General features: G+C 47.6%; 2 protein-coding genes across 4 annotated transcripts in view; both read right to left on the bottom strand.

Annotated features, from left to right (window-relative positions):
• Positions 1-21,454: 21,454 nt before the first annotated feature.
• On the bottom strand, positions 21,455-54,506 carry Mgat3 (beta-1,4-mannosyl-glycoprotein 4-beta-N-acetylglucosaminyltransferase). Of its 3 annotated transcripts, XM_051189404.1 has the most exons (3): positions 54,382-54,504; positions 49,541-49,684; positions 21,456-23,516 (listed from the first exon to the last, which is right to left on the bottom strand). In XM_051189404.1, exons 2-3 carry the CDS (start codon positions 49,555-49,557, stop codon positions 21,902-21,904), a joined length of 1,632 nt encoding a protein of 543 aa, XP_051045361.1. In that variant the 5' UTR covers positions 49,558-49,684; positions 54,382-54,504; the 3' UTR covers positions 21,456-21,901. The 3 variants fall into 3 exon arrangements, with proteins under 3 accessions (XP_051045362.1, XP_051045363.1, XP_051045361.1); XM_051189405.1 differs by lacking the exon at positions 49,541-49,684 and having other exon boundaries at positions 21,455-23,516; positions 54,382-54,506; XM_051189406.1 differs by lacking the exons at positions 49,541-49,684; positions 54,382-54,504 and adding an exon at positions 33,354-33,413 and having other exon boundaries at positions 21,455-23,516.
• A 14,272-nt stretch (positions 54,507-68,778) lies between these two features.
• The window catches only part of Tab1 (TGF-beta activated kinase 1 (MAP3K7) binding protein 1), a 28,914-nt gene continuing 28,706 nt past the window's right edge, over positions 68,779-68,986 (bottom strand). The window contains exon 11 of the mRNA XM_051189374.1: positions 68,779-68,986. This exon is cut by the window's right edge and continues 1,388 nt beyond it. The gene's annotated coding sequence lies outside the window, so the exon portion shown is untranslated.

The raw sequence follows: 68,986 nt of genomic DNA, 5'->3' as shown, positions 1-68,986 counted from the left end.
CCATCTCGGGGCTCCACCCATAGACGCAGCCCCGCCTCCTTGAGTGACGTCACCTAACCCCTGTAGGCCCCGCCTCCTAAAGCGTCGCTGTGCAGTCTGTATAGGCTCCGGGCTGGGTAGGCGTGGGCCGAGGAAGGGAGCTGCGAGTCCTTGCCCTCCATCTGCTGCCATCCTCTAGCCTGCTAGGGACTCTGACTAGATGTTGATGTGGAGTTCTGGAGTTTAGGAATCTGCCCCCGCCCCAGCTTGACTGGTGAGATGACAGTTCAGCAATTACCAAACTCAAACTGGATCAACACCCAGAGATGCCTTCATGAAACACCTGTGTTCCAGACACTGGACTGAATACTTCACACTGCATTTTGTCCGACCCAGCCTCACTGTTTGTTAGGCATCATTATTCCAGTTTTACAGATGAGGAAATCGTCGGTACTGAGGGCTGAGCCATACAGAGGCTCAGGGCAGATCCCAAATTCAGTGTACCTCCAAAATAAGTGTCTTTTCGTTGTAGGCTGCCCTACTTTGCCTTTTAAAGAAATAATTTTGTGACCCAGATAAATCTAATTGGTGGCATTTCTAGCTGGAAGACCAGGTAACATTCATAGCCACCAAATGACTCATTAGTCGAATAGTTTTCTAATAGCAAAGTACAAGGAGACACTTTGCAGAGAGACCCTAGGACTACCCAGACACACATTGAGTCTTCTTGGATGTTAGGGTCTTCTTCTCTAGGTTCACCCGCCTTCCCACACCTGCCCACCCCTCATCTACTCTCCCAATGGGATGGGGATAGGCATTAAAGTGTCATGCAGCATCCACATGTATCTATGGCATTTTGTAGGCCAGAGACCCACAGCAAAGACACTGAGGCAAACCTCAGAGTTCTGGGTTTCACAGAACATGGGACATAGTACAGGGTTGACAAAATCATTAATTTACATTATAAAGAGGGTAATCAGTTTTTATAGGGATTGTGGCTCCAGAGGAACAGTCATTTACCCAAGGTGGTGGCATTTCACTGTAAAATGAGTGAATGGACATGTTCCAGAATGTACATGTCCTGGGCCAGTGTAATGAAGTCTGTCAGACTTGGAAGGGGCCTTTGGACTGGTGGCAATGAGTTAAGTCTCTTGAGCCTTATTTTACTCATCTATGAATTCTAGAAGGTGAGACAAGTACAACCTCTGAATGAAGTAACCCAGACTGGAAAATAGAAACATGGTATGTCCTCACTCATAAGTGGATATTAGCTATAAAATAAAGGACAACTGTGCTAAAATCCACAGATCAAGAGAGCCTAGGTAACAGAGGTCTTTGGGGGGGGGGGGGACACCCGGGTCTCCCTGGGAAGGGAAAATAGAAGGCAGTTTGTGAGTGGACTGAAGGCAGGTGGGTGATGGGAGATGCCATTATGTATATATGTTTCTCATACTGGTTAATAATAAAGCACTGTTGGCCAATAAGAAAGGAAGATAGGAGGGACTAGGAGACAAGGAGGAAATAGGAAGGAGGACGGAGGAGTCAAGATGGAGAGTCTGAAGAAAGCAGTATGCCGCCGGCTCCCTGGTAAGAGAAATACATAGATCAGCAGAAATGGGTTAATAACTAAGGCAGAGCTAGCCAATAAGAAACTAGTAACTGGCCAACAGGATTATATCAAATACAGAGTCTCTGTGTATTATTTGGGGCTGGCGGCGCAGCTGCCGGACAAGACCGGGCGGCGGCAGGCAGAAAAACCCGTACTTGTTACAAATGGCGCCCAACGTGGTTAATAAGAACTTCCACTTAAAATTTAACAAAAGCTTAAAAAAGGGTTGTAGAAACAAAAGAACAGAAATAAGCAAGGTTTCTTGGTAACAGCATTTTTCTCGGTTGGACTCTGACTTGCTAGAGACAAGCAGATATTCGCGCGGCTCCTTTAAGGGAAGGTTCCTGACTCAGCATAAACGGCAAAAAACTGCACAGCTTTTAAATAACTCTGCTAACAGTTTATTGGTGTGTATGAGAGATGGCGATGGCAGTGACCACATCTCCAAGCCGGCAGCATGCTTTCTGGGTGGCAGCGCAGACCAAGGCGGTGAGCACAGCTTTCCATGCTGGCGGTAAAATACCCGCCACCATCTTTGGTAAACCGCGGCTGACACAGCTATGACTTTCATTTTAGCAATGTTGTTGTTTACCAGATAAAAGACTTGTGGCCAGAAAAAGATAAAGATTTACAGTAGAGACAGATTCACATTAAGAAAAGGTGCTAAAAGTTTACAGTGTGTTTAAAAAAAAAAAATACATAGGCCTGAAAAAAAAAAAACATGGTTTTAAAAAGACAGAGGGAACAGCTGGGTGTTGTAACACACGCCTTTAATCCCAGCACTCAGGAGACAGAGGCAAGCAGATCTCTGTGATTTGCAAAGTAAACCTGGTATGCAGAGTAAATTCCAGGACAGATAAGAGTTACACAGTGAAACCCTATGTCAAAAAATAAAAAAAAAAATAAAAGTAAAATAAACAGAGTAATAAAGGCACGTAAAGATGAAAAGCTCAGAGAGAATCTGGTTATTGTATGCTATTGTGTTGTCTCTACATTGTTTGACTGCTGAGAAAATAACAACTGATAAAGGAAATGCTGCTGGATTAATTAAATTTATATATTTTAAAAATGCTTTGACTCCAACATTTAAGTTTAAGGACAAGTTACTGGGGAAAAGGATTTCTATTTTTGTTTCCACAGAAAATAAAAAGCTGTGGATTCCTTCCAGATTTGTGTGGTTTGATCAAGCCAGACCCCCTGAAACAGAGGACCAGGTGATCCTACATTCAAAATAGCTGAACAAAGCAGCCTTGCAGACTACAGCCAAGATTTCTACATCTTCTCAGGATCCCCCATGACAGTGCCCCCTATCAGCAGGAAGTAGTTTGGAAAGAACGACGCCCAAATTCCCAAATATTTATAAATGTTTGTTTTCATTTAAATGGACTTGGGTATAAATGGTTAATAATCACAGCCAGTTCTTTTTAAAGATAAAAAGGGAATTATGGTATAGATATGAATACTTTGTTTTGGAATAGATTTTCATTTATTGATACAATTTAAGGTCAATAAGGTGATATGTATATTTCTCCTCTTGTTTAGGTATTGTGTTTATTGAGCTCAGTTAGAAATGTAATGTATAATGTAGTATAGATTATAGATAGTTACCTATGATAGTTAGAACTTATAGTTAAGTTAGTTAGTATTTCTAGATATACAGACATATATTTGAGATGGATAGGCATTCTTCAAACCTTTCAAAGACCTACAGAATATGGCATCTAAAATGGTTTAGGGTTTTTCTTGACAATGAGACATAATTGTTCCTGGCAACACCACCTGCGTCAGAAAGAAAGATGAAGATGGACATTGAAGAAACTCATTATGGAGTTTATTTCCAATATGGCAAGACTAGCCATTTGGACAAGATACTCCTCTTGTCTGGACTGTTTGACTTTGTGATGTATAAACTGGACATGCAGGACCCACAGGAAAGTGACTTCTGATTCAAGATGGACATTGCTAACAGAGATCCTGCTTCATGGAAGAGTCTGCGAGACAGCATGCAGGACACAGACAAAAGTGACTGACAAACTGCCAATACAAGAAGACAGTTTAAAGTTTCCTGCGTTGCTAAAGAGTCTGCTAGACACACTATGGCCTATGGGCTAAAGATGGAAGATTAAAAAAGAACTTTGGGTGACTAGGCAGTGAGTTGTCTCTGTCATTTCTAGAGTTTATATACTATCCTTCTGTGGTCTTTGAAGGAGTTGAAGACAGATAGTAATGGTTATAGTTTTCATTAGTTAGGATTAAAGATAAGTTACTTAGACTTTAGACACACAAAGATAAAATAGATGATGAAATATTTTCTTCAAATCTTGCTATATGTTAATGGACTAAATATTGTTAGCTGTGATTCTTATTTGATAACTGATGTGTTATATATTTTGCTATGTTAAGGTTAAAACACTTCTTTTTATTTAAACAGAAAAGAGGAGATGATGGGAGATGCCATTATGTATATATGTTTCTCATACTGGTTAATAATAAAGCACTGTTGGCCAATAAGAAAGGAAGATAGGAGGGACTAGGAGACAAGGAGGAAATAGGAAGGAGGACGGAGGAGTCAAGATGGAGAGTCTGAAGAAAGCAGTATGCCGCCGGCTCCCTGGTAAGAGAAATACATAGATCAGCAGAAATGGGTTAATAACTAAGGCAGAGCTAGCCAATAAGAAACTAGTAACTGGCCAACAGGATTATATCAAATACAGAGTCTCTGTGTATTATTTGGGGCTGGCGGCGCAGCTGCCGGACAAGACCGGGCGGCGGCAGGCAGAAAAACCCGTACACTACTTACAGGTGGGAATGAGGACATGAATGATCAGGTTAGGAGGACACAGAGGGGGGAGTGCTGGGGGGGGGGCTGGTACAGGGGAATCTCCCAGGACTCTGTGGGGAGGACCCAGCTTGAACTCCTAGCAATAGTGGATAAGTACCCTGAACTGGCCATCTCCTGATTGTCATCAGAGAAACATCATCCAGCAACTTATGGAGGCAGATTCAGAGACCTACAGCCAAACATTAGGTGGAGTTTTCCTGCAGAGAAGGAAGGGGAGGAGGAGAAAGGGTAGGAGTCATAGGCGTCAAGGACACAACAGGAAGGCTCACACAGTCAACTAACCTGGGCTCACAGGGGCTCACAGAGACTGAACTGGCAACCAGGGAACCTGCATGGTACTGACCTAGGCACTCTACATATGTTACAGTTGTGTATCTTGGTCCTCTTATGGGATTCCTAACAGTGGGAACAGGGGCCGTCTCCAACTCTTACTAGCTTCTCAGTCTCCAACTCTTACTACTTCTCATACTGGGTTGCCTTGCCCAGCCTTAACACAAGGGGAGGTGCTTAGTCTTACTGAAACTTGATATGCAATATTTTATTGATACTCACAGGAGACCTGCGCTTTCCTGGATGGGAAATAGAAGAGGAGGGGATTGAGGGGCGGGAGGGGGGAATGAGAGAGAGAGGGAGTGAGGGAAGGATGGTGGGGGAGCTGCAGCCAGGATGTAAAATAAATAGGTGACTGAAAAAAGAAAATTAAAAAAAATAAAGTACAACCTCAAGAGCCAGGGGTGCGTGTAGCTCATCAATCAAGCAGTTCCCCAGGATGCCCATGGCCCAGGGTCCACTCTCCCCAAACCAGCCTGAGCTACATCAGACCCTGTCTCAAACCAATAAAACACATCATCATAACTTGAAACTGACTCACGCCAACTAAAGGAGAGGTGAGCAGGTCAATGGGGACTATCTGCAAGGAGGGTTACACCTGTGACTGAGGGGGTTCCAGTGCTAGGTGAAGGTACAGTGCTGGCATGAGCCTTGCATGACCTTGCTAGACCATAGCCCCAATCTTGGTTCTGGTCCTGGTCCTAACAACAGTGAGAAGTTCCTACCATGACCAGACTTGTGTCTGGAAAAGACCAGCCTTGGCTGCTTTGTGAGGACTGGATAGGTGGGCTGAGACCTGAAGGAGCTCAGTCCCTAGGACTTGAGTGACAATAGCACACTTTACCTGGGATTGGCACTCAGATGCACCAGTTTGTCTAGTCATCAACACAGATCTGCAAGCAGAACCCTCATCACCCCTAAAGACATCCAGGAAATAGGACCTTTAAATTTATGTAAGGCAATGTCTTGTTATGTAGCCTCCTATGTATATGTGCATGTTGGGGTGGGAAGGGGTTGTGTTCAGTTGCAAATGCACACATGTATAGAGAAGAAGCCAGAGGTCAATGTCAGATGTCTTCTTCAATTGTTCTCTGTTTTAGGAAACGGTTCCTCACTAAATCTGAAGCTTAGCTATTCCTCTTGATTGGCTGCCAGCAAGCCCCCCAAGTCCTTCTTTCTGCCTCCCCAGCACTGATTATAAGAGTGCTCCAGTGTCCTGGGCTCTTACATGGGTACTGGGGATCCAAAGGCAGGTCTTCCATGTGTCAAACACTTTACCAATTAAACCATCTCCCCAGCTCCAGCCTCAAACTCCTGCTCTTCCTGTCTCAGCCTCCCCAGTGCTGGGAGTACAATGCTGGCATTAAGGAGCTCTGAACAGTAGGAGTGAGATCCAAACTCAAGTCTGGAGCTCTGAACTATCCACAGGTCAGATGAAGTCACTCAGGACAGGGAAGGACAAGGAGTGACTGAATTAACACTGAAGAGACAAACTGAGAACGGACAATCAGAAGACTGGATATCAAAAGCTGGAGGAGATAGGGAGGTGTAGTCACAAAGGGAGGCATGGTCTCCAAGGGAGGGGTGGATATGGTCACAAAGGCAAGTGTCCCTGGGAGCTGGATATTGTCCTCCTCCCCACTTACAAGCTGTCTGTAGCTAGCTGATTAAGAGAGAAATGGGGTGGAAGCCTGGAGGCTGCAGAATGAATAGGAAGTCCACGGGGATTTGGAGATTTTGTTGGGAAGTGAAAGGACAGGGTGAAAGGACAGATAGAGGGAGACAAGAGCCAACTGCTGTGCCGTGCCCAGCTGACTTTTGCTTGGGATTGGTGGCCCTTGTTCTAGCCTGCTGCAGGGAGGGCACAGGAGCCCCTGGGAAGGAAGTTTGAATAAGCTAGAATGAGGGGGAACTTCTGTGGCACATTGGGGACAGGGGAGAGTGAAAGAGCAACCAGGTCCCCTTCCTGGAAGAGCAGCCCTGCTCCCATGGGGGACAGAAGTCTGTGGTTTAAGCGTCACACCCCTTTACAGTGCCCAGTAGGTTGTCTTATGAAACTGAGCTCCTTGGGAAATGCCTGTTGACCTGAAACAGTGAGAAATTGGGAAATATGAGTGAATGACAAGACAGACCATTCGGTCCAGCCTGCTGCCCCACCCCTCTCAGATGACCCAGGCAGGTGGAGCAATGGAGGAAATGGCTTTAACCAAAGTAGTGGTGCTCGGGAGAGCAAGTCATCACTGTCACAGAGAGAGCCATCTGCTTGCTGTCATTAGAGGGCATCAACTATGTAGTCTCTAGATACAGTGTCCACTAATAGGAGAGAGAAACCTCTGCTGCCTACACTGTGCCCAGCCTTGTTAGGACAAGCAGATGGAAGATAAACTGTGCTTGCAGCAATGGAGGAGCTGGTGTGGGCACAGCTGCAGGTTCTGGACCCAGACCCCATCCCCCCCACCCCAGGTCCTACCTGTGCAACCCCAGTGAGATTCAGGGCCAAAGAGAGGATTGAAAGGCTGTACAGTGCAGGGACCACACTAGTTGCTGCATGAATGACAGATGGTTCCCTTATCCCTTCTCCATCCCCTCTGTCTCCACTGTAGTCCTGAGAGGACCAGGTACTAGTATATATATTTTATAGACAACCTTACTGTGTTGCCTCCTCAGAGGGCAAACTGGACACCTGTCTTAGTTGATATTTATTATTGTAAAGAGACACCATGACCAAAAAGCAAGTTGGAGAAGAAATGGTTTATTTGGCTTACACTTCTAGTCCATCACTGGAGGAAGTCAGGACAGGAACTCAAGCAGAGCTGAAACCTAGAGGCAGGAGCTGATGCAGAGGCCATAGAGATAATGCTGCTTACTGGATTGCTTCCCCTGGCTTGCTCAGCCTGCTTTCTTATAGAACCCAGGACCACCAGCCCAGGGATGGCAACACCCCCCATGGGCTGAGCCCTCCCCCCTTTGAACACTAATTGAGAAAATGCCTTTCAGCTAGATCTCATAGAGGCATTTCTTCAACCAAGGCTGCTTCATCTCTGATGATGCTAGTTTGTGTCAAGTTGACACAAAATCATCCAGTAGAACACCTATATGCTGGGATGCTCCAAGACTGCTGCTGGTAATCAGGCAGATTAGTTAGACACAGAGTAATAACCGAGGCAGTGTCCCAGGTTCATTAAAATCACTACAGCAGTGCTTCCTAACGCTGCAACCCTTTAATGCAATTCCTCACGTTCTGGTGACACCAACCATAAGACTATTTCATTGCTACTTCATAATTGTAATTTTGCCACTGTTATGAATCATACTGTAAATATCTAATATGCAGAATATCTGATATTTGACCTCCAAAGAGGTCACCCCTCAGGTTGAGAAGCACTGTATTAGAGGGTCTGGTACCTTGGGCTCCCTACACCTTTGACTCCTGGCTCACTGGAAACATCTTGTCTCCTCAGGCCCTCAGGGGATGCTCACTCTTTTTTTTTTTCCTTTTTCCCTCAAGACATGGTGTCTCTATGTAGCCCTGACTGTCCTAGAACTCACTATGTACAGACCAGGGTAGCCTTGAACTAGGAAATTCACTGCCTCTGCCTCCTGAGTGCTAGGATCAAAGGCATTTGCCACCATTCCCCAACTGATGCTTACTCTTTAATGTAGCCCATGGAACTCTTATAATCCAAGACTTCTCCCTGAAAGAGTGATGGCCACCAGTGTCTGTCACAAAGTACTGGATCCTCTCTTAAGGACTGGCAGAACTACTGTCAAGTGTAGAGATACACGCATGCAATCCCAGCATTCAGGAAGCTGAGGCAGGAGGATGGCAGGTTCAAGGCCAACCTAGGTTTCATAGATCTTACCTGAAGAAAGAGAGAGAGAGAGAGAAAGCAAGAAAGGAAGGAGGGAGGGAGGGAGAGAGGAAGGGAGGAAAGAAGGAAGAAAGAGAAAGAGAAGGGAGGGAAGGAAGGAAGGAAGGAAGGAAGGAAGGAAGGAAGGAAGGAAGAGGTTCCTGGGTTCAGTCCCATACAGCAATACTAACACAATACTAATACTGTTACTTCACAATATTTTAAAGTCAATCAGCTGCTACTTTTGACAAACCCAAGCTATTCACAGATTAGCTTTCTTCCGGTTTAAATTTTTCAGTGCCAGGTTTGGTGGCATATACCTATAAACCCAGCACCCAGGAGGCAGAAGTGTACATTTTAGGCTAGTCTATGCACTGAATTACAAGCTAGTCAGAACTACATGTAAGACAAGAAAATTAAAAGGTGGCTAGTGCCTTTAGTCCAAGTACTCCTGAGGCAGAGGCAGACAGATCTTGAAGTTCAAAACCAGCCTGGTCTATAGAGCAAGTTCCAGGACAGCCACAGCTACACAGAGAAACCTTGTCTTGAAAAAACAAACAACAACAAAAACAATGAGATCATTACATACCCCTGACAGAAGCAAATCAGAGAAAAGCAAAAACTTTTCTCCTATATCTTGAGAATATGGTGCAAAATTCAACTTTGCTGATTGTTGTACTTCCAAAGTCACACACTGGCAGAACTGCCAAAGTTCATGACCAGAGAACTTTAGGCTTCTTGGGTTGGGTTTGTCACAGGGACCCTCCCGAACCAGCTGCCATAGCATGGCTTCTTTATAGCTTTCTATCCCTCTCCTCCTCTGATGGCCTCAGTTCTCTGCCCCCCAACGTGGCTCCATTTCGCAGTCAGTGTCCCTCTGCCTGCCTTGAAGTCAGTAGTTCATCTCAATCTAAGAGGGCAGCCTGGCAGGCATCACCATGGGATAGCAGGGATTCCCTGAGGCTGTACCAATGACTTTGGCTTGGCACCGTAGTGAAGGAAAACATCGGCTACTTTAAGGAGGAGAGTCTGTGTGGTAGAGTGGAGACGCAGAGTCACTGAGTATGTTGTTCATGTTACATATTACACAAGGACTTCACACCCAAGGGACCCCTTTTACAACTTTGACCATGTGGTCTTGTGCCACACCAACTCTGGTGGAGTGTGTGTGACATAGTGAAAACCATGTTTTTGGAAGGCATGTGTTCCACGGAACTTAGTCTCCCGGAGGTCCTTGGCAGCCCCTATTCTTTGTTCCAGTGCACTGGTCAAATTCTGTGGATTTGGGTCCTGTACCTTATCTTTCTTGATTTTTTTAAAATTTATTTTATATAACAAAGTCCATTTAAATGAAAACAAACATTTATAGACAATATTTGGGAATTTGGGCGTTGTTCTTTCCAAACTACTTCCTGCTGGTAAGGAGCACTGTCATGGGGGATTCGAAGAAGATTCAGAAATCCTGGCTGTAGTCTGTAAATCTTTCTTGATTTTTATGGCTTTAATTAATCCAACAGGTCCTGGCCAAGTCTTGGTAGATAGTGGATAGTGAACAGATAAGTTTAGAGACTAGTAGGGAAAAGACCCAGGGAATTCACCAGGAGCTAGGAAGAAGAATCTAGGAATTCCTACTACTGTGATTTATGGTAGAAGGCATTACCTACTCAGAGGATGATGGTGGGCGCCTCCAGTAAACAGGGAAACTCCACAAAGACTCAGGAATACAACCTCTCCTATGCCATATACAGGAGTATATAATGATCAGGGAAATAGATGGGTAAATATAAAGAGAAAGTGTATTACACACTTAACTTTATGGAGAGATTAGCTAAAGCAAGGCCTCCTTGGTGCTTATTGACAAAAAGGGGCCAAATAGTTTAACAAGGCAATTGCAAAAATTATGTTCACCTCCCCCAAAAGTTGGATAAAGGGGACTAAAAAAAAAAAAAAAAAAAAAAAAAAAAAAAAAAACAGCCAAATTGGCCTGATTGGCCATAAATATATTAAGCTTTGCAAACTTCTGTATTTTTACATAGGAGTCAGCGCAGCAGAATTCTAAGAATAAAATTGACCTCAGGTCTGAGACTCTTAACCACTGTCTGGAGGCCAGATGGTACTCAGAGGGTACTTCCTGTTCTGTTCTTTTAGTTTCAAGATAAGTTGTCAACATGTAACCACTCATCAGTTGTGACTATGTATAACCTGTCATGGGGTCAAATCTTAGTTCCTAAATCATGGTATATATCTGATGCTCTCACTGAAGTAAACTTGCAGCAGATGCAGATTCCAACCGCATCTCTTTGCGTTGTGTCTGTCTGTCACTAGCCAAATCCTTACTGACCTGATTACTGGAGCCCTCATTCTCCCACGGAGGAGACACCCAACTGGGTCAGTCTGTGGCAGTCTTGTGTATTTGTTAGGGTATTTGTTTAGCAGAAGGGGGTTTGCTATTCTAAGGACAGCACTGTGCCAACATTCCAATAGACAGAAATCAAATGTTTGGAGGAGATAGCCTTTCCTAATATGCACAGAAGCTCTTGTGAACTGGTGGCTGCCCTGTGTGTCAGTCAAGACTAGAAGACAAGACTAGGCATAGAGGCACCCACCTACACTCCCAATATGTGGGGACAGGAGCGAGAGGATCACTGTGAGACTGGCATAGGCTAGAGCTAGAAAGACTCGACCTAAAATAAATAAACAAATGGAAGTGAGAAAGGGACAGGAAGGCTGAGAAGGGACAGGGGAAAGGACATGGACTGAAGGGATTTGATCCTTTAATTGAGGTGCAGTTTACTGCAGAGAATGGAAAAGATATGGGGATCCCAGAATGTAAAGCAGATGTAATCAACTGTGAGGTTTGCACATGCTCTCTGTCCTTTCCTTATGTCTTAGTTGCATTTCTGGTGATGTGATAAAATGTTTATAAAAAACAACCCAGAGGGTAAAGGGGTTATTCCCTCTCACAATTCCAGGTTACATTCCACTGTTGCAGGAAAATCAAGACAAGCACTTGAAGTAGCTAGTTAACATCCACAGACAAGAGCACCAGCCTGGCTACATGTGACTTTGTCTCAAAACTGAATCTCTCTCTTTCTCTCTTCAGTCTCCTCTCCTTCCCTCCCTCCCTCCCTTCCTCCTTCTCTACCACTCTCTCCCTCCCTCTCTCCATCCCTCGTGTACATGTGGTTAAAGAACAACTTGCAAGAGTCAGTTCTTTCCATCCAGCATTTGGGTACCAGGGATGAACCTCAGGCTGTCCAGCTTGGCAGCAAGTGTGTTTACTCACTGAACGATCTCACTGGCTATACATTTGTATGAACTGCTTCAAGTCCTTCTGGTACGAGGAGGAAAGGAGGGAGAAGCTGGCAGAAGCAGGTATGCGCCTGAGGCCTCAGTCCCCACTAGGAGGCAGTGCAGCACATGGAAAAGGACGGAATGTTAGTGTGTGCCCGCTGGGAAAATGGAGGAACCTGTTCCATCCCACTCGCCCAGGCTCCCTCAGGGATAAACTAGCTCATCTGTCGAAGCACCTGGAAGACCACCTCCCCTTTCTGGTTTGGCTTTTGGTTTTGTTTTATTTTGTTTTTGTTTTTATTTTTGAGACAGGGTCTTTCTATGTAGCCTTGTTGGGCCTAGAGATTTACCTGTCTCTGCCTTCTGGGTGCTGGGATTAATGGCAGATACCACCACACCCTGCTGTTTCTTTTGTTTTGAGACAGTGACACACTCTGTAGCCAGGCTCCCCTTGAACTGGCCCCTCCTGCCTCAGCCTCCTCCTGCCTATATTGTTGATTCCCTTTAGTGCAGTAGTTTTCACCCTTCCTAATGTTGTGATTCTTTAATACAGGTCCTCATGTTGTGGTGACCCCAAACCATGAAATTATTTTTGTTGCTGTAATTTTGCTACTATTATGGATCATAATGTAAATATCTATGTTTTCCAAGGTCTTAGCCCATCCCTCCCACCCCTGCCAAAGGGTCACAACCCACAGTTGAGAACCATTTCCTTAAGGCTTAACACTCTACCCAGCTCTAAACCAGACAGGTTATTTTGCAATGTTTAGAGACAGAGCTGGTTGTCATGCTGGGAGGTCAGGGGACTGTCTTGCACTGGCATCCAGCAGTCAAAGGCTAGGACACTGCTAATAACTTGCCACCTGTGTGACAGCTCCATGACAAAGATTGAGCTTGATCCATAATAACAGCAGTGCCAAGGTCGAGAACCCAGGCTCTGCAGGCTGAGTTTAACTTGCTGAGGATGATCTTGGATCCCTGTTCCTTCAGCTTCCATCTCCTGAGGGCTGGGATTACATGAATGCACCCTCATACCTGTTACATGCTTCGCTGGGGTATCAAGCCCAAGGCTTCCTGCTTGCTAGGTAAGCCCTCTGCAGACTGTGCCTTAGCTCCAGCTCCATTTTCCTTTCCTGCCTCCCTCCTTCCTCCCCTCCTTCTCTCCCTCCCTCCCTTCTTTTTGAGACAGAATCTCATTAAGTAGCCCAAGCTGGCATTAAGCAAGAGATTATTCTCCTGCTTCAGACTCTCCAAGGCTGAGATTCCAAGTGTGTGCCACCATGACCAGCTTTCAGGGCTGGTCTTTCAGTTAACAGCCAGAACTAAACACAGGCATGAGTTGAAAAAAAAAAAAAAAAAAAAAGACACAAGGAGGTTAAATGGAACTCATGGATGTCAGATCAAAAGGACACACTGCCTTGAGGTAAGGGTAGTATGCCCAACTGTAATGGGGTGAGAACTTTCTAAGGGAGGTGCCACACACACAAGGGATCCCATAACTTTTTGAGACTGTCACAGAGTCTGGTGCCTACTACATCAACCCACTTAGGAGCTGGTCTCCACTGATCAAGCCTAGGGGCCCTTTCTTCTGCTCTAACCTGCCAACTGATGTTGAGTCTAAAGATCCATTCATAGAGATGCCTTAGTCAGAGTACTATTGCATTGATGAAATATTATGACCAACAGTTGGGGAAGCAAGGGTTTATTTGGCTTACATTTCCGTATCTCATAGTCCATCCTTGAGAACAGTTGGGACAGGAACTCAAACAGGACAGGAACCTGGAGACAGAAGCTGATGCAGAGGCTGTGGCTGTGAAGGGTTGCTATTTACTGGCTTGCTCCTCCTGATTTGTTCCACTGCTTTTTTTTTTTTTTTTTTTTTTTTTTTTACTGTGATTTTATTGTCTTCATAACAAGATCAGCTTTGAACTGGATCACTTGGCCCTTTCTCTTATTGCCTCCCAGTTCAAAATGCTTGCATCTCTCAATAGCCAGCATCAGCTTAGATCTGCAGTTCGACTCAACACACTCAAGCTACCACCTCCTACCTTCTGAATGCTGGGATTAAAAGTGTGCGCCTGGCTCCTATGGCTTGTGCTGACTTTGCTTTCTGAATCCTCAGGCAAGCTTTAACAAATTATAACTATCACTACATGTAGCTCTGGTTGTTTCAGAACTTGATGTATGGGCCAAACTTGCTTGAATTCACAGATATTTGTCTTCTCCCTCTGAGCCCTAGGATTAAGGATGTGTACCATGCCTGGGTTTTCCTCTTTTCTTTACCTATGGATTTCTGTTTGCTTGCTTTTACCTTTTTTTTTTTTTTTTTTAAGGCAGGTTACAGGAAGTCCAAACTAGCCTCAAACTCCTGGGTTGTCAAATCATACCTGTCACAGGCACATGAGAGCCAAGGGTACCCCAGGACACCGTCCAGATCTCTAGCTGATGCCACTGGATAGATGAGGGGTCAGGAGCAGGAAAGTAATCTCAAAGGGAGGCTAAGTTCCACATTGGCCCTGTGGCATCTGAGGAGACCTTGTCGCCTTGGGACCCTTCCAACAGGCAGCTGGACAGTGACCTAGTGCTAGGCAGATGGACACCCTGGAGAGGTGCAACCAGGCACCTCCACTGGCAGAGCAGACTGATCTCTGAGGAGAAAAGTAGGCCAGGAAGACAGTGAGGAAGAGGGAAGAGGCAGAGGAGATGAGACAGATGAGTCAGGGAGGTTAAGGGAAGAAGCTGCAGGGAGAGACGCATGACCCATGTGTCATGGATCCCACATCAAAGGGGAGGAGGAGTGGGTAGAGAGGGTCAGGGTGTTTACAAACTCCCAGCAAGCTCAGACTGCTGGCATCTCTACACACCACCCACCATGGCTGGAGGGTTGCAATACAAAAACCTCATTTGTCAGTTGAGGGTCCAGGAGGGGTGTTTGAGAAGGGCTAGTGGGTGCTGAGAGGCTGGACGAGGGCAGCTGAGGTGCCGAGGGTGACTTTTGTCCCAATTTCTTTCAAGAAACTATCCTTTCTCTTCCGTGGCTGGTATAAACTGAACGCTGACTGACCTAAGCATCTAAAGTGATCTGAAATTCCACCCAAACCTCCCAGATCTGTTTGAGGATGTTCATCATACTTAATGGAAGCCAGTGAGGTCCAGGCTCAAGGGTTTGTTTATTCCTTTTTATTTTTGTTTTGTTTTGTTTTTCCAAGACAGGGTTTCTCAGCATAGCCCTGGAACTTGCTCTGTAGACCAGGCTGGTCTCCAACTCAGAAACCCACTTTCCTCTGTCTCCCAAGTGCTGGGATTAAAGGCGTGCGCCACTACTCTATATTTTTTAATTTAAAAATTTTAGGACTTTTTTTTGTTGTTTTTAAAAATAATCTTATGTGTAAGTGTTTTGCCTGCATATAAGTAAGGACACTGCACACTTATACTAGTACACATAAAGGCCAAAAGAGAGCACTAGGTCCCCTGAAACTGGAGTTTATGAACAGTTGTGGTAATATACGGGTGCCAGGTATCAAACGCAGGACCTCAGGAAAAGCAGCCAGTGCTCTTCACCCATGAGCTATCTCTCCAGCCCCTGACTTGTTTATTTTTATTAGGATCTAATGATGTAGACTTGGCTAGTCTAGAGCTCAGTATGTAGACAGGGACAGCCTCAAACTTGTGACAGTTTTCCTACCTCTGCCTCCCAAATGCTGGGATTATTGGAATGCACCACCAGTCCTAGCTCAAGCCCAAAGCTGTGTTCGTGTGCCCATGTGTACACACAAGTAAATTGGTTCACATCTGTGTATGCAAGCTAAGGTTGACACCCAGTGTCTTCCTCCGTCAATATCCACCTTACATTTGAGACAGGGTCTCTCACTGAACCTGGCTGGACCTCACCAATGAGCCAGCAAGTTCCAGGGACCTTCCTGACTCTGTCTCCCCAGTGCTGGGATTAGAGATATATGCTACTGTGCCCATTTTTATTTTTTTAATGTGGATCTGATCTTGGGTTCCATCCCTGTGTTTCAAGCATTTTACCAACTAAACCATCTCCCAACTTGCCAGGCTCTAAAGGAAAGGCCTGTTTCTTCTGTGCTGACTCTGGAGAGAAGGTGAAGATTGGATGTGCTTGTCCCATCTCTGAAGCCTGAGGACCAACCCTGCAGACACCCAGAAGACAGGAAGTAGAGTTCAGTGAGGTAGAGAGCCAGAGGACACTGTGACAATGACCCTGTATCTCAAACGGCATGGATGCAAACATCAACAAGCCAGCAAATTCCTTTGCTGCCTTTGTAGTTTGGTTTGGCTTTTCTTCCATTCGTTAAAAACAAAGTGTATCCATCGCTTACAAGTCTAATTGAACTTAGACCAATTAAAATACCTCAAAGCTCAGTGGCTTAAAGTGATCAAGCTCAGGAGGCTCGATTGGGTACAGCTTGGGCTTGCCCGTGCAGTCTTGTTTTTTGCTTGTTTTGGTTTTGTTTTGTGTTGTTGATGGGGAGGATTGGCATGATTTACTTTGTATACCAGGCTAGCATCATGCTCAAAGCTATGCACTAGCTTTGGCCTCTCAAGTGCTGAAATTAAAGGTGTGTGCTGCCACAGCCAGCCCCTACATTTTATAATTGAAAGGAATCAATTCCTTAATATAAATGAATCTCTTGGAATTTATCAAAGTAACTGACACTAAAGATTCTGGTGAGAGGGCCAGACACAGACAGGACCTTTTACCAACTTGTGCTTTGATTATACATTTGTAGTAGCAGGGAGAGGCTCCTGGAGAGCTCTGGGGATGACAGGCTTTCAAGGTCTCAGGTTTCTGCTGCTTTGAACTCAGACCTGGCTAAAAGTGGCTTATTTTGTTGTTTGTTTGTTTGTTTAGTTGGTTGGTTTTTCAAGGCAGGGTTTCTCCGTGTAGCTTTGGAGCCTGTCCTGAAACTCACAAGAGATCTGCAAGCCTCTGCCTCCCAAGTGCTGGGATTAAAGGCATGCATCATCACTGTCAAGCTTGCTGTTTAAGATTTTTTTTTATCCTGGTATGGTGGTGGACATCTTTGATTCTAGCACTTGGGAGACAGAGGCAGGTGGATCTCTGTGAGTTGAAGGCCAACCTATTCTACAAAGAGATCCAGGACAGCCTGGACTAAAAAGTAAGATCCTGTCTCAAAACAAAACAAAAATCTTACTTTTCTTTATGTGTGTGTGGGGGTGTGCTTCTGTATATCTACAGACCAGAAGTGGGTATGAGATCCCCTGGAGCTGGATTTGCAAGTGTTTGTGAGGTGCCTGATATGGGTACTGGAACCAAACCCTGGTTCATTATCACAAACAGAAGGAGTCCTTAATCCCTGAGCTATCTCTCCAGCCCCAGAATTTATTATTTTTATGCTTAATTATGTATATGTGTGTCTGTGTAGGGGTTTATGCACATGCATGAATACCTTAGGAAGCCAGTAGCCTTGGATCCCACAGAGCTGGTCACAATCACTGGATGTGGATGCTGGGAACCAAACTTGGGTCCCCCGAAAGAACAATACTTGTTTATAAATAAGCCACCTCTCAGTTCCTTGACAGGGGTGGTTTTTGTTGTTGTTCATTTGTTTTTTTTTTTTTCCAAGACAGTTTCTCTGTAGCTTTGGAGCCTATCTTGACTAGCTCTGTGGACCAGGCTGGCCTCAAACTCAAAGATATCTGCCTGCCTCTGCCTCCCAAGCGCTGGTTTTAAAGGCATGCACTACTGCTACCCTGGTTGATAGTGGGGTTTTAATTGTAAATCTGACAGTTGTTACCAATGTGGCTCTCAGCTGTCCCCTTTGGATGAAGGTTTACAGATATCATTTCTCTTTCTGCACTAAAGCACTGTATGCCTCATGTTTAGAACAATCAAAGAACACCCTATCCTCTCCTTTGACTCTTCCGGTCTTCCTCCTCAACCTACTGATGTGGTCAGCCTCTGACCACAGGTGAACTTGAATTTGCCATGGCCTCACTGATGTCTGAGGCACAGATGGGATGTCTATGCTTCACGTTACACTTTCATCAAATAAGCACAATGGAGCTCATTTTTCAGTCTAGAATTTGGCTGAAAATGTTTACTTATTTAAGAAATTAATGCCTGCAAATATATGTACTATTTGTAAATATTGATGATACAAGCTAGGATTGTAAAACTTAAAGGCGAGTGGATTGCTGTCGCCCTCTTCTGGTCAGACTAGGGTGTCTTCATCTTCATTTATTGGATTCTACAAAATTCACTTTCCACCCTACCCCAGGCACCTACAAAGCTCCTTTTGGACATTTGGGAGTGTGGGCCAGAGGCCACACTCTGGTCAGTTCTGGTCTCAGATAACACCACCAGCATTGCTGTCATTCTCTGGCTTCTGGAACTTTAGTCTGATGTGGCGTTTACACAGTTGCCCCACAAAGGACTTAAGGGTCTGATCCACCATCTCTGAGACTTTCCTTAGGACCTAGCTAGGGACAAGAAGCTTTGTGCTCCAAGGCCACAGGAACTGTTGTAGCACCCAAAAACAGAGATGGCTATCCCCCAGGTCCAGAACTTAAGCATCCATGTGATCATGGCTGAGGCATTTAGAACCCGATAGACAACGGGAGTGAGGGGTACCCAAAAGTACTGATGCTCCAAGCAGAACTGTGGGAGTAACCACCAATGCCCTTACCCAGGTCCTGATAGGATCCTCCTGACCCCAGAAGAAGGTGCCCCAGTTTTAGAATACAAGCTTCCTTCTTCCTCCCACTGAACAGAGGGCTAGTATCCATAATTCCATACACAGGTAGGACACACAAGCCTAAGTTAGGGATGACCACATCTCTAAGTGTAGGAACTGGATAGTTTCCTTATCCCCACATATCCAGTCCTTGTGAGAGCCTCATGCCCCACAGGTTCTGACTTGACATCAAGACCAGAGCTGTCTGCTCACACCCATCTCTGTCCTGGAGTACCCACAAACTGGCCATACACACATTACCCTCCAGACTTCGCAGCTGTTTTTATTATTAATATTATCTTCTCCTTTAAGCATCCCTTTAAGGGTGAAATGAAATTCAACCATTTACAGAGAAAATGATTTCAAAATGTACATATTGATTTTCCTTTACAAAAAAAATATTATTATTATTATTATTATTGGTGCCCTTAAATTACACATTTCCCAGGGCCCTACCTTCTGCTTGGATGAGTCCTGTCTTCTCATCCTGAATCTCACCTTTGCCTCCAAAGCTTCATCATACCTGCCCCTATAACTACTGTGACCTCTGGGTGAACAAAGTCAGCAGGATGCCTGGAATGAACAGGCCTCCTTGGGTCTAGAGGCCACAGGCCTGTAGTTCCTGGAGAATGTGCCCACATTTAACTCAGTTTCCCTTCATATTGGGGGTATGATCCTGGGTCCCATGCCCCTAAAATTCCCAGTGTATGCTGTGGTTAGATGTGAAAGGCTTTAGCCCTCACCTCTTACAGGTAGTCTCTCTCAGCCCATGACCAGGCCTCTTCCTGCCTGGTTGAAACTGTTGTATTATTTTCCCCCTACTGGTCTGAGAGAGGCCAGCCCAGCAGATCTGTGCTTTCCCAGTGTCACTGAACTGGTCACCTGTGGGCAGGAGCCCTGAAAATACCTGAAATGGGGGTGTCTACGAATCAGCTGAAGTTACTGGAGCTGTGGAGTGAAGTTTCCATTTGAGGGGGAGGCATCACACAGGGACACCCATGGGTATCTCAGAAGAGTGCCCTGGCACAGATGGACCCCTAAGTCTGGGACACCCTGACTTCTGGGGCTATCTCTCAGTCTCAAGAGGAACCAAGGAGGAAAGCTCTTTGAAGAGGAGATATCTTGCATGGGGGTGTCCCTCAATGGGAGGAAAGGAGCCATGGAGCCCCTCTGCCTGCTTCCTGCCTGCTTCCTGCCTGCTTCCTGCCTGCTCGCCAGAGCTGCCCCCACACCATGCCCACTGCCTTATAACTTGCTCCAGACGGAGCTGCCTTGAAGGAAAGCCTCTCAGGAAGCCTCCAGTGAGACTATCCAGAAGGTGCTAGGGTATCAGTGAGAAGATGTGGTGGACAAGAGAGGCTGAGGGAGCACTGGGCTCTCAGCAGCATAGCCCTCTAGCTAGCAAGATTCCATTCCTCAGTCTGAAAAAACAGACAGACAGACAGACTGACAGACAGACCCTGTATTCCTTTTAGCCTTGCTTTCAAGGTCCCCCAAGAACTTCCTGCCTCAGGCATCTTGAGGAGCCACAGGAGACAAGACTACAGGCTCCAGGTCCTAGAAAGAGAACAGCCAAGCCTATGCTCCTACACACACATCATCTTAGTACAGGGTCACATGGATACAGACATGTACAATACACACCAAGCATGCACCCATCCCATAAATATACACACACGCACAAACATGGACCATTCCACAGATAGTCCTGTGTATTGCATCAAGGGAATATCAGGGACCTCAGGGAGAGGCCCCCACTCTTTCCATATGCCTGTAAGTCCGTACTGTACCTCAACCATGGGGCAGGCAGGGAGAGAGCAGAGTCCCATGTTGAGCAAACACTTGCACCCCTCCCACAAAGATGCTGCTGCTAATACAGAACTTTCAAACTGAGGCAGGCACATAGCAGCCCTGCTCAAAACTATATTTCCCAGTTATCCTTGCAACTACTTGTAGCCATGCAGCTAAGTCCTGACCAGTAAGATACTACCAGAAGCAACATACCTGACTCCTGCCCTTCATAGGAAAGAGTTCATACTTCCTTATCTTACCATGTGAGTGGGTACAACCACTCTATCCAGACCTGGAAGCTGTGTGTGAGGCTAAGAACACTTGTCTTACAGGCTCTGGACCATCTGCCCCTAGACTACTTAATTAGAAACAAGCTGGTCTTACTTGACTGCTGTTTGCTGAGGGGCTTTTACATCTCAGAATCATCAACAAATACATCCTGTGTCCCCACAAGGCAAATGAAAAGAAATGGGTTGACATATCACTGACCTTTGAAGTCCTTTCTTGGATCCCAGAAAACCTTGTGGCCCTTTCCTGGCCCTATCCTGTCCTTAGCAGGGTGGGGAGAGGAGGACAGGAAAGATTACACCTCGGATGGTGGTAGAATGGGAACAGATGCCAGCAGAGATGGGGAGAGACATAGAGGCTTTATGTTAGCATCCCTTCCCTGTCCCACATACTACACTGGCTGTCCACAGTCTCCAGCTCCTGTCTCACCCTGAGAACTGGACTCCTAGAATCCTTTGCAAGTAGCTGAGCTGGCATCCCATGAAATAGCAATAGGAAAAGTGAAGAAGCCATCAAGGCTAGATTAGAAACCCAGAGGGAAGTTCCTCAGGCCCCGGCATGCCTGCTTACAGAGGCATGGCTCTGACCCTGACAGCCCCTGGCTCCACCTTCCTAGCCAATAGTGACCTCATTCCTTAGGTCCAGTATCTCTGAGGAAGCTCCAAAGTTCTTTCTCCTGGGTGCCATTTCCATTGCTTCCCTAGCTTTTTGGCCAAGATCAAGAGTAGATAGTAGATACTTTTTTTTTTTTTTTGGTCCCTTCCTACTAAGCTGCTCTTCTTGTTTCTGGATCCAAATGCATTTATTTACAGTATTCTGGGAACTCCTGGCATGGCATACCCCCTTTTCCATTGTAGGTCAATAATTCAGAAAGTCAAAAGCCGGCTTCTCCCAACTAGACTGAAATTCCACAGCCCTCACAATCACAGAAAACTACCTTATGCTCTCCAAGGACACCTCTTGCCCACAGAACACAGACAAAATGCTGCACGGATGTCTGGGCTTGCTCTTCTCTACTGGAAAAGATTACTTTTTCTTTTCTGTTTTGGGCTAAAAGGCCTAACCCTTAATTCCAGAGGGCTTGAGCAGAGAGAACCACTTACAAGGACTCCTGGCTCTCTCAGGAGCCTCCAGGGACGCAAGGAGGCCAAAGATAACACTGGGGTGTCCATCACCCCAGCCTGCCCAGCCTTACTTAGCCCTCCACTGTATCTAACCTGCCCCTGGCAGAAGGTGACCTTCCCTCAGAGCCCAGGGTCCGGGGACCACCCTCCGCAGTGCTCTTTGGCTCCCGGTAGGGGTTGTCCAACAGGTAGCGGAATTGGTTATAGTTCTTGAGCAGGTATTTGGGCGCATACATGTGCTCACTGGGGTCTGCAGGAGGGTACTCCTGCTGCGTGCCGTCAAACCAGCCCCCAGTGCGAATCAAGCTGCGGATGTAATTGAGGTCTCTCTTGTCCTCATAGTCACCCCAGCGTGGGAAGTCGCCATTCTGAGCCGACACAAGCTTGAAGTAGATGCCCTCGGGTGTGAAGCACCAGGAGCAATGCCAGCCCGCAAAGTGCAGGGGGCTGCCAAGGGACCACTGTACTAGGATGTGGCCTGTGCGGTTCTCATACTGTCGAAAGTTGGGCATGGTGTAGTATTGGCGACGGCGTAGGCGGATGCCATCCAGTCCATACACAGCCTGCAACATGTCCACGGTGCAGCCCGACACTACCTCCAGTGTGCCCGGTTGCTTCCAGAAGAAACCGTACAGGGACTTGCGCATATGGAAGGCAAAGGGCTCCGTCCAGCCATCATAGAGCTTGAGAAACAGCACACCATCACGCGCAGGGATCTCGTCTGCATCATCAATGATGAAGACATCATCAGGCCGCAGGTTGCGTAGGCGGGAGACACCATCCTGGGTGAGGAAGGTGCGCAAGTAGTCGTCTGCAATCCAGCCATCCTGCCGACCACCAGGTGGGAAGTGGTCCAGGAAGACATAGAGCACCTTGTGGCGGATGTACTCGAAGGTGCCATTGGTCAGCATCTCTCGGAATTTGAGAGGCCGTGGCTCCCCATAGGCGGTGAAGTTTGACTCGCACACCACGAAAGCATCCACCACATCACCCAGCTCGTGGAAACGCACGTCCAGCAGGTCAAACTCATGGTTGATGTTGATGGCATTGATAACCCGCCTCGGTACCTCCCTGGGCACCAGGCGCTCCTTGGTGGGCAGGTTGGAATACTGCACCACGGTGGGCACCCCGCAGCTGGGTCCGTGCCAGCCGGGCAAGCATACACACTCAACCCACTTGCGCCTAGTACCCCGGCTACCCAGGCGCTCTGGTGTACTCAATACGTGCCGCATGGGCCTCCGAGCAGGGCCCCGGGCTGAGGAGCCCTCAGCCACTTCCGGCTTCTCTTCTCTGCGCCCTGAAGGTTTCTCCAGCATTTTGGTACCTGGTTTGAAGCAAACACCACCGGCTTTGGTGCGCACAAAGTACTCGGTGGTGTCTTCAGATAATACAAAGTCCATCCGGTGCAATTCCTCAGTGGCTTTGCTGGGGGACAAGGGCTGGAGCAAGGGAGAGTGGGAGTAGAGTGGGGTGCGCAACAGGTCGGAGCCAACTGGCTCTGGACTGGCCTGGGGAGTGACAGGGGCATTGTTCCAGAAGAAGCTGGATACAAGGTTAGGACTGAGGGAGGCCAGTTCTCTGGGGAAGGTGACATAGGATAAGGTCTTAAAGAAGTGCAGGAAAGAGATGAGGCACAGGCCAGCCATACAGAACATGAGAAAGAGCTTGTAGCGTCTCATCTTCATCCTGCAGAAACGGGAAAGAGCAACAAGTCAGGGCAGCCCGAGGCTCTTGTCCTAGGAAGGAAACTTGAAGAGGAGTCCTAGCTGCAGTCACCTGTGAGAATGCCCTGCCCTTGCACTGTCACTTCACCTTCTAACCTCAAAAGTTCCTTGACCCAGGCGTGGTGACCACACCTTTAATCTCAATACTTGGGAAGCAGAGGCAGGTAGATCTCTGTGGGCTGGAGGCCAGCCTGGTCTACATAGTAAGTTTCAGGACAGCCAGGGCTATGTAGAGAAACCCTGTCACACAGAAACATACACACAAAGTTGACTGTCTTTACCAAGACCCTATCACATTTCTCTATAGATGGCTCCTCTCACCAAGGCTAGGCTTGGCTCCTGGAGCAAAATGCAGCCAGGGGGAAAATGCTGTCCTAGAGGGTGGCAGGCTCCAAGGGGAAAGGGTGGGTATGGAGCAGCTGCCCAGCTACTCAAGGGCTTGTTGACACACTGCCCTAGGCTACTGTTACTTTTATATTTTTTCCTTCTCTTTTTATTTTTATTCTTTGGTGTGTGTGAGAGAGAGTGTATGCAGGAACCAACAAACCCTTTCAGGACATTTTCACAGAAAAATGCTGACAGACTAGGAGTTTAGGGAATTTCATTTTGAGAAGTGAGGACCACCTCATCAAGGTAAGAAATAAGGTCACACCACCACCACCTGGCAATCCTTATTTATTTGTTTATGTGTTTGTTTATACTAAGGAGGCAATACCAGGCCTCCAAGATGGTTTATTTTCTTTAATGTTCTGCTTTATTTTAGCTTTAAGCCTCTCACTCATGGTAACAGAGGTTAACAGAAGTAGAAACAACCCAACTCAATCGCCTGCTGAATTCTTTTAAATTTTCTTGTTCTGTTGTTTCCTATCCTAGATTTCAGGGACTTAACCCCAAATTTCTATATAATAAATTATGAGAGGGCTTGTAGCACGCATAACAACTTAGAGAAAGATATGGGGGTTCAAGCTGAAGATCAGAAAAACAAAGCAACCAAGCCACTAGAGAGTTCTTACCTCTACCAACACTAAGACTGAAGGGGGTGATCCTGCCCTCAGTGTGACTACAGACTGCATGCTCTCCACCAAACCTCAGATTGCACTAAGACAGCACTCCAGTGCTGGGATTAAAGGAGTGTCATCCCAAATGCTGGAATTAAAGGTGTGATTAGATCAATTCACTCTCCTGTGGCCTTGAACTCAGAGATCCATCTACCTCTGACTCCCAAGTGCTGGGGTTAAAAGTGTGGCCACTGCTGCCCGACCTTTATGGCTGACTAGTGGCTTAGCTCTGCGTTCTGATCTTCAAGCAAGATTTATATGTTAGATCATAAACAAAATATCACAAGGGCTCTCCTAACTTAGTTAGTATTGTTTAAATAAGAGATTCTCAACCTGTGGGTCACAACCCACTTCACAAAGGTCATCTAACACCATTGGAAAACACATATTTACATTACAATTCATATCAGTATCAAAATTACCGTAACGAAGTAGTAACAAAAGTAATTGTGTGGTTGGGGGGGTCACCACAACATGAGGAACTGTATTAAAGGGTCAAACATTAGGAAGGTTGAGAACCACTGGTTTAAATTAAACAAAAAAAGTCATGAGTGTTTTTCATACTTGATTCCTATATGGATTAAAAAAATAATACAGGCCAGGCAGTGGTGGCACACATGCCTTTAATCACAGTACTCTTTGTGGCAGTGCCAGGCAGATTTCTGAGAGTTCGAGACCAACCTGGTATACAGAGCAACAGAGCAAGTTCCAGGACAGCTAGAATTGTTACACAGAGAAATCCTGTCTAAAAACAAACAAAAGTACATATTTACAGCTTAAAAAAAAAAAAAATGGACGTAAGATCACAGAGACCCTAAGGCAGAGCAACTAATCCTTTTTATTGTTTAGGCTACTATTCGAGACATTCTGAGGTCCACTCCCTCCTTCAGGAGTTAGAGGTCACAGAAGACAGGCCCTGGATGCAACTAGAAAAAGCCATCCTGAGTAAGGTAACCCAGACCCAGACAGATATAATTTGCACTCACTCATAAGTGGGTATCAGACATAAAGCAAAGGACAACCAGACTACAATCCCAGAGAACTTAGGCAACAAAGAGGACCCTAAGAGAGACATGGATCCACCTAGGAAGGGGAAAAAGACAAGATCTCCTGAGTAAACTGGGAGCATGAGGGGACAGGAGGAGGGTGGAAGGGTGGGGAAACAGGGACTGGGGGAAAATGTATAGCTCAATTAAAAAATGAAAACAAACAAACAAAACCAAAACCGGTCCTTATTTAGATGGCCAGGGAGCCTCTATTTCCTCCGCATGCGCTGTCCTAACCCTGATCCGTTAGGCTGTTAGGCCAGGGGGAGGGGAGGGAAGCCCTATGGAGGAGGGCTATCTGTTGCACTCACTTTCTCTGCTTTTTAATTCTTTTTAACACTTATTCTTTTAAGGTTCATTTCACATTCCAACCTCAATGCCACAAATCTCAAAGAAACTGTGGTCCAGTTTGGACTTAAATTTTTTTTTAATTGGTTTTTCAAGGCAGGGCTTCTCTGTGTAACTACCCTGACTGTCCTGGAACTTACTCTGTAGAGCAGGTTACCCTCAAACTCACTGAGACCCACCTGCCTCTGCCTCCCAAGTGCCAGATTAAAGGTGCCACCACTGCTTGGCCCAGCTTTGAATGAGGCAATCCTCTTCCTCAGCCTCTTCTAGTACAGGAGTGAGCCACTAGGTGCCAGCAATCTTAACATTTTTAAAGTGAAGTCATGCTAGGTGTGCTAGTGCACACCTTTAAACCCAGTATAGGAAAGCCAGGGCTACTGGACCCTGACTCAAAAAAAAAAAAAACCATAACTGGACCCTGACTCAAAAAAAAAAAAAAAAAAAAAAAAAAAAAAAAAAAACCAGGTATGGTGGCCGATGCCTTAAATTCCAGCACTCAGGAGTCAGAGGCAGGTAGTTCTCTGTAGATTTGAGGTCAGCTGATCAACATTTTGAGTTTCAGGACAGGCAGAGCTACACAGTGAGACTCTGTCTCAAACAAACAAGCAAACAGCCAGACATGCACTCAGGAAGCAGAAGTGGACAGATGTCTTTTGAGTTCCAGGCCAGTCAGTATTGAGATTTTTGTCTCAAACACAAAACAAAGCAAAGGATGAAACTTAACACACAACATCATTCTGGAAAACCAAAAATAAACAGACTGGTTTCTAGGCATGAACAATTAGAGTCAATTCCTTCCTTCCTGGTTTAGTATCACTCACAAATCTTACCATGGTACACACTAAGTCCAAACCAGTTGTTTTCTTCAATCAATGATGAATTTAAAAGATTTTCATGTTTATAGAACTAGATCTCCCATTTCCTTTTAAATTCCACAAAACACTCCTAGCCTCTCTTTTTCCTTTGTTTTGCTAAATGAATCACTGTACTCATAAATGATATGGGACCTAACCACTTGCTATTCATTGATACCATTTAATTTCTCAATTAGCTTCTGGCTGTGGATAGAGATATTTGTCTATCTCTCTTCCCCACAATTAAAATAAACCTTTAATATTGGAATATCTGTATTTTACCAGATACATTTCAAAGATAGGACAATGGCCCTTGAATGTCTCATGAATATATATATATATGCATATATATATACACACACACACCACACACATTTATATGTACGTGTGTATATGTGTGTGTATTTTTGTTTTGTATTTTTCAAGACAGGGTTTCATTGTGTTGCCTTGGCTGTCCTGGAAGACCATGCTGTCCTCTAAATCACAGAGATTCACCTGCCTCTGCCTCCCAAGTGTGTACCACCAGCACCACACTATCTCTCTACTATTATTCTGCAATTTGTGATGTTAGATTTGTTGCAAAGAGGAAACAGACACCAACATGCCACTATTAACTGAACTCCACATTTTATTTGGATTTGATGTTATTTTGGAGGGGTTTGGTGCTGGGAGTGCAACCCATGGCCTCCAGCATGTTAAGCACACATGCTTCCCATACCCCTAGCAGAGCCTGTATTTATTCCAAGCATTAGACTGTGGATAAGGTTAAGCAAGGAGGGGCTTGGACTTTAGCATCTTGGGTCTTCCCTTAAAAACATTCCTGTCAGGGCAGAGGATGTAGCTCATTAGTAGTTGCTTGAGCATGCAAGGCCTGTGACCAAACTCCGGTAACTCAGGAAAAGCAAAACATTCCTTTCTGTGGCTTGTTCTCATGGTTTTGGTTCTTTTCCCAGGTCATCTGCACCCACTCTACTGTCCTCGCATTTCCTGAAGGCAGCAGGATAGAACAGAAAGATACACTCTTGGTCCTTAGAAGCTCCTCAGCATTCTGACACTGTCTTCCTATCTGGGACCTGGGCATGGAGTTTCCAGCACACAGCGGGTGTGCAGTAAGTTTCCAAATCTTCAAATACTCGAGGCTGGAAGCCTCTAGCAGGGTCTTCTCTTAGCTATGTGGTCATAAGCCACAGCATGCTCAATCTAGAGTCCAATAACCATCTCTTATGACCAGGACACCTGCTCAGGGTTACATGGTGGCAGGATAGTGGGAGCCGGCCACAGAGGCATCACCTTAGGAGGGTCCCTGAGCAAACAAGCAAGGAATAGTCCAGCTGCTAGTCCTGACAGGCAGGCAAAGGCCTGTACTAGAGACACAGGTGTGCTTCTGTCTCCAGTGGAAATGCTTGCAACCTCAGGTGCAAAAGTGGGAGCTGCACAGACAGGAAAGACAGGGTGGAGCCTGACCTCAGCTAAATATCAGCTATGCCTGAGCAGAGATGGGGTCACCTCATTGGTTTGATGGAGGAGGTTGACATCCTAAAGGGGGGGAGCTCATTTCTGCACAGTACATTCATAACCCAGTCCAGAGAAGCAAAAAGCATAAGTACCCACTAGAAAGAATCTGTCCCTTTATTTTGTTTTGCTCTCTTTTCTCTGTCACATAATGAGGTGGCTGGTCTGACACAGACAGAGATTTTGGAAGAAACCTTTAAACAAGCATGCTTGGGTCTAGAGGAGGGGGAGCCACACTGCCAACTCCAAATACAACTTTTAATTGAAATGGGACAACACAAAACAGTCCAATGTCATACTTAAAAGACACCTGAATCCCTGTAAAACTGAATCCAGTAAGCCGAGAACAAAGGTTTAGAGACAGAAAATTTCTGACCCCTGGCTATAGACAGAGGATAGATGCTGCAGGAAGGCTAAGAGAAGCACCAGCCATCGGGGAGTGGGTGCATGCCACAGCTAGACCTACACCTTCGCTTTCTCCACCTCCACCTCCTGCTTCCTGCTCCCACTTTGGAACAAGCTTACAGATCCACCAACAATAACTTAAGACAGGACCTTTACACAGTGGGAGGGAGGGGGCACAGACAAAAACAAACAGGGCTTGGAGGGTATACAAGGGAAAGCTTCAACACTGGGAATGGGGAAATCTCTTTCCATTTCCCTATGGCTTGCAGTATTTGTCAAGGTACCAGATAATATTGGGATCTAGGATGCTGTAGGCATCCATTTGGATTGGTTATCTAAAAGATATTGAGGCCAAATTTTATTGCAAAAACGAATAAATATGAGGTCAGGTGCCAGGTGGAGAGGCTGGGGTTTTCTAAAAGGCATCCCAAGGGGTAATGAGAGGATATGAAAGACAACATTCCCATGGATGAGGAAGGGAAGAAAAAAAATGTCACTATCGCCTGTATAGCCTGGTGTAGTACTCTGGTCCACCCTGAGTACTGGGACCAGAGGGAGACATAAGTGGTTCAAAGGTATAGCTCGAATTCTAATTGGTCTTAAAAATAAAAACCCCAGCCAGGTGGTGGTGGTGCACTCGAGAGGCAGAGGCAGAGGCAGGTGGATCTCAGTGAGTTTGAGGCCAGAACAATCAAGACTATTACAGAGAAACCCTGTCTCAAAACAAACAAACAAACAAACAAACAAAAAAGCCTGGAGTCAGATATAGGGGTTAATGATGAAAGATCAGAGAAGCAGAGCAGCCAGCCACTAGTTCTTACTCTACTGAATCCTCAGACTAAAGGGGCAATTTTATCTCTAGGAATCTTTAGACTGAATGCCTCTTGCCACCTTATATTCCTCTCTCTGCCCAGCATATTACTCCTTAGTGCTGTGATTAAAGGCATCTGATCCCAAGTGCTAGGATTAAAGGTGTGAGTTCTGTTTCTCTTTTAGACAAATTCAGTCTCTTTTAGACAGATTCAGGGTGGCCTTGAACTTACAGAAATGCCTGCCACATTCACTATTCATCACTGTACTCAAAAGGAGTCAGGGACAGACTCAGCGCTTGGTACCAGGGATTTCATGGAAGCCAGAAGGCGAGGATGAAAACCAAGCTCTAGGAGGGGGGGATCTTATCCACAGGAAAGGCTTGAGGAACAAAGTCACAAAATCCATAAGGACTTAGAGGAGCTGTGGGATTAAGGGCATCCCCAAAGGGAAGGTGGAAAAAGAGGGCAGGAAGGGGCGCAATGCTCCATCTGGGCCTAAGGAAACTGCATGATTGCAGCTCCAAGGGTAGAGGGATAGGGTCAGGTAAAGAGGGCCAGCTATAGCCTAAAGACAGTGGCTGGGAGTACCTCTGTCTTCAAGAGTACCAGAGGGGTGCTAGATGCTCAAGGGTCATTTCCTTGGACTCAGGGAGGCTTACCTAATTGCCACTGGTGGATGGGGTCTGAGAGATCAGTGAGCTGGAAGTCAAGTCTGTTGGTGGTGCACCTGAGATGAGGGGTAGGGTCCTAGTGTGGCTCAAACCTCAAAGGGAAGTACAGGCAGCAGCAGAGCCTATCCAAGTCTCGGCATCAATGTGAGTGTTACAGCTTTGAGGGGAAGATATCCTGACAGAAAGGAGTCTAGGAATACCACAAAGTCACCCTTCACACAAACCTCACACAGGAGATTTATTGGGAAAGACACAGAAGGTGGCTGCCTCTGTTGCGGCCAAGAAACAGCAAAGGACTGAGCAGGAGACGGGCTTTACGTAGGGTTTCTTGGGTGGGTGTGGGTGCGGGCTCTCCAGGGTGGCCTGGACATTCCTGCACCTTGACCTGAGAGACCCAGAGTAGCCAGGTCAGTTTGACCTCATGAGGCCACCTAACAGAAGTCAAGTTTGCTGCTGGGAATTATAGAACTGAACATGGAGTCCCTTCCATTTGCCAAGCTGAACCCAAGTGGGATGACAGTCTACCCAGAGAATACTCAAGACCATATTTTGTTGAAGTTTTACATTCACAGCTTCATGTGTTCCATGGTCCAACTCTTTTTTTTTTTTTTTTTTTTAATCTTTGCTGCCTCAAATACATTTTTTGGACTAAAGCAGCATATATGTGCAATGAGATAAACAAGCATTTGCCCTCCAGGCCTCAATTAAGTCTCTCAGCCTTTCAAGAGGTCACCATGACCATGGTTTTTACAGATGGAGAATCAGACTTGGAAGGATGACAAGACTTTCCCCAAAACACCACGACAGTGAGTCATGGCTAGAAATGACTGCAGATCCCAGGTCAACCTGCCTCAACAGTACAGGTGGACCAGGTAACACTGGGTCCTGCTAGATGTTTCTGCCTGTTACCAAGCTTCACTGAGGTGTGATGTCTCACCCAGCTACTGCTCTGAGCATGCTATGTGCACAGCCTCACACAATCTTAACACAAAGCAGGTGTCTCCCCCGTTGTGTACAAGAAGAAACTGTAGCCAGAGGAATGAACTAACTTGTACACTGTCAAACACAACAGGTCAACACTATACTCAATTCTGAAGGGCCAACAGTGGCATTTCAGCCAGTAGGAAAGTTCTCTTGAGCCCTTTCCATCTGCCAAATTGAACCCAAGTAGGATGACACAGTCCACCCAGAGAACACACAGCGGGCAGCCAGCCAAAGTCACTTTAGCCTATATCTCTATGTGCTGATACCTGACTGAGCTGTGAGGACTCTCAGAAACAAACCCTGACGGTCTGGGGTGATTCAAACAAAGTTGTGCAGGATAGAGTTCTGACCAGAGAAGTAACAAAGCAGAAGGACAGATGGGTATAGGCACAGATTCACTGGGTGGCCAGACAGGCTCCCTGAGAAGGGACCTGACAGGTCAAATGACTGAATCACTGGATTAAGAAACACCTGGAGAGCTGGCCATGCACTACCTCTGAACATCTAGAGTTTTTCTGGAGATGATGGAAAGGGAGAGGGAAGGCTAAAGGAAGAAGGAGCATCTCCCTTATTGGGGAGGACACTATCCAATGGGAAGGGGGTCTAGAGGGAACAAAATGTCAGAGCCTCCCTTCTCTTCTTGCTGACCTTGGGCTCCTGGCCATCTTTTGGCTTCAAACTGAGAATCACACCACCAGCTTTGGGCTTGCTGGGGTCAGTGAACTGAGGAAAAATGAAAGTAGGACCTAGCTAGATCATGCAGGGCTCAAGGCCATAGCCAGGAGTGTAGATCAGACTGGCAAGATGGTTCAGAAGGTAAAGGAGCTTGCCACTAAGCCTGATGACCTGGGTTCAATCACTGGAATCCACATGGTAGGAGAACCAACCCCTCAAGTTGTCCTCTGACCATCACATGTGCCATACCACCACAAATTGATTCTAAGGTGGTATAGGGAGAGCTGTGGACAGATGGGTGGCTGACAAGGGTGGCAAAGATGGGAAATGGACTAGCTTTGGATAGCAGTCACTCTGCATCATTGTCCACATGAGGCTGGGAAGTGACCTGGGCTGGGGCTCCCAGTAGCATATCTGAACGCTCCTTGCTCTCACTTTTCTCAGATAAGAGCTCCAGATATGGGGAAGGCAGGCCACTGTCACACAACTGCCAGAAGGGGAGGCTGTAGGAGGAGTTGTTGGACACTGCCCTACTCCTACCTTGTTTCCCAGGGTGTACCCGGCTTGAGCCCCTTTGAGAATCCGGGATCCCCGGAACGGCCTGAGAACCAATTTCTACCTGACCTCTTGAGAGCTGAGCCCTTGAGGTCCAGGCAGGTGGCTCCCTGAGGACAAAGCCCATTGAGCCCTTCTGCCAAGGCTTATCCCACAGCCAGGAAAATTCACCAACTATTCTTTAGGGGCTTTCAGGATCATTCTTGGGTGTTCACTGTCACTCACACAGGTGTAGATGACCCAATCCAAACCCCAGCTCTGTTTGGTAATGTGATTAGCCTTGGGCATGTTCATCTGCTTCTCTGTAGCTTTACTGTCTCATTGGAGTTGGATAGAAATCCACACAAAGGGCCTAGCACGTGCAATTGCTCTATCCATCCTAGCTCTTCTTAACCTGTGATTTGTCCCCAACCTGGCAGATAGACTGCATTTGGGGGAATAGCAGGTGCTATCCTATCTTAAAGCAACAAGAAGCAGAGTTTGGGGCTCTGCTGTGGAAGCCAGGCAAAGCCTTAGCCTGCAGAGACAGGTGTGAGCTGAGGAATGGCACCATGCCCCAAGAGAGCCACCCTACCAGCTGCATCCTGCCCCTGGGACTGGGCCTTCTGGCAGTTGGTAAAAAAGTGGAGATGAGCTACTTCCTGGGCTTAGGAGACTGAGGTCAAGCCAAGGTGTCAATAAGACAGTGGAAAGTCTTTCTCTCCCTCTTCTACAGCTCCCTCCCCTCCTATGCCCTTTTCCTGGGCTCTTATTGGAAGGAGACAGGAAGAAGAAATCTGATAAGCCAGAGCCCATGTCTGTGAGTCAGGGTCCTTCAGACAGATGGATAAATCAATAAGAGGGAGAGAGACAGCGGATTTATTGGGAGAATTGGCTCACGTGATTTTGGAGGTTCATCAGTGCAATGACGGGCCTCTGCCACAGACACTCCAGTGGGCAGCTGTGCAGTCAATTCCAAGCCTAAGGACCTCAGGACAAGGGAAACCTGGAATGATTGCAAGTCCAAAGCTGAAAGCCGGAGAGTTTAAGAGCTGCTGGAGTAAGCGCTGCAATCTCCAAGCCAGAATCTAGAGTTCTGGTGTCCAAGGGCAGTAGTGCCCCAATCCTGGGAGAGAGGAATTCTCACTGCCTTTTTGCTTGCTCCAGGCCCCCATTCTATTGAATAGTGTCTTCTCCATGCTGATGGCAGACCTTTCCCCCTCACCTGTTTCCTCCAGAGACAGCCTTTAGACACTTGGAAGTCATGCATGGCCAGGTGTTTCTTAATCCTGTTAGGGTAACACCCAAAATTAGCCATCACAATGATCCAGCCATGACCTCAGAGTCAGGCTCAGCTTGAGTCTAGCTAGTACCCTCTGGAGGTTGTGATCAGATTCATACTCTAGGGCACAGCTAAACACTTGACAGGTAGGTGTCACTGGGGTGACTGAGGTGCCTATGGAGCTCTCCGTGGTCCTGAGCTGGCTTGAGCTGATCAAGGTCCTAGTTGGGACCTGGGATGCCCTTGGTTGGCCTTGTCCTGGCTCCTGTTAACTAGCCTCTGCTATAGTTCAGCTGGTTCATGACCTAACAGCCATCCCCCTGTATGATACCCAATGTCTCTGTCTCCTTCTCCCTCTTGATGCCTTGTCTCTGATGTTCTCAGTTCTGGGCTAGCAATGAGGTCTCCAGTTCTTCCAACTGGGAGAAGAGGCCAGATTCCACCATGGCAGAGAAATGGGCAGGCCAACAGCCACAGGCAGTATTACAGGTGTGCATGAAGTGGAAAATGGAGGTATCGCAGGTTATCTCAGATCCCATCTGCAAAACCCAGCTCAGAGACACCGTCATGAGTGAACCCCAACACCTCCATCAGCTTGGTCCATCTGCTCTAAAAAATATCTTGACTTTGAGCTGAGGTCTGCCTTTGTGGTTACCTTTCATCCTATTCTATGCTTGCACAAAGTTCCCTAGCCACTTCTGGGAGTAGGACAGGGGTATCTACAACCAATCTGCATGTTCAGCTGTTCCTGAGGTACAAGGCACAAAGATCCACACATCACCTGTGACCTCAAGGAGCTTCTCCACCTCCTTGTGTCTTGGTTTCTCCTTTTGTTGGTCTATGGAATAGGTTAGGAAGCTTGCCCAGGCTCAAAGTAGACACTCAGTGAGTACTGGCTTTCACAGACTTAATGTCTGGAAATTTAGTGCTGTGAGTTAGCTGTGTGCTCTCAGACAAATTTTCTTTGCTTTTCTGAGCCTGCCTTCTTGGATGAGAAGAGGCTGTCCTTCCCTACAGTTCTGGCAGCAACCTGAAGAAACCCTGGTTTCGAAGCCTTCTCTAAGGAGCCTGATGCTGGAGGCTGCTCTGTAAATGCTCACTTTGTTGTGTCTCCTGACAGACAATGAGACAAATGTCCCACTGAGCATGCCTTGTTTTGGTAAGGTTTGGTAAATGACTAGGTCAAATGGGGGCTGCTTAACACTGGAGACTGACACCATCGCCCTGCAAAGTCATTTGAGTGACTTGTGAGCTTTCAGGACCTGGGGCCAGACCTTTAGGCATCTCTGGTCTCCCCTCTCAGCTCTAAAAGGTCCTCAAGTGGGAATGCTGTCCAGTGTGTGGGGAGATGGCTCAATGGATAGTGTTTGCTGCATGAGTATGAGGATGCAACTTTGATCTCTAGCATCTATGTAAAAAGGTGGACACAGCTATATGTGTGTGTAACTCCAGAACTGTTATGGGATAGTTGGGTGGCTCTCCAAGCAAGCCAGCATAGCCAATCAGCAAACTCCAGGTTTAATGAGAGATTGTAACTCAAAAGATAACGTGGAGAGTGACTGGAGATGTTGACCTCTGGCCTCTATATCCACACATATATGTACATGCACACATACTCACGCATATAGCACATACACACCCCACACATCATAATATAAATAAATAAGGGTGCAGCCCAAGCTTTCAGCCTAGGCCAGTGCCCTGCTGGTGTGCCTTGGTCTCCACTTATCTGATTGGCAGCACAGCCTTGAAAGCCCTTTGTGTTCCTGGAAATTCTTCCTGATTTATGGAAATCAGCCTCCCTGGAGATTCTATGACTAATTCCTGTTCTTATGATTTAAGTAGAGGAAGTCACTGTTTTAAGGCTCAGAAGAAAATGCACACCTTCCCTGATCTCTGAGAATACACAGGGATCCCCCTGACTTGAAACTTTAATGATCCCATGTGTAACAAGAGGCAGAGTAGGTCGTAGCAGAACACAGTAGTCTCCTGAAGTTTGTGAGATTTGAGGAGAAGCTGACATTGGGTTTATCCTTTCACTTCTCACCTGTTAACCACTCCCTTGAGAAGTATGCATCGGGTTGGGCTCCACATAGGTCATAGCTATATATAGTGATACAATGTTGGGGAATATTTGATCACAGTGTGAACCCCAATTTGCATTTGTGTTAATTAAATAAAGTTAACCTTAGGTCAGGAGGCTGCATTAGCAACTGGTTGACAGAAAGTAATCAAAGAGCATCAGAGGGCATCCAGGAGACATAGAGAGACAGGAAGTAGTAGGGCAGGGGTCAGAGTGGCACAGCCACTGTGTCAAAGTTAAAATAACACTTGTCACCCAATATGGGGCATGACCACACACACAGTGGAGTCACCCCATCCTGCCTCAGCCACAGTTGCAGTTAGCACAGAAGCACTCACAGCAGGTGGCTGCCACTTGAAGGAACTCCCAGGAGGCAAACTCAGGCAAGCTTGCACTTGGAAATTATGGGAGGGGCTTGAGTTCCCCACCGACACCCTGGACAAACTACTTTGAAGTCAGCAGACTTGGTGAGATATCTAGGAAGTCTTTTTGTAGAGAGTTAAATAATATTAAAAAAGAAAAATCTGCTGGTCAGTGGTGGCACACCTTTAATCCCAGCACTGGGGAGGCAGAGGCAGGTGGATCTCTGTGAGGGCTAGGCCAGCCTGTTCTACAGAGTGAGTGCCAGAACAGACAAGGCTACACAGAGAAACCCTGTCTCAAAAAAAAAAAAAAGAAAAAAGAAAAAAAGAAAAAGTGGTGGTTTGATAACTGCCAAGTATGATAATTTGACTGATATAAGATATAATTTAGGGCTGGAGAGATGGCTCAGAGGGTAAGAGCAATGACTCTTCTTCCAGAGGTCCTGAGTTCAATTCTCAGCAACCACATGGTAGCTCAAAACCATCTATAATGAGATTTGGTGCCCTCTTCTGGCATGTAGGAATACATGCCTGAACACTGTATACATAATAAATAAAATCGTTAAAAAAAAAAGGATGAAAGCTTTAGAAAGACCTACTAATAAAAATAAGAAAAATACTCAAACACAAACAGAAAAATTTACAACAGAACCTACTGCACCATGGCATTATGAAACTGAAAAGGAGTAGCCTAAGGTTATTTGAACAACAACCTTAACCTATCCCATTATCATTTAAGAACAATCACCAGATGATAGTCACCCCCAAGGCTAATTAGAATGTTGTAGAAATGTCAGATTTGACAAGATTTTAGGAAGCAGTTGTTTCATGTGGTATGCATTCACCTTTGTGAAACAGATGTTAAATTCATGGGCCACTAGGAACAGAGCTATTCCACAAGACTGGAAAGATTTAGTTAGGCAGTACTGGAAGTTGATCATCAATTACAATGAAGACAGATAATAAAGGAGTTTCTCTGAATTTGCCGAATATAAATGCACTGGACGTTGTGAATATAATCCTTAAATTGATACTTGTTCTTACTGTATATAGTTTTCTTGTGTTAAAGTTAAAACCTTTCATTTTTATTTAGACAATACCTGATTAATTGCTCCTCTTGTATACAGATTTACTATGTTAGAGTTAAAACCTTCCCTCTTATTTTAGACAAAAAGGGGGAAAGTTGGTGGATATTTGATCACACTGTGAACCCTGAGTTTGCATTTACATTAATTAAATAAAATTAACCTTAGGCAGGAGGCTGTATTAGTAATGATTTGACGGAAAGTAATCATAAAGCATCAGAGAGCATCCAGGAGAGACAGAGAGACACAGGAAGTAGTAGGGTGGGGTTTGGAGTGGCACAGCTACTGTACCCGAATGACTAACAATACAATGGTCATTCTATGTCTGGTACATCATCCAGGTTCCTAAGTCTTTGTATTGCCAAGCTCTGCTACTTCAAATGCCAGAGACAAAGTATGGACTGGCTCCATGGCCAAGCCATATGTCATACAAGAGAATGAATCTAATGGAAGCAAAGACTAGCTGGGCATCTTTCAACAGATAATAGGCAAATCTGATCACCCATTGGTGGGGGTGTAGGCTGGGGTTGTGCCTCAGGATAAACACAAATATCCTGGCTGAAGAAAGCCATGGCTACCAGGTCTAACTTCCCAAAATTATTCCCTGGTTTACCCAGAGGGAGAGTGTGCACCAAGTGAAAAATTGTAGTCAAGGGTATCAAGGACACCAGCCTCCTTGCAGGGCCTTTGCAAATCCTGTTCACCATGGGACAGCAGCCACTGTGCCTCTATGTGGGTAAAAACATCAAAGTCCAGGGAGGCGAAGAAAGCTGCAGAGGGCAGTTTTTGCTCCAACCAGTGCTCTGGAGAGATGGTACCCAGATCCCACAGAGGTACCCAGCTCCCTTGGCTGCCTCATTTCCAGTATGGAAGCTATTTGGCAGCTCTCAATCAATCCAATACCTACCCTCAGGCAAGTCCCACTGCTGCTTGCTACACTAAGACCATCTGTACCCTGACTGTCTCCTTCCTTCACACCCTCCTCACTCAGCCTTACTCAGCATCCTGCAAAATGCCTCAGGACTCTCTCACAGAGGGGCTGGCAGGTACTTGGGAGAGTGGCCCTGTCAGGTCTCTGCCCCTCCCCATACTCCCTATCCAGCACATCAGCTTCTAGTCCTGCAGAAGCTATGGACAGTGGAAATATAGGACAATTCTACCAGTACTGGAGGCGACACAGATTAGTTATCTTCAGAGGCTGGTGGTTGCTCAGCAGCTTTCATGGATTCCACTACCAGCAACAAAGCAGTGACTGGTAAGAGGTTGAACTTCCATGACCTACTCCTGCTAAAAATGACAGTTACTACTCACCACAGCCTTAAAATGTATGTCACACATCAGCCAGGGACTTTCTACATGATTTCCCCTCATGATTATCATCAGAGATAGAGCCTACCCTCCCCTTTTACACAAGAGGAAATTGAGGCTCTGAAGAATAAGGCAGCAGGACTCGACTGTGCAGATGCACTGCTCTCCAGGGCTTGAGACCTATATGGCTCCCACCTAAGTGGTTGGGAAAGTGGCAGCTCTGGGCCACAGGCTCCAAGAGGCTGAAAGCAGGGTGAACCTACTCAACTTGTACCTGAGGATGGCCCACATGGCCTGGCTTAGTACTGTTCAACAGATAATGGCAATGTGCCTTGCCTACACTGTCCAATACAGTATCTACCAACTACATGTGGTTACTGAGTACTTGAACCTAATTGCAGCAAGTGAGGAACAAACTTTAATTTTTGTAGCTACATGCATTAAGGGACTACTGTATTGAAGCTTGCATAGATTGGTCTAAGGGAGAATAGAGAGGCAGGGAGGTCAACTGCACCAGCTCTACTGGAATGATGGAGCAGATAAGGGAACAGCCAGCCAGGATGAAGAGAAAGACCTGGGTGTAGGATGGTTATGGGCTAATAAGGTCCTAGCAGAGTGGTATCCTATACATTCTAGGTAACTCTAGCAGGCACAGAAACAGCTTGGCAAGTTGGAGTATTAGGCAAGAGTCTGGAGGGGGTGCTCCCCACCTCGGGAGGGCTATAGAACTGTAGTATGGAGCTGGGGAACATCTGGGAGGGCAAAAGAGGGGAGTAAAGCCATGGGGAGGTGGATGTGGGATGCTAAGCAGTACCCAATACACAGGTTGGGAGAACAGTGAGAGGCCTGGCCACAGGCTCACAAGAGGGCAGATGTGGGGAGGGAAGTGGCCCTGGGCCCTTGCTCTCAACGGAGGCAGTCAGAGGCTGTGCTCAGACCCTGCCACCAGACTGCCAGGGTTCTCCATATCCCAGGGCCTTAGCAGACCCTCAGTCATCAAACAGAAACAATAACAAGGTCCATGCCACAGGAGGAACTTCAGGAGTTTTATTTTTATTTTCACATTGGACCTAACTGGAGCGTGCTAGTCAAGTACTCTACATCTCTTCAGCCCCACACATTTATTAAAGTGCTGCAAACTAGCTGGCAGATCCAGCACCGGCTGAGTGTGTGAACCCTGACATGGTTACAAGGAGAGAAACTAACATTTCAGAGGCAGAAAGAGACACAGGACAGAAAGCTCTGAAGAGTGCACTGGGAGACGGCTCAGTGTTTCAGAGCACTCGATGAACTGGGCAGTGGTGGATCACACCTTTAAACCCAGCACCCAGGAGGCAGAAACAGTTCAGTTCAAGGCCAACCTGGTCTACAGAGTGAGTTCCAGGACAACAGGGCTGCACAGAAAAACCCTGTCTTAAAAAAAAAAAAAAAAAAAAAAAAAAAAAAGCACTCACTGTAGGAGAAAGGGCCACCATGCTTTAGCTGGGCTTTGCTGTACACCTCAGTACAGCTTCTGCCTCTCTGAGGTAGTCCCCAAGCCCAGTCCACTAAAAGGCCCCAGATTTCCATTTAGATGGCTTAGTGACCTAACCCTTGACCCTCCCAGCAGACTGTAACCATGAAGTTCTGCCCTCCCCGCAAAAAACAGCTGACACATGAACATCAGTGCAATAAACATCCTGCAAAACAATGAACAGGGCGCCCACTGACTAGCTACCCTGCCCTCTGTATGTCCATCTGCCAAATGGCATGGCATGTACTGGCCAAACTGCCCAGAGCCCCAGTGGGAGGGGACACAGAGCCAAGAAGTACCCAGTAAGTAAGAGGCTGAATGGAGCTGAGGAGAGGGGCAGGGTTGGGCATACAAAACAGAAGAGGCCAGAGAAGGACGGGGCATTGGTGAGAGCAAGCAATTAATGACTAAGAGCTTCAATCAGAGGAGGATGAACCTGGCTCCTTGGAGATTCTGTGGAAGCTTGTGACCTCCAGCACTCACTGAGCCACATCCCACTCTACCCAATCACAGGCATCTTCAGGAACCCAGCAGCCAGTGGAGGATGAATCTGACAGGGTCTCCTGCCCCTCAACTGTGTGCCAGCCACAGCCTCCCACACCCAAAAAGGTGGCCCTGTCTCATCAGCAGTAGGAAATGAGAGAGAACAGGCTAATTTAAGAGTCCATGCTGAGGCCAGCTCTGTCAGAAACTGGTTTCCACAGCTGTGGAATGAACAGCAGGGTGCTTGCTCCCTGACCTAGCAAGGGCTGCCCCAGCACAACATGGGGGAGGGGAGCTACTTGAAGTTGAAGTTGGGTAGTGGTATAAGAATGGGTGCTTTGCTGGGCGGCGGTGAGTTCAAGGCTAGCCTGGTCTACTAAGTGAGTTCCAGGACAGTCAGGACTGTTACCCAGAGAAACCCTGTCTTGGAATAAAAAAAAAAAAAGAAAAGAAAAACAAATGGGTGCTTCTCAGTTTACTGAAGCCAATGTCAGAGGGGATGGAGGATAAAAGGAACAAAAGGAACGTTCAGAGGTGCTGGGGGGAAAGTCCAGCTGTCTAGTGCATCCTGGAGTCTGAACTGAAAGAGTCTGGATTCAAAGCCTGGCCTTTCTCCCCACGCCCCCCACCAAGTGATCCTAGGCAGCTCACCTAATATATTGAGCCTCAGAGTTCCTGTCTGCACAGTAAAACCAGCCACCCTGTCACTTCACAAGGACTAAATGGGAGGACAGCTAGGAAGCCTTGACAAAGCCTGCCTTACTAGTTTCTGAGATAGGCTCAGAACTCCTACATGTAGGAGTTCTACACCTTATCCCACCTTAGCCCACACCTTATCGGATACTTGACCCCTCTTCTGCAACCCCAAAGCCCTGCTCACTGAATTCCTTCTGCCTCTCTAGCAGCCAAGGGTCACTACAATGTCCCTATCTGGCCACCTTCCACTCTATCCCCATTGCTCAAGGCATACCCCAAATGAAGCCTAGTCTGCTTTGGATATCGGCAGACCCTTCCAGACTGGCTCCCAAGTCTTTACTAAGCTCACCTTCCTCTTCCCTATCCTGCCTCCCCAAGATACGCCCCAACCAGAGTCCCTGCACTGGCTGTTGCTGCAATCAGGGCACCCTTCCTCAGGTCTTTCTTTTGTCACTGGCCAAGGCCTTCCTGAACCCCGACCCCAACAACATCTCTCTCTCTCTTCCTCTTTCTCTCTCTCTCGGTCTCAACCCCACAGTTCATCCTTAAGAGAGGTGCTAGCCCTTGTTTATGTCTCCCTGCCTTCAGGAATGTCAACCACAGGAGAGAAGGGTCACTTTTGCTCCCTACATCCATGACCCAGCTTGGCTGAGCAGTAAACAGCTGCTCAGAACTGGAACTAGACAGTTCAAAAGACCCAAGGAACCCTGGAGAAAGGGCTCACAGACAGAGTGACAAATGCTGTCTGGTTCAGGGTGCTCAGGGGACAGACCCAGACACTAAGTGCTCAGACCTGACAGAACACCCTTCCCTGACTTCAGTGCCAAGAAAATCCCATCACCTCCCCGTCCCCAGAAAGTGCCCCAACCCCACTGCTGATTTGGCAGTCTTGTCCCAGCAGTGCCAGCCCCACCCACCAGGCTCCAGACCTCCAAGAACAATGTACAAAGGGCCACTTTAGCTCCATCTCTAGCCCAGAGGGAGGAGGGAGGGGTGCTCCCTACCCCTCCACTGTCCTCTCAGGACCTCTCTGCTAATGGAGTCAAGTCCCTTGCAAAGGCAGCTTTGTTCCTAACATTGTCCTTGTGATGTAGAGGTGGGGCAATCAATGCACAGGGTGAGGGACAAGTGTCATAGTAGACATTCCCCCATGGGCACAGGCCTATCTGTATGGCAGGCAAATGGGAGGAGCCTGACTGTCAGCTGGGCTATGGGGGATCACACTGCAGAGCTGACAGAGTGAGCTGGGACCATCGCAAGAAGGAAGTGAGCATGGCTGTGGCTCAAGGAGGTGGGCTTAACCTCTGCAAGCAAGCTGCAAAGTGCTCTGGAAGGGATAGTCTGACAAACAAGCTGATAACCTATGACCCACGCCTGGCACCGAGGAGGCTTTGGCAACTTCTTTATACTTGTTATCTTTTCTCCTGGGGCCACTCAGTGATATGGCTAGCTACACAGCCACACACACCAGGTCCCAGGAGCCTCCCTCCATCCTTCCATTATCCTCTGTCTCATGGCCCACAGAGAATTAAAAATAAAACAAACAAAAAAGAAAGGCACACCTTCCACCTAAACCAGGCAGTGGTTGGTGGTGCACACCTTTAATCCTAGCACTGGGGAGACAGAAGCAGGAGGATCTCTGTGAGTTCAAGGCTAGCCTGGTCTACAGAGCAAGTTCCAGGACAGGCTCCAAAGCTACAGAAACCCTTCCACCTGATTCTGGCTGCTAAATCTTCCAGCATCTCTCAGTCCCTACCTGTTACAGAGTTACCCTAAACTTCTTGCCCAGGGGCTCAGCTGCCTTTCCCACAGCTGGTCTTCTCTATTAACCCAGCCATTTTGGTTACAAGCCCTTTTTGGCTACGGCTCCAGGTTCCTCTCTTCCTCTCCTCTCCCTCACTCTCCTCACATAGCCTTGCTGGTCCTGCTCAGCCCAGACCCTCCCAGATGCCTCTGGCTATGGTCTTCCTTTATCCACAATAGACTTCTCCTCTACTGGACCTAGGAGCAGCCATATCCTCTTTATATTTCCTTTTTCATTCAGGCACTCATCAAGGTGCCTCTCTTCTAACCAGATCTCCAGGAACCAGCCAGGCTGGTATTAGTCTCAGACCCCATGATCATCAATCAGACAACGGCAGTGCAGCTTTTCTGAGAGAGCTCCAGTCAGGTTCACAGGAACCTGTCCGCTCTTCTTCTCCTTGGACCCAGTGCCCTTTGGATAAAGTCCAAGCATGCTAGAGGTCTGCAAACTTGCAGGTAACCTCCCTCCTCACACTGGTCCCATAGCTTGGACTGCCTGCTAGAGCTGGGGCACCTACCCTGCCCTGCTGTCTCATGACACAGAGGAAGTAAAGAACAGCAGTCCGTTGAGTGAACAAATGACACTCTTCAAAGCCACACACCTGAAGCTCTTGGCAGCAATGTTGGGCTCTCAGGTCTAGTTTGCAGAAAAATGATCAAGGTTCTAGGGTTTCCTGCCATGTTTCCTTAGGCTCCTGAGCCCCTGGCTTCCCTATGGTTCTCTTCCAGAAAGAACAGCAGTGGTAAAGAGGGGAGACAAAAGGAATGGCTTCAGAGTGAGCCACAAAAGGCTGGGAGGAGCCATGGATGTGGGGAACACAAAACTCCTTGCCTTCAGACAAGCACTAAAGAAAACAGGAACTTTTAATGGGAAAGATATATAATCTGCTTTTCCACCTAGAAGGCTGGGAGCGGAGGTGACTAATAACCTGGTGATTTATAACATCTGTAGGATGAGGCCATATCAAACTCCCACAAGCAGGACTCCCACAAGCAGCCCAAATGACCTCTATACAATCTGTATGACCAAGACCACACCACATTCCTCCCTAGGCCCTTAAGTTAATACATGTAGCCTAGCTCTAGAACCCATCTTAAGTACAAGTGACATGTACTTAAGTTTCAATGTAATTGTGCGTCCTTGAGGGAAACTATTACACCAGGAAAGGTTTTTTTTTTTTTTTCCAAATTATACTATACTTAAATATGATTATAATAAACTGCCTGGTTGTCAGACTCTAGAAGTTTTAAGCAGCCTAGCTAACTAAGTGGTGTTGAACTAAATTTCCTTCTTGCCTCTCGTGGATTATTATTCTGCCCTCTGTAGTGTTTTCAGGGACCCCTACACATGGGGATGAAGACTGTGGGAAATCAGGAGGAATGGCTGGAACAAGCCTTCGAATCCTCCTCACTGTGTTCCTATGTGTGAAAGAACGGTTTCAAACTGGAAGATTGCAGCAGGTGACAATGCTCCCCCGTCTAGGGACCTGAGCATCACCATGAACACGGACGGTCCCTGTAGAGCATGGGGAAGCTGCTGACTCTGGGCCTCACTGTGTTCCTACCTTTCTGAAGCCCACTGCTCTCTGCCTGGGGCTCTCCTGAGTGGCAGGTCTGTCTGGTAGTCAGCTGTGTAGATCCTAACAGGGGTGTTCTTGCAGGTATAGTGCCAGTCCCACACACACTTTCTAGCCCAAAGAATGAAACTGTAGCTAAATACTTCCCCATGCTATCAGAGCCTCTAAGGATGTTGGGGCAGGACCAGGGTATTTCTGAGTGTCGGCAAGGACTAAGGGGCAGTCCACACCACAGCAGAGGCCAACTAGACCATTCTGCAACAGGAAGCCTTGGGACAGGGTCTGTCTCTTCTGGGGACACAGGAGGCCATCCTTCATCAAAGGGCATGGATGGAGCTAAAGAGATATCTCAGCAGTTGATAGCACATATCAGAGGAACCGGGTTTGCTTCCCAGAATCCATGCTGGGCACCTCACAGTGGCCTGTAACTCCCTCTCCTGGGGGATCTGACACCCTCTTCTAGCCTCACCTTCATACACATAATTACAAATAAATAAATATTTTCATATTTATTTATTTTTATAAAAATCAGAGCTACCAAACAAGGGCTCTTAGGGGCTGAGCCCACTACTCATGACCTCCATGAGACCACCATCCAGCTAACCCTTACCTCATCAATAACTTAACTTTCTCACCTGGGAGACCCAGTCAGTGCTAAAAGGCAGGCATCTAAGTGCTTACATACCCCAGTAACTCTGAGAGGTGGAGGCAGGAGGGCCAGGAGTCCAAAGTCATATCTCAAGTTCAAGGCCAGCCTAGGCTACATGAGACTCTGTCTCAAAAAAAAAAAAAAAAAAAAAAAAAAACACCTGTTCTTTGCACCACATACATCTAAGCCAGTATCCTATTAGGGGTCCCCACAACCAGCCACAGGGAAGCTACCGCAGGTGACAGAGACACAGGGAAGCTGCAGGCATGTGATGGCACCAGAACTAGATACTAGATGGAACTGTAACCAGAGACCTTTTCTTCCCTTTTGCCTTTAGAGCACAAAACTTCGTTTTTCTGTTATAACAGTTCCTTATACATTTTGGAAAATCAAGAAACAAGGCAGCACATCCACTCTCCTGCTCTCTGGCTCCTTCAGAGAGCCTCCCTTCCCCCTGCACCTTTCTTTTTTTCTTTCTTTCTTTCTTTCTTTTTTTTTTTTTTTTTTTTTTTTTTTTTTTTTAATTTCCTGGAATAAACCATCTCCATAGATTTGCTGCCAACTTTGGAGCAAAATTTTTCTCAATAGACTTTGTCCTTCTATTGCATGTGAGGACAGGAGCTCAGGGCCCTGGGGAGGAACCCTATCTTCCTCACTCATCATCAACGGCAGACATGACACAAATCCTGTGGAGAAACTACCTGGGTTGGGGATAGGGACAGTGTGAGGAGTATAATGGTACAGAGAGTCCTGGGCAATCTCACACACAACACCAGAACCCTTAACCACTTCCTGTGGAGCACTAAGTCCTGAGTGCCACAGACCTCAGTGTTCCTCCAATAATGGGTGGTTTTATGTGGCCACGGAAGTCTGGAGCATCCCAGCTCGACCCCTTCTCTTAGCTGAGGTGACGAACACCTGGGCTCAGCTTCACTTTTCCTATATATTCAGAAGCTGAGACAGAAAGTCTATCCCATCACTCTCTCCCTTTGTCATGGAGATACAAGGAACCAGAGGTGAGTCTTGATGGTCCTCCTACCTCCAGTTCCTCTTATTTTGCTCCAACAGCATTCCTACCAGGCTCTTCATAGCACAATGCCCTTGGCACATATGCCTTACCTATCCCCTTGGGCAATATGAGCCCATCCTTGCTGGGCTTTGTATAAGAGCCTCAATGACAAATGGACAAAGGATACGAAAAAGAGGTGGGACAGGGCTCTGGACAAAGGGACAAAAGCCAGCAGGGAAAACCAGCGCCTCAGTTCATTCTTTCTTTTCTGAGATAGGGTTTCTGTCTGTGTAGCTCTAGCTGTCCTGGAATTGTCTAGGTAGACCAGGTTGGCCTTGAACTGAAAAATGCACCTGCCTCTGCCCGTTGAGGGCTGAGACTAAAGGTGTGTACCACCACCACCCGGCCTCAGTTCCTAGATTTCTAAAGTGAGGGTGCTGTTGCCCTCACCCAAAGAACATGAGGCACACCATTCCTCCTTGATACATGTGCCTGGGGATCATGGTTTCTATCATGTTCTCCCCAGTAGTGGGTACAAGTCACCAGCCTATGCTCCACTACTGTGGTGACATGTAAGTCCCTAGATGGCCATTGGATTATGATCTCTAGAGTCCTCTGTGTGCCAGGTGACCTCTGGAGTGCACTATCTGCCCAAGGCTGGACCCAATCACAAAGTCATTCTACCAGACCATTTTGTAAAATTGTAACCCCCTGTTCAGCTCCTGTGACCTCTTCCAAGCCAGCCACACTCCAGTGCATACTCAGGGAGCATAGAGTATGACAGTAGACTGCTGGTTAAATGGTTTCTGAACACAAGCTATGACAAGTAAAGAAGCAGGGCTGTCCCTTCCTACCCACAAGCGACTGCTCTGAAAGCAGCAAAAAGAATACCATGACCACAGCCCACTATGCAGGCTCTTCCTATGCCCCACCTACCCACTCAGCTTGTGTGAACGCTCTAGATTGAGACTTGGTTTCTACACAGTAAAATGAGAATTATCCTGGCACCACTGCCTGGGACTTAAGCAATGCTAGGGTGACACCACTCAAGAAAGACGTGCAATGGGCCTGAGACATAGCTGTGCAGTTGAGAACATACACTGTTCTTGCAGAGGACTGGAGTTGTTCCCAGCACCCACATCAAACAACTCATAAACACCTATAACTCCAGCTCCAAAGAATCCAGCACCCTTTTCTGTCCTCCTCAGATACAGATAACCATGCATGCACACAAACACACACACACAAAAAAAAAAAAAAGAAAGAAAGAAAGAAAGAAAAGAAAACAAAAAAAAGAAAAAGTCAGACATAGCGATGTATAACTTTAGTACTTTAATCCTAGCACTTGGGAGGCAGAGGCAGGTTCTGTGAGTTCCTGAGGCCAGCCTGGTCTACAGAGCAAGTATCAGGACAAGCTCCAAAACAATATAGAGAAATCTTGTCTCAAAAAACAAAACAAAACAAAAAAAAAAAAAAAAAAAAAAAAAACAAACAAAAAAGCCAGATACATACAAAGGCTGGAGAGATGATGGTTTGGCTCCCAGCACCAGCATAGCAGCTTACAAATATCTATAACTCCAGTTCCAGAGGATCAGGTATCCTCTTCTGACCTCCATGGGCATAGGCACACACATGATGCACATGCTTACATTCAAACAAAACACTCATATGTATGAAATAAATAAATCTAAAAATTAAAAACTTTCAAAAATAAATCTTAAAAAATAAACAAATAATAAAAATAAAGAAATATAGCTGATACAAAGCACTTGCCTCAAACAAACAAGCCCCTTGAGTTCCACACCCAGTACTACAAAAGAAAAAGAAAGAAAAACCCAGAGATGGGCATGGTAGCCCATACCTGTAAATTCCAGAATGAGGAAGCTGAGGCAGGAGGACAAGAATCTGTTTGAAGCCAACCTGAGCTAAACAGTAATTTCCAGACCAGTCTGGCTACAGTGTAAGACTGTATAAATAAATTATTAAGTAAAAGAATAAAATAAAACTCTAACATCTTGGTCCTGTTGGCACTATAAATACAAGTTATAACCATTCAGGTTCACAATACTTTGAGTTAGTGGTAAGTCCCTAACACAGAGGGACTTTTGTTGACTGAGTCTGACAGAGACCAGGCTCAAGCCCAGAAATCTTTTTGTTTGTTTGTTTGTTTGTTTGGTTGGTTGGTTTGCTTTGGGTTTAGGTTATTGTTTTCCAGACAGGGTTTCTCTGTGTAGACCAGGCTGACCTCAAACTCAAGAGAGAGAATTGCCTTTCTCTGCTGGACTGGAAGATGTGTGCCACAACCTCCCCCTCCCTCCCGGATGTGGGGCTATTGTTATTCAAAACACCCACAGCCCCTGAGACTCCAGTTATCTGTTGCCAACAAGAGGCAGTTTCCAGCTTCCAGGTGTCAAGACTACCCATCCCCTCAAAGACCTGCTCTTCTCAGAAATCTTAATGCTGGTAACTGTTATTGTGTAGCCCACCAGCAGGAACCACAGGAACTCTTGGGAAACCTGACCAAAGCAACAGCCCACAGGCAAGTGTCAAGAACCAATTGTAACAAGTTGCTGGTAAACTTTTAACTATTCTGGTGGACTCACCTGTTTTAATTTCCCCGCCAAAAAGTTTAATTACTCCTACACGATTGGTTCTTTTTGTTTTGTTTTGTTTTATTGTTTTTCGAGACAGGGTTTCTCTTGTTCTGTAGACCAGGCTGGCCTCGAACTCACAGAGATCTACCTGACTCTGAATCTGGAGGGCTGGGTTGAAAGGTATGCACCACCACCCCGCCTATTTTTCAACCTATTTGCATGCCACACATTCAACCAATGGAACTCTGATGGTGACCTGTAAGTTTGGGCTATCTGAAGGATGCATTAGCAATTCACAGAGGAGAAAGAATTATTTTTAAACCTCAGGCAGGGAGTTTGCTCTAGTCAGCCTCCAGACTTAGCCTGAGGCTACTACAGACAGAGATTCTGCTATCTTGAAGGCCTCTGTCACTCTTCTATTGCTGTGAAGAGACATTGTTACCAAGCCAACCAAGAAAGCATTAAAGCTGGGCATGCTGGTGCACACACCTTTACCCCAGCACTAGAGAGGCAGAGGCAGGCAGATCTGAGTTTGAGGCCAGCCTGCTCCACATAGCAAGTTCCAGGACAGCCAGGGCTACACAGAGTAACTCTGCCTCAAACTACCCATGCCCCAAAAGCATTTAATTGGAGATTTGCTTACAGTTTCAGAGGTTTCATCCTTTATCATCATGGCAGGGAGAATGGTGGCACACAGGTAGACATAGTGCTGAAAAAAGAGCTGAGAGTTCTACATCCTGATCCATAGGCAGCAGGAAAAGAGAAAGCACGATGGGCCTGGCATAGGCTTTAAAAAAAAAAAAAAAATTGATTATGCATACAGTGTTCTGCCAGAAGAGGAAACCAGATCTCCTTATAGATGGATGTTAACCACCATGTGGTTGCTAGGAATTGAACTTAGGACCTCTGGAAGAGCAGCCAGTGCTCTTAACTTCTGAGCCATCTCTCCAGCTCAGTATAGGCTTTTAAACATCAAAATTTCAAACCTCAACCCCCTCAGTGACACACTTCTTCCAACAAGGCCACACCTCCTAATCATTCTCAAATACAGCCATTCCCTGATGATTAAGCATTCAAATATATTAGCCTACTGAGGACATTCTGTTTGGTTTTTTGGTTGGTTGTTTCTCTGTAGCTTTGAATCCTGTCCTGGAACTCTATAGACAGGCTGGACTCAAACTCACAGAGATCCACCTGCCTCTGCCTCCTCAAGTACTGGGATCTAAGGTATGCCCCCACAGTCAACCGGCTGGGGCCATTCTTATTCAAGCCACACAGCCCCTGAGACTCCAGTTATCTGTTGCCAACAAGAGGCAGTTTCCAGCTTCCATGTGTCAAGACTACCTATCACCTCAAAGACCTGCTCTTCTGAGTGTCTTCCAAAACTGTAGCACCTCTCAGAGCTATTTCTTGGTTGGCATCCTGAGGCCTTTGAGAGCTTTGAGCTGTATACTCTTGTATCTGTATCCACTCTTGACTGTCATTCCACTGAGAATAAAACCTGTTTCATTTCAATCCTTGTTTCAATATCATCTCCCACCCTATTGTTTGAGGAGGATGGGACTAGGTCCTTGCTGGAAACAGGAGACACCTCTACAAACCACCTCACTGAGTTGCGGTCAGAGACACCTTCTAAATCTTTTACCTGTGCCAGCCATGTTGCATCCTTTCCAGAAATGGCCCTCACTTGCTGTCCTTGGAATCACATCCAGTGTTTATTGAATGCCTTCTACCTTTGAGGCCCAGTGCCAGCCCCTCCCATCATCCACAGTTCTCCTTGTGGCCCCTATCGCCATTCAATTGCCACAACACTCTGCCCACAATATAGGCAAAAGCTCAGGGATCAGCCCAGGCCAGAATCAGCCTCAGAAGAAGTAAGAAGATCCAGGAATAGCAATGGTGAATGAAGCTCTAGGTGACTGGGAACAGGGGCCAAGAACAAGCAAAAGGGTCAGAGATATCACAAGGCAGCCTGGACTTCATGGAGCCAAGCAATGGTTCTTGGGAGTCCAAGGGCCCTGCAATCTTCACATTTTTAAAGCTGTGTGGGCTAGTAAGGTAGCTTGATGGTAGGGCACTACTAGCCTAGCAAGCCCAGTGCCCTGATTTCTATCCCCAAAAACAAAATATTTAAATAGGGCCAGCAAGACAGCTCAATAGATAAAGACACCTGGCGTTGAGTCTAGTGACCCAAGTTCACTCCCCAGAACCCACATAGTAGAAGAGAACTGACCCCAAGCTGTACGTACACAGAGAGAGAGAGAGAGAGAGAGAGGGGGGGGGGAGAGGGAGAGAGAGGGAGAGGGAGAGAGAGAGGGAGAGAGAGGGAGAGGAAGAGAGAGAGGGGGAGAGAGAGAGAGAGAGAGGGAGAAATCAAACTTTTATTTTGTTTGTTTTTGAGAGTCTTAACTATGCAAACTTGGCTAACCTGAAACTTGCTATGTAGACCAGTCTGGCCTAAAGCTCACTGAGATCCACCTGCCTCTACCTTCTGAGTGATGGGATTAAACATCCTCACTACCATGCCCCACCATTACTTTTTTTTTGTGGATTCCTAGCTCTACCATAAATGGGCTCTAATAAACACAGCCAGGTAGGAGCTGGGAAGTATGTCCCCCAGGCCGGCAGGAGAGGTGCAAGACAGACATTGGACAGCTATAAGAAAAGCCAAGCTCGGAAAGGAGAGTAGCCTGGAGGCTCTGTGGCTCCCTGCTTTGGGAAAGTTTCATGTAGGTCCTTGGGAACACACAGAGAGAAGGGACAGGTCTGGAAGAACAAGAGGACTCAGATAGGGAGCAGGACAAATGGTCCCTACAAATGGGATGCAATCCCAATCCTGGCTGTGAGCCTCCATTCCAGGCATCCCATACTGCCCCATGGGAATAACACTTGTGCCTATGCCCATGCATAATGACTGCTGTCACAGTGTACACATATAGGAAGCATCTGGCCCTTAGGCACCAGTAGTCATCACAGGGATCTTACTTTACCAGACAGCCAGATGTCAACATACCCATCACCCCTACCTGAGTGATGACACAGAAAGGCAGGCCCCTGATCACAAGAACATGCACAATCCCTGTGCTGGAAGAGACTGCTGAGCTTCTAAGACTACTCTAAGAGGGCACAGTCATGCCCAGCAGAAATCATTCTAAGCTGCTCAAGTGATAACATATACACTGTCCCCATCTTAAAGATAGGGAAACTGAGGTCAGAGAAAGAATCAGAAATCAAGAAGTGGCAGAGACAGGATCTGAACCTAGCCACTGGATCAAGAGTCTGCTTTAAGTGATTCTGCCTGGGTTGCAGGCAATCAGCACAGGGCTGGGTGATAGAAGGTGGCCAGTGGGACCCACTGCCCGGCTAGATGTTAATCTAAGAAGGTTCATCTCCTCTCTATTCCCCTCAAGAAACATAGCATGTTTCTTGACCTAAATATCTGAAGAAACTTCTAGAAGGATGCCTGGGTCTCCATGGGAAAGTTAGACCTGGCTTGAGGAAGAGGGAAAGTATAGTACAGTATGGGGAACAAAGATCATTTGTACTCCAGGAGCATCGAGGTATTTATTCCTCAAGTCTCTTGCTGGGAGAGAAGCATACTGGTGGGTACCCAGAGGGACCAGCAGAGTATCTACAGACCATGCTCCTGCCAGCCATTCCTCACCACTTGCCTCCTCCCAGAATCCCAGAAGAAATTCCTGTGCAGTTCCCCAAGTGCCCTCGGCTCTCCCTTCCACATTGATCCTCCCATGATCCTCAGCACAGCCTGCCCTCCCCATGAAACTGGCCTCTCAGCCAGCTGGCATGAGATGGCCTCATTTTACAGGTAATAATACTAACGCAGCAGCCAGCAATTTCCCAACACGGTTCAGGTGCCAGGCATTCTACATACCTCATCACTTTCAATCCTCTCCAAAATCCTGGGGGCCGGGAAGGGGGGGCAAGGAGGGTCAGGGTATTCTCTCCACTCGACAAAGGTAGAAAGTGAGGTTCAGAATTCCGACTTCATGAGGTGAGACGGCTACTACAGCAGAAGGGATAACTGATGGGCAATGAGTAGCCCTGATCACAGGACACACAGAGATTCTCTAAAGAGGCAGTTGAGGCAGTTTGCTCAATCCCTTCCCAGCTCCCTGCTGTCCTCAGGAGCCAGTAACAGCTCCCTGGTGTAACCTCTTCTCTATCTGGTCCTACTGTCCCAAAATGTTGGCTTCCCTCTCCAGCCCCTCCCACTCTCCAGCCCATTCCTCATGGTGGTCCAATCTCCCAATATCCTGCACCCCATCTCTGATTACACCAGGGATTCACACCTCTAGGCTTTGCTCTTGCTATTTCTTCGGTCCTGGGAATCTTCCGTATTCCTGTCATCTATTCCAGTAGGTTCTTTCTTCCTCAGGCAGCAAGACCCTCTTTGTAACTTTCCCAGGACTCCTGCCTATCTCCTTAGCATTGGGCAGCACTAGCCCTGGAATTGCCAGCTTCTGGAGGGAGAGAGCCTTTTCTTGCTCTCTGTGCCATCCTCAGGCTTGGCTCAGTGCCTGGACCTGTAATAACTGGGTCCCTCCAGGTGACATGCCAGTACCTACCAAGGCGTATATCTAGACCCATGTCCCAGGGATGACAGAGGGCCATAGAAGAATCCCAACTGGGAAATGTCCTGCCTTCATTTCTCTTCTGGGGTGTTCTGTAGGGTAGGGAGCATCATCAGATCTTAAGCCATCAGAGCAACTGGGGAGCAGCCCTCTGCTTGCTGAGCCCCAGCTCTGGCACCCCAACACAGACACACACACACACACACACACACACACACACACACACACACACACACTCAGCACAACCAAGCAAGTTCTCCCCACCCTCGGTTCCAGAACTATTTGTAGATATTTATAGCGCCCTCCCCCAGCCAGAAGCCCTCCTCCGCCCTGGGCAGTGCAGTGCAAAGAGAGGGAGCCCCCTCCATGGAGGGGGGTTCTCTCACCGTTCGCTTTTGCCCGCTTCCCACTGAGGTAGCTGTAGTTACAGCTCCAGCCACAGCCCCCGCACCCGCCCAGCACCCCGACAGCGCCTGGGCCTCGGCCAGCCACCGCAGCATGCCAGGGTCGGGGGTGGGGAAGGCAAGAGCTGAGACCTCGCGCCCCCAGCCCCAAGCCTCGCCGGAGGTGGGAGAGCGCGGCGCACAAAGCATGGCTGGAGCCAGGCGCCATGGGACGCCCCCACCCCACCCCCCAGTCCATTCAGGGGAGGAGGGGTCGCCGAGCCAGGCTCTGCCCTGAGGCCAGGAAAAGCTGCAGAGAGCAAGAGGGTGGGGGCCGGGGCCGCTGGCTAAGCAGACCCCCCACATATCGCCCCTCCTCTGCTCCAGGCCCCCGGCCCCGGGGCTGCGAAACCCTCGCAGGGGTCGGTGATGGGGACCCGGAGGCGAGGCCTGGGGCGCGGGAGATGTAGGGCTGTGGTGCGGGTCCCTGGATCCAGGGGTCAACTTACCCATCTCCCGCTGGGTCTTAGCAGCGGCGGCGGCAGCAGCGGCGGCGGCTCCGCGGCCCCCGGCGGGGAGATGCTGGCGTCCGCCGCAGCCTCTCCTCGCCCCATCCCGGGCTCCGGCGGCGGCGGCGGCTGCCGGGCATCGCAGGCTGCACGGCTCCGGCCCGGCCCGGCCCGATCCCCGCCCCCCACCCCACCTCCACCCCGTCCCGCGGGTCCCGCGCGGCCGCTTGACTGCACCCCGGGGCGGCGGCGGGGGCGCGGCGGCAAGGCCGAGCGCTGCGCTGGAGGTGCCCGCTCCCGCCGGCCCCCGCCCCGCCCCCGCGCGGCCCCGTCCCCTCCCCCTCCAGCGGGTTCCGCGCGCTCCGGGCCGGGGGCGCCTGGACCGCGGGCTCCCGCCGCCTCCCCGCGCCTTGTGTGTGTGCAGCGATCGGATGCACGAATGTGCGCGTGCCCTGCCTGTGACCGTGCGTGCGCCGGCCCACAGCCCTGGCGTCCTGTGCTGGAGTGTGTGCTGTGTGAGGTGGGGGCTGCCCAAAGCCCGTGTCCGGCTCTGCGTGTGTGTGTGTGTGTGTGTGTGTGTGTGTGTGTGTGTGTGTGTGTGTGTTCTGCAGCATGTGGCAGGTCAGCCCGTGTGTACAGGACCTGTAGAGAGATCAGTGCTGTGGTGTGATTGTGAGCAGCACACTGTGCTTGGGGGCACAGGACTCCCTTGTGGTGATGTGCAAATACATGTACCTAAGAGTGCAAACTGCCATGGCCCTAGCAGAGACCTGGTAGTGGGAAGGGTACAAGACACAGGGTGGCCGCAGCATCCATGCTGGTTTGTGTCTTGCTCTGGCTTCTGTCCAGGTCTCCATCCTTCTGTCCCTGCTTCATCAACAATGTTCACAAAGCCACCTATGATAGCCTCTTCAGGTGAGGCCCAGAGGGTCATGGTGAGGGTAATGGCAGTGTGCTCCATCTGGGATTCACCCCCAGGCCTGAAGGTTTCCCTACTCTTCTTCCTTCCCTTTCCTAGGATGCTCATGATTGGCAGTCTCTAGCACTCTTGTCACTGTGGTAGACTATTACCTATTTGCTTATTTAGGTTTTTCAAGACTCTATGTAGTCCTGACTGTCCTGTAGATCAGGGTAGCCTTGAACTCAGATACCCCACCTGCTTCTGCTGCCCACCCTCCAAGTGCTAGGACAAAATCATGAACTACCACATCTAGCTTGTGGTAGACTTTCTTCCAAAGACAAGCCCTGCTCCCCAAGACTATGTACTCTATATAAGTCAACAATGTGCCTTTTTATCATTTATTTTGATAGGTCTCACTGTGTAGCCAGTGTTGGCTTCTAATTTGTGATCATCCTGCCTCAGTCTCCCGTTCTTTTCTTTCTTTATGCCTTTGCATTTTTAACAATTAAGTTATGTGTAAGTGTTTTGCCTGCATATAGCACCTACTGGATCCCCTAGAACTGCAGTTACAGACAGTTGTGGGCTGCCATGTGGGTTCTGGAAAAGCAACCAGCACTCTTAACTGCTAAGCCATTTCAGTTTAAACTCTAATTTGTTGTCTTATTCATAACCTTTTAAAAGCTTTATTTATTTTGTATGAGTGTTTTGTCTGCATATGTGATTGGTGCCCATGGAGTTCAGGAACGGTGTAACATACCCTGAAACTGAAGTTATGCATGGTTGTAAGCTGTCATTTGGGTGCAGGGAACTGAACCCAGGTGGGTACTCCCCAAGAGCAACAAGTGCTCTTAACTGCTAAGTCATCTCTTCACCCTCAATTTTATTATTATTATTATTATTATTATTATGTAAAGTGATTTTTTGTTTTGTTTTGTCTTTTCAGATAGGGTTTCTCTGTGGCTTTGGAGTCTGTCCTGGAAGTAGCTCTTGTAGACCAGGCTGGTCTCAAACCCAGAGAGATCTGCCTGCCTCTGCCTCCCCAGTGCTGGGATTAAAGGTGTGTACCACCACCACCCAGCTGTAAAGTAATTTTTTTCTTTTGCTTTGTTTTTGTTTTCAAGACAGGGTTTTTTGGGCTGGAGAGATGGCTCAGAGGTTAAAAGCACTGGCTGTTCTTCCAGAGAACCTGAGTTCAATTCCCAGCAACCAAATGGCAGCTCACAACCACCTATAATAATGAGATTTGGTGCCGTCTTCTGGCAAGCAGACATACATGCAGGCAGAACACTGTATATATAATAAATAAATCTTTAAAAAGAAAAAAAAAAAAGGTTTCTCTGTAGTCCTGGCTGTCCTGGAACTCACTCTATAGACCAGGTTGGCCTTGAACTAACAGAGATCCACTAACCTCTATCTGGAATTAAAGGTGTACACCTCTACCTCCCAACTGTGATTTTATTTTTCAAGAACTCAAGACAAATTCATGCTAATAGGATAAACCCATTTCCAATTAGGAAGGAGGACTTTGTCTTATAGTAATAAAGCAATCTTTAAATTTATTTATCAATCAATAAGAGAAACATATACAGAAGGACATCCACTATCAAACTTTTGTTATGGCAGAGGCAGACAGATCTCTGTGGGTTCAAGGTCAGCTTGGTCTACCAGAGTTCCAGGACAGCTAGAGCTACACAGAGAAACCTTGTCTCAAAAAACAAACAACAACAAAAAAAAAAACAAATAAACCTTTTGTTATTACAGGTATGTGTGCATAAGCTGTGTGCACTGGCTCAAGAGACCATGTATATGCCTTGCCTTCTTGTACAGATCAGAGGTCACCTCTTGGAAGTTGGTTCTTTCCTTCCACCTGTGGGATCTGGGTATCAAACTCGGGTTGTCAGGTTTTCATGGCAAATGCTCATTGGCTGAGTTACTCTCAAATGTCCCCAAGTTTTTGTCATTATTGGTTTTCTGAGATAAGATCTCTTGTATCCCTGGCTGGTCTGGAAGTCAGTGTGTATACCCAACGATGAAATGCAACCCCTGCTCCCCTGCCTGAACCTGATTGCTTGTGGTGATTAACAGATATTCTGCCACAATGTGTGGTTTTCTGTGATGCTAGAGATCTAGCCCAGAGCTTCACACATGGCAGACAAGTCTTCTTCCCCAAGTTACATCCCTAGTCCCATGTCCCTTAATTTCTGGATGACTTTAATTGAATATATTGCAGCACTCAGTGTAAACTAGATAACTATCAAAAGGTTGTTTCCAGATGGTAATTTTCATTGAAAAGGCACCCACCTCTAGGTTTGCTTTAAGTATCAACTTTATAATACAATATTTTCTTTTAGGGGTGGAGTCTTCTCCAAGGTCAGAAAAGGGCACTGGAGTTAGGGATGGTTGTGAGCCTGTGGGTGCTGGGAACCGAACCCAGGTCTTCTGAGTGACAAAAGCCCTTAATTGCCAAGCCATCTCTTCAACACCACTTCTTTTCTTTTTATGTTTATGTGTGAATGTATGCATGCAAGTGTCCTCAGGACCAGAAAGAAGGGCGTCAGAGCCCCAGAACTAGAGTTAATGGCAGTTATGAGCTGCCCAGATATGGGTACAGGGAATTGAATTCAAATCTATATATGAGGCATTTTGCTATGACTTTAAAACCAATACACCTCCCCTATATCATAACACCTCCTTAGATTATCTATTTTTATTTAATTTATTTATTTATTTATTTATTTTTGAGGCAGGGCTTCTCTGTGTAGCCCTGGCTGTCCTGGAACTCACTCTGTAGACCAGGCTGGACTCGAACTCAGAGATCTGCCTGCCTCTGTCTCCCAAGTGCTGGGATTAAAGGCATGTGCCACCACTGCCTGGTTAGATTGTTTATTTGTCTGTCTGTCTGTCTATCTATTTATTGTGATGCTATGGATGGAACCCAGGGACTCCCATATGTCAGTCAGGCAGGTACTCTATCACTAAGCTATATTCCACACACAACTCTCATGGCCTTTGATTTCAATACAATAAAAACACTCACGTTTGCCTGTCATGAGCCTTCCACTTCAGCTCTAAGAATGCAGTGAGAAGAATGCTCTCCTAGCACCATCCAGGCAGCGTATATGGATGACAAGAGAGGGATGGCTCTGCCTTGCCCTGCCCAGAGCTGGCACTTCTGGAAGCTTCTGGGGACCTGATGTTTGCTCTTTGCCCCCACCCCCCACCCTCCCACCACCCTTGTTTTCCTGCTTCTTCCAGATTCCCAAGCTCCTTGGGAGGCCTCTGAGAGGGCGGGGAGCTGCCTTGGCTAGGGTCATACCAAAGTCCATCTCCGTTTCTCAGCCTTTCTCTCGAAGTCTGTTGGAACAGTGTGGTGAGTACAGATTTCCCCAGCCCTTCAGAGACAGCAAGTGACTTCCTTGACCACAATCAACCAGGGCCTGGTACAGCCCGGGACAGCACACGCTCCTCCCCCTCTCAGCCTAGGCCGGGTGGGAGGAGCCCACCTCCCTTGGAGCTGGCGGGATGAGACGAGGCCTCTAGTTCCCCTTCCCCAGTCACCTTTCCCTCTCTTCCCTCCAGCGAAGCAGTCCCACTCAGCAGCTTGAGGCAGGGAATGTGGACTGGTTAAAGCTCGGGTTCTAGTCCTGCCCCACCCTACACCCTTGGCCTACACATGAATTTCTTCATCTGTAGAGTAGGATATTTGCATCCATCACCCCACTGACATCAGCATCTGGCGGCCCCTCTAGTCACTTCCTGTGTGTGGGCAGGGAGGGGCTTGGTAGGTGGTCCTCCTCCCTGCCCCCTTCTCTGGGGACTGGCTTCTCTGGGGACTTAGAAGCTGTAGGAACTGCAGTTAGGAGACGCCCAGTTACAAGATTATCCTGCCCCCAGGATGTTGCTCGGTGTCCCCTTACAGCTTGGGCCGCCTCTTTCTGGAGCTGATTTGGCTCTGGGAACAATTGCTGGATCTGTTAGCCCAGAATTGGCTAGTCCTGCTAGGCAGTTGCATTCACCTCCCTGGGTCATCTCACCTGGCCTCCAGGTGTACAGGTAAGGGTTTCCTACTCACTCTCTTGTAGGCCAGATATACCATCTCTCTGAAGGCCCTGAGGGTTTTCTGGCTGCCAGAGAGCTAGCCCTTGCTTCATTTAGAGAGTTTCCACCTGGGTGACCTTGAACAAGTCTCATCTCTGCAAGCCCCAGTTTCCACTCTGGTCAAGACAGGGCAATAGATAGATAGGTATCATTGTTACAAGATGTTCAGGAATATTCCAGAATTCTCAGAAATGTGTGCCTGTGTTTGTAGACATGTGTATGAGTGTGGCTTAGGCCACGTACACACACACACACACACACACACACACACACACACGTATGTGTGTACGTGCCCCCCCCCCACATACACACACGAAAATAGGTGTGTGGACATGGACATACTCAGTGTATATATTACTGAATTACTGAAGAAGGGCTCAAGACTACTGTCAACTTCTTAAGAGTGAGGATTTACGAATCCTGGGCTCTTCAGCATCCCAGGGACAATTCTAGGCTCATCCTCCCTTTGGTGCCCAGAGCTCCTATTTAGCTCATTCCCCAGGTTTCCATCATTCTGCCAAGCATAGCCTCACTGAGCCCCTTGTCTGCTCTTCTCCTTGTGTCCCTCCCCCTCCATGGACTTTTCACCTGCAAGCATAGCAGATAATTCACTGTGTTCACTGTGGCCTTGCTTGTCTCCCTGCTGGGAGGGCAGGGATCTTTGCTGACTTTGCTTCCACCCAGCACAGCCTGGCACATATACAGCAGGAACTCCACAAACACTGCCAAATGGCCAGGAGCCCCAGGCACCCTCCCTGGCTTGTGTCTGCTTTTTGAGGCATGCCTCTCCACAGAATGGTCTGCAGGGAGCTAGTAGCAGTTAAGAACCCAGAGAAAAGCCCCTTGGTGAAGGAGGCATCTGTGCTGGAAAGTACTCCCAGTGAGCCAGGGTTGTTACATGCTGCCAGCATGTGACCTAGGATGGTAGTATCCTTCTTACTCTGCTATCCAGGGCACCCTAGCCCTGTACACGAGTGGGCAGCCCAAGACCCCCATTTGGAAACGAGTGAGGCAACAAGAAACTAGTGTGGTGTCTGAGTAACAGAGTCAGCATCCCCCACACAGGTCCAAGATCACAGTCAGGGCTTTAGCCACCAGGTCAATTCCACAGAGAACACTACAGGCCAGCCTTGGACTCCCAGGCTACCAAGGGACAGATGAGTGAGCCTCCTGTCAATAGGAAGGGTCCCCAAGAGCAGAAGAGACATGGGAAAGCAGAAAAGTAGGGGATGCTGAGCAGCAGCTCAGCCTGCCCTTGGAGTGGAAACATGGCATTGGAAGGAAAGGAACAGCATCAAGGCTGAGGAATAGCATAAGCAAGGGCAGGAGGTTCACAGCGCACTACAAGCCACAGCTAGGAGAAGGGGAAGCAGGGAAAGGAAACTCAGGTTGAAGACCTGTGAAATTCTGGGAAGCCCCAGATGCTGGAGTGTCTTCAGGAAATCACTGAGCAGTGTTGTAGTGAGATATTCACTTTGTCCACACCTGTAGCACTGACCACGCCCACTGGGCGTGGGGACCGGAGTGGACCTGACCTGGGAGAACTAGGTCTGGGGAAGGGGTCCCAGAGCAGAGGGCTCTCTTGCTTGCAGGACAGGGACAGAGAGTATCCGGAGGCATCCGTGGGACCAGGAATCTGCTGGTGTTCATCTGTCTCTGTTGTAAGTTATTTCTCCCTGAATAAACATCTATTCAGCCTGTTTTTCCCGATCCTTATTAAACCACAATACAGTGTGGCATTTCCCACCGGCCCCTGAGGGTGGCCTTATCAAAAGGAGGCTAGATGACTGTGGGCAGTGGACTGAGTCACACCAATGTCCCCACCTGTCTGCTTCTTGCCCCAATACCCTTGGAGAGAAGCAGGCACACCCGCTGCTGTGTGTACCCAACCAGACACCCAGACACCCAGTCCCCACCTGTCCCAAGCTGTACCCACTGGATAGCTCCCCACTAGTGTCACATAGTCACTCAGTCTCATGGTTACATAACCTTGTATACACAAATGCCACAAGTGCACACCCAGGACATACCCTTAAGTCCACAAACCCCTGCTGGGCACTCCCCAAAAACCCATACCACAGCATTCCACAGTCACCACAGAGAGGGAGGGGCTGGGAACCAAGCATGAGGCCCTAATAGGGTGGCACAGAGTTACCTAGAATCTCCCCATGTCCTCTTTTTCTTCTTTCTTCCAGTTTTGGCTTGTCGAGCCAGGGTTCCTCTGTGTTGCAGCTCTGACTGTCCTGGAACTCACTTAGAGACCAGGCTGGCCTGGAACTCACTCACAGAGATCCACCTGCTTCTGCCTCCCAAGTACTGCGCCACTACTTCTAGCTCTGTGTCCCTCTCGCATGCACATCAATGCCTGCTTCAGGGAAGGGGCCCCATGACTCAGAGTGGGGACCAGGCCCAGGAGGCTGACTTGGGGCCTGGCCACCTGCTTTCAGCTTCAGCCGCCGGGCTGGTCAGTGATGTTCAGTGTCCATTCCTTTGGTCATATGCTGAGCTTCACCAGTAGCCCACTGTGTCCAGGGAGGATGACTGTGCTGGGCCTGAAAGCAACCTCAGAAAAATCCACCCTGCCTTTCTTTATCTGAATCTGAAAATCAAGGATGGCCTCAGAGGTGGCTTACATGGCTCAGAAACTTCCCTGGCCCTTTTGATGAGCAGAAATATAATATGTCAAGTGCTGCTTCAGTCCCTATCAAGGGTCTGGGTCTTGTACCTGGAGCCAGGATAGAGGAGGCACAGCAGAATTCATCTGATAAGTCCCAGATGGGCTACAAAACAGCACAGAGCCTACTGTCTACCTGGGTTGACTGACAGAATGACCTTTAAGACATTCATAGTCTGACTGTAGAGTGGCCTTACACCTGTGAACTTGGTGGGGGAGGTCCCTACCTGTATAGCCTTTCTTGCCACATCTTCTGATATGTGGTGCTCACTCTCTTAAAAGACAACTCTAATCATGGTGTGTATGAAGTGGTTCTGAACACTAAAATTTCTAGAACCAGTTACCTGGGGCTGGTTAAAGAAGGTTTGATTCTTTCCTTGGTGGTTTGGCAAAGTCCTTCCCTTCTCTCTGAGGTTCTCCAGCAACTCCTGTGATAAGTTTTCTAGACCTTTCCACCCCAGCCACTCCACCAGTGTAGTCTGATGGCACAGACACACGATTGGCCTGTCCCTGATTGACACAGCCCTGCTGGGCATTTCTGGATAGGCACTTGCTGCCGTGACATTATATGGCTTGGCACCTAGAAAGACTTGAAGGACTCACAAACAATTCTGCTTTTTCTGTCTTTTGTTTTGAGACAGGGTTTCTGTATTGCTATGGAGTCCAGGATGACCTTGGAGTTTTAATTCTCCTGGAAATTACAGGCATAAGCTGTCATGCCCAGCCACAATTGTGGTTTGGGGGAGGAGGGACTCAGCTACAGGTTATGAACAGGAGCAAGCCAGGCCTCATTCCTCACTGGGTCTTTCAAAGGTGACAGCAAACAGGGTAGCTAGGATCATGGAGAAAGGTGAAGCTTAAAGGGGTCCAGAGCCTTTCATTTGCCAGCTTAACTTGCTTGTCTCATCCAGCAGTGAGGTCTTCAGTCGCAGAGACAGGATGCTACTGTGTGCCAAGCCTGAACATAAACAAAGACATTACTTCTGGACTGTGGGTGCCCATAAAGGTGGCTGCACTTCATCTTGGCACAAGGATAGAGAGTCCAAAGCTGTCAGTAAGTCATAAGACCTAAAGGTCAAAGGTGTGCTACAAAAGGATGTTTTGGCTATCTTAGTCTAAATAACAACAGACCTGAATCTGAGGTGTGGCTACTCCTGACCTCAAGACTAGGGAACAAGAAGTTGGAGCTAAGGTGTGGTTACTGAACCCTTAGAATAAGTGAGGAAGAAAAGTTTGTTTGTTCCCTATACATGATACCGTGTCCCCCTTTTTGGATAAGGTATATAAGAATGGTGAAAAATAAACTCGGGGCATTTCAGTTTTGACTGATCTGCCCTCCTGACCTTTATTGCCTCTCTGTCTTTTCTTTATCATCTATAGCTAGCCTTTCCCTCACCCACACTCCCCCACTCAGGAACGGACTTGAGGCCACTCGGCTGGCTCCAATTGCAGCCCCACAAAGACCACTCCCAACACTGGACCTTCCAAGGCTCTCCTCTCCTGAGACTGCCCCTCGTCCCTAATACTGCCTACCCACCTAGAGGACCAATCCTAAAAGACAACTACTAAGAGTTCAGAGAGAGTAGGAGGGATGACACCTTCCCTAGACACTAACTCCCATGAGAACTTTCTACATCCTGATCAGGGGAGCTGAGACTTTGCAGAGCCCAGAGAAATGGGCACTATGCAGCAAGGGAGTGACCCCATTTCTTTCCTGTCTTCAACCCCCTCATCAGGTTCTCCTGTTTGAAGAACCCTGAAATGTAGCACGTAAATAAAAGACCCAGAGACAGATATTGGAGTTCTAGCTGAAGATCAGAAAAGCAAAGCAGCCAAACCACTATTTCTTACCTCTACCTCAGCTCAGACCAAAGGGGCGATTCTCTCAGATGCTATGCTCTCCTCAGTGTGTCTAGAGATTAGTTCTCAGACTAAATGCCAGCTCTGAGACCCTGCACCTGTCTTTTATACCTCCCTAATGCTGGGATTAAGGACATGTAATCCCCAAGCACTGAGATCATCCTTGTGTGAGCTGTTTCTCTTTAGGTAGGACTGGTTCATTTTCACATAGCTCAGTGTGGACTTGAACTAACAGAGATCCGTCTACTTCTACCTCCTAAGTAGTGGGATTAAAGGTGTATACCACCACCGCCTGGGTACTATAGCTTGTGGCTGACTTTTGTTTTCTGAATCCTCAGGCAAGTTTTAATAAATCATAAATAATATCTCACCACACTGAAACATTTTTGCTGAAAACTGTGAACCCTGCTTGGCAAGCATTTGTTTTGTTTGTTTTCCCAGTTAGGTTTTCTCTGAAACACTCCTGCCTGTCCTGGAACTCCCTGGGATTAAAGATATGTGCCACCATACCTCACTCAACAAGCATGCTATTTGTTTGTTTATATATTTAGTGGCACCTGGGACTGAACCCAGGGCCTTGGACACAGTAGAGACAGTAGACAAACACTCTACCATTGAAGTCTATCCCCAGTTCATTTATTTATTTAGAACTCTTTTGTGTGTTGGGGAGGCATGTGGAGATCTGGGGACAACCTGGCCAGAGCTGGTTCCTCCCTTCACTGTGTGGGTTCCAGGGATCAACCTTAGGTCATCAGACTTGGCACAGTCACCTGTACCTTCTGAGCCAATCTCATTGGTCCTATTTAGTGAGTCTCTTATTTAAGGCCAGGCTAGTCTTGAATTTGATGTACAGCCAAGGGCAATCTTGACATTCTAACCCTCCTAGCTCAACCTCTCCAATGCTGTTTTATGAGGTACTGAGTGAGGTTTGAACCTGGGACTTTGTACATGCTAGTCAAATACACATCGACTATGCTGCATTCCTATATTTCTATTTCACTCAGGGTTTCACTATATAACTTAGGCTGTGCTTCAGCTAGATGCCTGGGGTATATTGCCATACCTATGTCTGGCTATAAACTTGCCTTTAGAGATAAGATGGTGATCAGTAAGGTTCATGAACATTATCCAAGACCACCCTGGGGCATCTAGGTAAAGAAATCTTAAGCACCAAACCAAGATGGTAGACAGGAAGGCAGGTTACCAGCCTTCTTATGTGCCTGGGTCTTGTTGGCCTCCAACGTGTCCCCTTTTCGTGCTTGCTTTGCAGATCCAAAGCAGAGCCAGGAAACCATATTTTTAACAGCCACCCCCTCTTGGTTGCCAAAGGACTTGGTTGTGTACAGCCAGGCTGGGGCCAACAGTGTAAGCCTTTTCCCAGTTAATACTAGCTGGTATGCACCTGCTCATGCCTTCACCTCCCAGACAACTCTTTCCAAAATCCACAGCCAACTGTAGGTAGTCTTCTGATACCTGCCTGAATGACCTCTAAATCCCTCACCCAGCTTTGACCTAAGTTAGGCACTACAAGCTCCCAGCATGCATCTGGAACACAGCAACTAACATTTGATTGAGATCACTGGGGTCCTCCAGTCTTGGGCCTCAAGGGCTACCCTCATAGGCGAAGGTGGGTGGGGGTAGAAGTGGGGTATGTTCTGCTAACCTATAGGATTAGCAGTGTTCATCCTGGTACGTCAATTTACCTGATATGGAGACTTTTTGTTTTTGTTTCTTGAGAGGTCGGAGAGATGGCTTGGGAGGAAGGGCACTTGCTGCCAAGCCCGACAACCTGAGTCTAACCCCCAGGGCCCACATGGTAGAAGGAGAGAACTGACTGGGACAAGCCTGACCGCCGACCTCCACATGTGTGCTGTGGCACATAAGCATCCATACATATACACAAACCAATAGACAAATGTGAAACTAATCAGAATAAATCACAAAGCATCTAATTTATCACCAAGCCCAAAATGGGTCAGGATGGGACAGTTTTCTTTAGATATTTCTGGTAGCCATGTTTTGGGAGGTTGGTGCTGAATAGTTCATGCTTTTGTCTATAACTGTCACTTTATTTATTATTAAAAAACAAACAAACAAACAAGGATGGCACAATGTAGCCTCGGTTGGCCTGGAGCTCACTGTGTAGACCAGGCTGGCCTTGAACTCAAGAGATGCACCTCCTGAGTGCTGGGATTAAAGTCATGGACTACCACACCTTGTTAACTGACATTTGTTTTTAATATTTATTTTAACATGTTTACTTATATGTGGGGGAGGGTGCCAGATGAGGGCACTGGATTCTCCAAAACTGAAGTTACAGGCAGTTGTGAGCTGACTGACATAGCTGATAGGAATTAAACCTGATTCTTCTGCAAGAACTGCGAGCACTAAATGTTGAGCTATTTCTCCAGTCCTCACCTGTAATTTGGTGGTTGAGACAGGGTCTCTCTATGTAGCACTTGGTGTCTTGAAACTTATTATCTACACCCGGCTGGCCTTGAACTGAGAGATTCATTGCCTCTGCTTCCTAAGTTCTGGAATTAAAGGCATGCTCCACCAAGCCTGGCTTTTAAAAGGTTGTATGTATGGCCAAGGAGGCCAGGAAAGGGTGGATTCCCAGGGACTGGCTTTTCAGATGGTTGTGACCTCTGTCTTTTACAAGGGCAGCCAGTGTTCTACCCACTGAGCCATCTCTCCAGCCCCATCATCTGACATTTCTTAAATACCTCCCACTTGGTCCTAGGCAATTGAGATGTGTGGAGCAGAACTTGGGGCTGGGAGGGACCAGCAGGCTGACAAATGACTCACATTGCAGGTGCTGGGAAGCAGGGGGATGGAGCATGGAAGGTTCTTGAGCTCAGCACTATTTGGACTACAGAGTGACACGTGCAGGAGGTTCATCATGGTGGGTAGGGGAAACAGACACAGGTTGTTAAGTCCCATTCCGGCTCCTGGCACCTCCAGACTAAGACAGTGAAAGAGAAAGCTAGCTCAGGCAGTTTCCAAGGGCAGAAATGGACCCAGCCAGTGGGGTCAATAGTGCTTACGCTGGCTGCCAGGCAGTCTGTCCTCGATGAGGCCCCCAGGCTTGTGGAAATGTCAAGAGCTTGTCTGTACTCTGAGCTGGCGTCACTTTTGTGTGGGAACAAAGCGCATGCTCACGCTGAGTCTGGGGGGGGGGGGGGCGGACTGGCAGTGATGTGTTCTTGTTTGGTTTCCAAATAGGGACCCAGAAGGAAGAATCGTGAGATTCCTGTGTCATAGGAAGGATTTGGGAGCCAGGCCAAAGGCGTCCATCTGGACTTCAGCTTAGAAGCTACTGCCCTGTGTCTGGGCCTCTAGTGAAACTGCAGGTGTACTGGCCCAGCACCTGTGCTGTGATGGCTCTGGCTAAGTGAACACTAGACATAGTATCTGAGTTTGGCACATGGTAGATGTATGTGACACTCTTGTAGACTGTCCCAGTCCCTGGTCCATGTGGCATGGCAGCACTGGAGTTTCTAGTGCCCTGCCCAAGGTCATACAACTGGCCCTTCAATTGCTCTAGCTGTTTAAACCTGTAAGGGACTACTACATGCTAGGTTCATGGACCTTAGGGCTGGGCACAGCAGTGAATTTCTGCAAGAAAGCTGAGCAGGTAGCAGAGCAGGGTGGAGCAGGCCTCTCCCAGGAGTTGGCATGTATGCTGAACCTGGTGTGACAAGAAGAGCCACAGTGCTAAAATGTAACTGTTTTCCCTCTGAAGTCAGTGGACGGGACCCTCTGGGTGGTCTCTCCTTCCAGCAGCCTGTCACCCTTGTCAACACCAGCATCAGAGTCTGCAGCCTGGTGGGAGAGCCAGATGCCATGAGAAGCCCAAAGGCACTGTGGGAACTTGACTAGGCCAAGGGTACTGACTCAGGGGTCCTGACTCCAACTGGTCTGATCCAAGCAGCTACTTGGGACTGAATTCTGGGAGGGGACAAGATAAAAAGGACTCCGTGTGAGTGTCTCTGTCTGATCTAGCCTCAAGAAAGGTGAGACCAAGGGTGGAGAGGGCTTTAGCCCAGCACAGGCCACTTGCCTGCCAGGCCGTGACACTGCTCTGTCTAGCTGCTGAGAGTTTCTTCCGGTCTTAACATTGGGCTCCTCCTGAAGTTCAAAGACTCCCAGACTCTTCCAGCTGACCCCAAGCCATCTCACAGCAAAGGGAGCCTGGGGGTTGAAAGAACACACTTCCCCCATGAAAACATGGAATAGTGGCACTGAAGCCAGGGTCAGAAGGCACAAAGCAGTGCCTCAGCCCTGTGAGACAAAGGCAGCCCTGAATACAGCATGTCTCGGGGTGTCAAGGACACCTGAGGGCAGGGGTGGACAGGAGGAGAGTAGCAGATCCTGACAGGAAGGTCTGTGAGTGGAGCCCACTGCCCAGCACAGGGAAGGGTGTGGAACCCAGAGACCACAGTGGATGGAGACCAGCTTTGTTCCTGAGCAGACACAGCTTTTTGGCCTGCAGGCAGGCAATCCTAAGAGGAACGAGTAAAGTCCTCAGATGAGAAAGAGGCATTCTGAAAATATTCTTCAGCCAAATAAGGACAAGTAAACTGACCAGCTAGTGAGGGGGACAAGGCCCCTAACCCGTGACCCAAGCCCACCCTCCCCCCATCTCTGGGCTCACTCCCTGGGGAGAACAACAGAATTGCCTTCTTTAGTCCAGACAGCAGGTCTGTGGCAAAACCCATGCTCAGTAGATGAGGGCAGTGGTGTGGAGAGCCAGGAACCTGAGTTCAAATCCCAGCACTGCCACTTATCACTCTGGCAGGCTTGATTCTTAAACCTCCTGAGTCACCTCCTCGGTGCTCAGGTTCAAGGCAGACAAGAGGACGCACATCTTTGGTTTACTGCATTAGGAACATGATTCTATTTCTGGAGAACAAACAGCACCACTTTCCTGGGAGAGGATCTCCTTTGTCCCAAGTCTCTGTGCATCAGCTGGATCCTGCTCACCCGAAGGGCAGGTGACTTCCTAGTGGAGAGCTGCAAAGAAGGCTTCTCCTCTGCTTCTATCCCCCACCCCCTCCCAAGGAATCCCA

This window comes from Phodopus roborovskii, unplaced genomic scaffold (assembly GCF_943737965.1).
Source record: "Phodopus roborovskii unplaced genomic scaffold, PHOROB, whole genome shotgun sequence".
In the NCBI taxonomy this organism is placed as follows: Eukaryota; Metazoa; Chordata; class Mammalia; order Rodentia; family Cricetidae; genus Phodopus; species Phodopus roborovskii.
Note: the sequence above shows the minus strand (reverse complement) of the source record. Positions and strands in the feature narration are given on the sequence as shown.